Source organism: Procambarus clarkii, chromosome 61, assembly GCF_040958095.1.
Source record: "Procambarus clarkii isolate CNS0578487 chromosome 61, FALCON_Pclarkii_2.0, whole genome shotgun sequence".
Lineage (NCBI taxonomy): Eukaryota > Metazoa > Arthropoda > Malacostraca > Decapoda > Cambaridae > Procambarus > Procambarus clarkii.
Window position 1 is genome coordinate 14,338,992 of NC_091210.1, and position 69,673 is coordinate 14,408,664.

General features: G+C 42.1%; 6 protein-coding genes and 2 long non-coding RNA genes across 14 annotated transcripts; 1 reads left to right on the top strand and 7 right to left on the bottom strand.

The window, feature by feature from the left end:
• Nucleotides 1-4,607: 4,607 nt before the first annotated feature.
• LOC123774443 (uncharacterized) lies at nt 4,608-8,044 on the top strand. 3 transcript variants are annotated; one of them, XM_045768771.2, is made up of 6 exons: nt 4,722-4,737; nt 5,482-5,612; nt 6,195-6,864; nt 7,036-7,207; nt 7,372-7,477; nt 7,685-8,044. In XM_045768771.2, exons 3-6 carry the CDS (start codon nt 6,196-6,198, stop codon nt 7,824-7,826), a joined length of 1,089 nt encoding a protein of 362 aa, XP_045624727.1. In that variant the 5' UTR covers nt 4,722-4,737; nt 5,482-5,612; nt 6,195; the 3' UTR covers nt 7,827-8,044. The 3 variants fall into 3 exon arrangements, with proteins under 3 accessions (XP_045624728.1, XP_045624727.1, XP_045624729.1); XM_045768772.2 differs by lacking the exon at nt 5,482-5,612 and having other exon boundaries at nt 4,608-4,737; XM_045768773.2 differs by lacking the exon at nt 4,722-4,737 and having other exon boundaries at nt 5,482-5,608.
• Nucleotides 8,045-21,172: 13,128 nt separating this feature from the next.
• On the bottom strand, nt 21,173-24,248 carry LOC123774442 (tyrosine-protein phosphatase non-receptor type 23-like). The gene is made up of 5 exons (XM_045768770.2): nt 24,125-24,248; nt 22,344-23,007; nt 22,009-22,180; nt 21,739-21,844; nt 21,173-21,529 (listed from the first exon to the last, which is right to left on the bottom strand). Exons 2-5 carry the CDS (start codon nt 23,004-23,006, stop codon nt 21,388-21,390), a joined length of 1,083 nt encoding a protein of 360 aa, XP_045624726.1. The 5' UTR covers nt 23,007; nt 24,125-24,248; the 3' UTR covers nt 21,173-21,387.
• Nucleotides 24,249-28,846: 4,598 nt separating this feature from the next.
• LOC138354020 (uncharacterized) lies at nt 28,847-31,390 on the bottom strand. Of its 2 annotated transcripts, none has more exons than XR_011223395.1 (3): nt 31,351-31,390; nt 29,867-30,059; nt 28,847-29,282 (listed from the first exon to the last, which is right to left on the bottom strand). It is a non-coding gene; the product is annotated as an uncharacterized lncRNA (long non-coding RNA). The 2 variants fall into 2 exon arrangements; XR_011223396.1 differs by lacking the exon at nt 31,351-31,390 and adding an exon at nt 30,304-30,594.
• A 3,535-nt stretch (nt 31,391-34,925) lies between these two features.
• LOC138354082 (uncharacterized) lies at nt 34,926-38,197 on the bottom strand. 2 transcript variants are annotated; one of them, XM_069307858.1, is made up of 5 exons: nt 38,045-38,197; nt 36,204-36,888; nt 35,864-36,035; nt 35,482-35,587; nt 34,926-35,277 (listed from the first exon to the last, which is right to left on the bottom strand). In XM_069307858.1, the coding sequence occupies exons 2-5, from the start codon at nt 36,885-36,887 to the stop codon at nt 35,136-35,138; spliced, it is 1,104 nt and encodes a 367-aa protein (XP_069163959.1). In that variant the 5' UTR covers nt 36,888; nt 38,045-38,197; the 3' UTR covers nt 34,926-35,135. The 2 variants fall into 2 exon arrangements, with proteins under 2 accessions (XP_069163959.1, XP_069163960.1); XM_069307859.1 differs by lacking the exon at nt 38,045-38,197 and adding an exon at nt 37,258-37,327.
• Nucleotides 38,198-42,533: 4,336 nt separating this feature from the next.
• LOC138354021 (uncharacterized) lies at nt 42,534-44,881 on the bottom strand. Of its 2 annotated transcripts, none has more exons than XR_011223397.1 (3): nt 44,842-44,881; nt 43,432-43,624; nt 42,534-42,842 (listed from the first exon to the last, which is right to left on the bottom strand). It is a non-coding gene; the product is annotated as an uncharacterized lncRNA (long non-coding RNA). The 2 variants fall into 2 exon arrangements; XR_011223398.1 differs by lacking the exon at nt 44,842-44,881 and adding an exon at nt 43,869-44,197.
• A 3,562-nt stretch (nt 44,882-48,443) lies between these two features.
• Nucleotides 48,444-51,503, bottom strand: LOC123774439 (uncharacterized). Of its 2 annotated transcripts, none has more exons than XM_069307860.1 (5): nt 51,369-51,503; nt 49,598-50,282; nt 49,264-49,435; nt 48,997-49,102; nt 48,444-48,795 (listed from the first exon to the last, which is right to left on the bottom strand). In XM_069307860.1, exons 2-5 carry the CDS (start codon nt 50,279-50,281, stop codon nt 48,654-48,656), a joined length of 1,104 nt encoding a protein of 367 aa, XP_069163961.1. In that variant the 5' UTR covers nt 50,282; nt 51,369-51,503; the 3' UTR covers nt 48,444-48,653. The 2 variants fall into 2 exon arrangements, with proteins under 2 accessions (XP_069163961.1, XP_045624722.1); XM_045768766.1 differs by lacking the exon at nt 51,369-51,503 and adding an exon at nt 51,280-51,335.
• A 3,678-nt stretch (nt 51,504-55,181) lies between these two features.
• Nucleotides 55,182-60,019, bottom strand: LOC123774441 (uncharacterized). Its single transcript, XM_045768769.2, has 5 exons — nt 59,873-60,019; nt 56,585-57,251; nt 56,245-56,416; nt 55,975-56,080; nt 55,182-55,552 (listed from the first exon to the last, which is right to left on the bottom strand). The coding sequence occupies exons 2-5, from the start codon at nt 57,248-57,250 to the stop codon at nt 55,411-55,413; spliced, it is 1,086 nt and encodes a 361-aa protein (XP_045624725.1). The 5' UTR covers nt 57,251; nt 59,873-60,019; the 3' UTR covers nt 55,182-55,410.
• A 2,831-nt stretch (nt 60,020-62,850) lies between these two features.
• On the bottom strand, nt 62,851-66,333 carry LOC123774440 (tyrosine-protein phosphatase non-receptor type 23-like). Its single transcript, XM_045768767.2, has 5 exons — nt 66,201-66,333; nt 63,874-64,582; nt 63,532-63,703; nt 63,272-63,377; nt 62,851-63,064 (listed from the first exon to the last, which is right to left on the bottom strand). Exons 2-5 carry the CDS (start codon nt 64,579-64,581, stop codon nt 62,923-62,925), a joined length of 1,128 nt encoding a protein of 375 aa, XP_045624723.1. The 5' UTR covers nt 64,582; nt 66,201-66,333; the 3' UTR covers nt 62,851-62,922.
• Nucleotides 66,334-69,673: the final 3,340 nt, after the last annotated feature.

The window sequence follows — 69,673 nt, forward strand, 5'->3', positions numbered from 1 at the left end:
AGCACTTACGAACCAGGGGCCAGATTCACGAAGCAGTTACGCAAGCACTTACGAACCTGGGGCTAGATTCACGAAGTAGTTATGCAAGCACTTACGAACCTGGGGCCAGATTCACGAAGTAGTTACGCAAGCACTTACGAACCTGGGGCTAGATTCACGAAGTAGTTATGCAAGCACTTACGAACCAGGGGCCAGATTCACGAAGCAGTTACGCAAGCACTTACGAACCTGGGGCCAAATTCACGAAGCAGTTATGCAAGCACTTACGAACCATGGGCCAGATTCACGAAGCAGTTACGCAAGCACTTACGAACCTGGGGGCCAGATTCACGAAGCGCTTACGCAAGCACTTACGAACCAGGGGCCAGATTCACGAAGCAGTTACGCAAGCACTTACGAACCTGGGGCCAAATTCACGAAGCAGTTATGCAAGCACTTACGAACCATGGGCCAGATTCACGAAGCAGTTACGCAAGCACTTACGAACCTGGGGGCCAGATTCACGAAGCGCTTACGCAAGCACTTACGAACCAGGGGCCAGATTCACGAAGCAATTACGCAAGCACTTACGAACCTGTCCATGTTTTCTCAATCTTTGGCGGCTTTGTTTACAATTATTAAACAGTTAATGAGCTCGGAAGCACCAGGAGGCTGTTTATAACAATAACAACAGTTGATTGGCAAGTTTTCATGCTTGTAAACTGTTTAATAAATGTAACCAAAGCCGTCAAAGATTGAGGAAAGATGTACACGTTCGTAAGTGCTTGCGTAACTGCTTCGTGAATCTGGCATCCCAATTCATTCCTATTGGGATGAATTGATGTTGCTCAAAGAGTATCTTGAGATGATTTCGGGGCTTTAGTGTCCCCGCGGCCCGGTCCTCGACCTGGCCTCCACCCCCAGGAAGCAGCCCGTGACAGCTGACTAACTCCCAGGTTTCTATTATACTGCTAGGTCACAGGGGCATAGGGTGAAAGAAATTCTGCCCATTGTTTCTCGCCGGCGCCCGGGATCGAACCCAGGACCACAGGATCACAAGTCCAGCGTGCTGTCCGCTCGGCCGACCGACCCCCCCCCCCGGGGTTACAATAGGCTAAAAAAAATTCGGTATTGTCCCGTTTTCTGATTTGGGTCCTCTGGTAGGTTAGGAGAGACCACTTTAAATTGACCGTTTTCTTTGATAACAAGAATTTATCTAATTAAAATTTTTAATTTAGAATTTATTTATTTTATTTTATTTACTTTATTTTATTTATTTAATGAAAGAATTTATTTAATTGATATCTTGGTGAGATAACGTCCTGCTCTGAAGTGACTCAAGGACTACCTCATCCTCCACAGTAGACCTCATCCTCCACAGTAGACCTTACCCTCCACAGTAGACCTCACCCTCTACAGTAGACCTCATCCTCCACAGTAGACCTCATCCTCCACAGTAGACCTCATCCTCCACAGTAGACCTCACCCTCCACAGTAGACCTCACCCTCTACAGTAGACCTCATCCTCCACAGTAGACCTCATCCTCCACAGTAGACCTCATCCTCCACAGTAGACCTCACCCTCCACAGTAGACCTCATCCTCCACAGTAGACCTCATCCTCCACAGTAGACCTCACCCTCCACAGTAGACCTTACCCTCCACAGTAGACCTCATCCTCTACAGTAGACCTCATCCTCCACAGTAGACCTCACCCTCCACAGTAGACCTCATCCTCCACAGTAGACCTCATCCTCCACAGTAGACCTCACCCTCCACAGTAGACCTCACCCTCTACAGTAGACCTCATCCTCCACAGTAGACCTCATCCTCCACAGTAGACCTCACCCTCCACAGTAGACCTCATCCTCCACAGTAGACCTCATCCTCCACAGTAGACCTCACCCTCCACAGTAGACCTCATCCTCTACAGTAGACCTCATCCTCCACAGTAGACCTCATCCTCCACAGTAGACCTCATCCTCCACAGTAGACCTCACCCTCTACAGTAGACCTCACCCTCTACAGTAGACCTCATCCTCCACAGTAGACCTCACCCTCCACAGTAGACCTCATCCTCTACAGTAGACCTCATCCTCTACAGTAGACCTCACCCTCCACAGTAGACCTCATCCTCCACAGTAGACCTCACCCTCCACAGTAGACCTCACCCTCCACAGTAGACCTCATCCTCCACAGTAGACCTCACCCTCCACAGTAGACCTCACCCTCCACAGTAGACCTCATCCTCCACAGTAGACCTCATCCTCCACAGTAGACCTCATCCTCCACAGTAGACCTCACCCTCCACAGTAGACCTCACCCTCTACAGTAGACCTCATCCTCCACAGTAGACCTCACCCTCTACAGTAGACCTCATCCTCTACAGTAGACCTCATCCTCTACAGTAGACCTCATCCTCTACAGTAGACCTCATCCTCCACAGTAGACCTCATCCTCTACAGTAGACCTCATCCTCCACAGTAGACCTCACCCTCCACAGTAGACCTCACCCTCCACAGTAGACCTCACCCTCCACAGTAGACCTTACCCTCCACAGTAGACCTCACCCTCCACAGTAGACCTCATCCTCCACAGTAGACCTCATCCTCTACAGTAGACCTCACCCTCCACAGTAGACCTCATCCTCCACAGTAGACCTCACCCTCCACAGTAGACCTTACCCTCCACAGTAGACCTCACCCTCCACAGTAGACCTCATCCTCCACAGTAGACCTCATCCTCTACAGTAGACCTCATCCTCCACAGTAGACCTCACCCTCTACAGTAGACCTCATCCTCCACAGTAGACCTCACCCTCCACAGTAGACCTCACCCTCCACAGTAGACCTCATCCTCCACAGTAGACCTCACCCTCCACAGTAGACCTCATCCTCCACAGTAGACCTCATCCTCCACAGTAGACCTCATCCTCCACAGTAGACCTCATCCTCCACAGTAGACCTCATCCTCTACAGTAGACCTCACCCTCTACAGTAGACCTCTCTACAGTAGACCTCACCCTCCACAGTAGAGAAGATAGGAGAGTGACCGTCCTACCTATCAGAGGGATCTGGAGTGGGAGGTCAAGGGTGAGGGTGACCCTTGAAGGGAGAGTCAGGGGGGGGGAACAGCCCCCCACACTTAACAAGCTCCACAGTCTAATTATGCCCATGAAGGTGTTACTCTGTTTTCGGTACTTCACAGTTAATTTATGTTGGAGGGTGTGTGTGGGGGGGGGGAGGGGGTGTGCGTGTGTGTGTGTGTGTGTGTGTGTGTGTGTGTGTGTGTGTGTGTGTGTGTGTGTGTGTGTGTGTGTGTGTGTGTGTGTGTGTGTGCACATAATACAAGACCGAAACACACACTTAGCCATGATAAACATCACTATACCATCAAATTCCCACAAACACACACTGTTAGAGTCTCACAGTGACCTAAATTTCTAACCAATCACCATCTAAGGGGTCGAGAGACGACTGTTTTACCAATCAGTCGTTTGGGGTCATCGCTAACGACCCTTCCGGGACACGAACCAGGTCGTTATGATAAGCTCAATTACGTAATTTTTCCCCTTCCTCTAAAAATAATCATGAAAGGGACGATTGTGAAATCTGCTACTTTTTTTTTTAAATATTTTTGATTTGATTTACCTGAATTTACCTGAAGACTCACTAGAGGGGGGCCTCGATAAGGACAGGAATTCAGCGGCTTGTCAAATATCCCTACATTTTTCCTAAGGATTTTTTTCTGATCATTTACAGCTTCGGCGGGTAGGCGGTTCCATGGGGTGAATAAGCTTGTGGTAAAAATACAGGAAATTAAAAATATATTTGAAATTACATTTAATTCAATATCATATCAATTAATTACGTTAATCAATATTTGAGTTGTATTCCACTGCTACAGTGAATACAGGATTTGAATTACTCTCGGGGATTCTTTGAAGTCAAATCAGGTGATACTTGAGAGTGTTGTGAGTGTTAAGAATGGATATGTGGGCCTGAGGGCCGCTCCAAGCAACAGCCTGGTGGACCAAACTCTCACAAGTCAAGCCTGGCCTCGGGCCGGGCTTGGGCAGTAGAAGAACTCCCAGAACCCCATCAACCAGGTATATGTGGGCCTGCGGGCCGCTCCAAGCAACAGCCTGGTGGACCAAACTCTCACAAGTCAAGCCTGGCCTCGGGCCGGGCTTGGGGTGTAGAAGAACTCCCAGAACCACATCAACCAGGTATATGTGGGCCTGCGGGCCGCTCCAAGCAACAGCCTGGTGGACCAAACTCTCACAAGTCAAGCCTGGCCTCGGGCCGGGCTTGAGCAGTAGAAGAACTCCCAGAACCCCATTAACCAGGTATGAAGCAGATATCAAGCAGATATCAAGCAGATATCAAGCAGGTGTCAAGCAGGAACTTTAGGTAGTTTCACCTGTCAAGTGGTGATTACCAGTTCTTGACTGACGGACCATAACTACCCTGAAGCGTTTGTTTAGAGTACCAGACGTGAACCTAACAACTTCAAACATTGAAGCTTGGGATCATTATTGGTTCATTAGACTCGTTCGTATTTGGGGAAGTGAAGGAGTGGCTGTTGGCCATTGTTAATTGACACTTCAGACTCGGCAAAATGTTAACCAATGGGGTGAGGGTTAGCGTGAATGTCAACCAATCAGCGGCCGGGTTCGGTTGGCTGCTGGTTATAAAAGGGACCACGAGACAGCATGTTGTCAGTGTGGGCTTGGCTCTCGTTAAGTGCTCAGTGTCAGGTATGTTTAGTGTAGTAATATATAGTAACTTAAGGTTATATATGGTTTGAATATATTCCAGGTGTACTTTAAGTTTAGTTGGTATGTGTATATAATTAGTTTCACAGGTTATTATTACAACTAACTCGACACAAATTGGTGTATGACTTTACTCACTGCTGTCTTAAAGTTTACTTAATATTATGACGTATAGCAGTTAAGTGTTCTTCAAAGATTTAACCTTTCCACATTTCATAAAAGTACATACTTGTACTATAATTGTTTTAACTTTTTTTTTATTTAATTTACGGACAATATTTTGCATAATGCATCCCCAACAGGGTAACTTATTCATTATTCTAAACATAAATTATTTTACCTTCTCGGGTAAAGGTCAGGATACAGTAATAGCGGTTAAACAGTTTAAAAAAGCCTGAGATACTGAAAAGACTAAATTCTTAGTTATTCTACATACTGCACGTATCTAGCAATCTTTAGAAATGTAACTACAAAATTTCATAGGTTGAATAGTGGAGTTGAACTAAATTTCATAAATATATAGTTAACAGCTTAATTTCATAAAATGAATTCATGAATATGAACTAAAACGCTAGCTACTCGAAATTAGCAAAATGGTATTTTCGCTTATACTACCAGACCTCTAACGGTGTATTCTTAAATACTTTAATACATTCCTTGACCATCCCTAGCAAACGCCTAGTTTTCAAACCACTAATTAAAATTTCAACTTTTGCCGTTCTATAGATGCTCCTATTTAAAGCTTCAAATCTTTCTGGGAAGGCCTCCACTAGAAACCACAACTGAATCTAAGTTATGTAAAGCTACTATTGAAATACAGCATCGGGATCGCCGCCTGTTAATTCTTAAACTGGTAGGTAAGTTACCATGTAATACACGACTTGACTGGTAATTCAAACTAGGCCAGTAAACATTTCAGACTTGGTCATTATTCCTGTGACCAATTCTAGCTACAATACTTCTAGTACCTCAAAAGGTCTAGAAAGTCACAAGTCACTACGACTGTGTATTGCTTAAGCGAGTAAGGCTAGGTACCGGGAGCCGATTGGCAGAGCTCACAGCACGCTGGACTTGTAATTATGTGGTCCCGGGTTCGATCCCGGGCGCCGGCGAGAAACAATGAGCAAAGTTTCTTTCACCCTATGCCCCTGTTAACTAGGAGTAAAATGGGTACCTGGGTGTTGGTCAGCTGTCACGGGCTGCTTCCTGGGGGTGGAGGCCTGGTCGAGGACCGGGCCGCGGGGACACTAAAGCCCCGAAATCATCTAAAGATAACCTCACTACTAGCGCACCCCTTAAAATACTTGACGAAATGTAGCCACGGGTGACTACTCCATTCACACGCTAATACTCTTTATATTCTGCATGGAGAGAATTAAGTATTCTAAAGTAACATTTAAGGTATTGACATGGTTTTTAACATTAACTCTTGATTTCAGAATGAATGTCTTCATAATACTGTTGTGGACGTGTGTGGTCTCTGGGGACCACTTCACAGCTCCTGATGGCTCCTTGGTGTTCTTCCCGTCCCCTGAGGAGAACCGGTTGTCTGGCCCCATCTTCTCTCCTCCCCAAGGTCCTCTTCCTTCAGGACAAAGCCTTCCACAATCTTCCCAAGACTTGAGAAGGTTTCAAACGCCTTTTGTTCCTTCTAACGCCCCGCAGGTCCCTCGAGCTGCACAACCTTCCCTCCAATTCAACTCCTGGGGTGCCAATTCAACAATTCAGATTCACATAGTGTCTCCGCCCCAACCACAACCCCAGCCTTCCTTTGCGTCTCTTCCCCAGCCCTCCTCACAACCCCAGTTAAGCTTCGTGTCTCTGCCTTCCTCACCCCAGCCTCCCTTCGTGCCCCAGTCCCTTCCCCAGCCTTCCTTCGTGTCTCAGCCCCAACCTCTCCCACAACCTCAGCCTTCCTTTGCGTCTCTGCCCCAGCCTCTCCAACCCCAATTAAGCTTCGTGTCTCAGCCTTCCTCGCCCCAACTCACACAACCCCAGCTTCCCTTCATCTACCAGCCTCTACCACAAGCCCAGCCAGCCTTGGTCTCTCAACCATCCAGGCCACAGCCACCTCCACAGAACCCTTCCTGTGGAGGGTCCGGTGGTATAGTAAGTAAAGCTGCAGTGATTCCTATACTGATTAATAGAATGGCTTTACTTCATTACTGCATGACTAGGACGGTGTATATAATTTTGTGTATGTATAACATGACTTTTAAACCCATTCATCTAGGTACCACGCAATCTAATCTGTTGTTTAACCTATTTTTCATTTCATAGATACACGAAACGAGGGCTGGTAAGAACTACCACTTCTCATGGTGCGTGAATACCAATACCTACAGCTGGGATCAAGCCAACTCTTACTGCTCGCGTCTTGGCAGAGGCTTCCAGCTAGTTAGTATCCAAGACAAGGATAAGGACGACTTCATAACTAGCGTCATCGCCAGAAGTGAGTTTATATTCTTGCATTAGTCTTCAACGTGGCATATTATACATTAAACCTAATATGTTCTAGCTACAAGAACTTGATAGGCTACCTGGGCTAATACTCGCTATTTACGTGTAATATATTAATTAAGACTCGTAATTTACACGTACAACCTGTCTCCTTAGATCCGATCCAGTTCATCTGGACAAGCGGGAACAAGCGAGGAACAACGACCTGGAGGTGGTCATCCGGGTACACTTTGTCCTACACCAACTGGTCTCACACTGGAGGGTTAGTATGGCTGGTTTTACTGTAGTCATTTAAGGTCGCTTGACCTGCATGGTAATTTGCTTAAGGTAGTTACATTGTTGAGAGTGCAGGTTACTCATGAGGGCTTGACGGCTGCCAGAAGCCATGACTGAGTTAAACTTGTTTGTGTTGTGATTACGGTTTCAAAAGATGAAAGTTCTGATATTAACTCTGCCCTCTCGTCCTCAGACTGGGGCGACCACAGCCAGACAACAGGGAAGGCAACGAGGACTGTCTCGGGGTACTGAAGAACATCTATAACGACGGCATTAAGTGGCACGACATTGCCTGTCACCACGTCAAGGCTGTCGTCTGTGAGACAAGCCTTTGAACATCACGACACTCCTCCACTTCAAATAATGTTACTGAATATTTACGCTATTATTTGTATAAAAATATTTACCAAATATATTGCTAGATACCCGAGGGTTTAGTTCCTACACACGCCTGTCTTGAATCATCATAGCATGTAATGATCTTGTCTCGATGGTGAAACTTGAATGACTTCCATGATGTACTAGTTTTCCAAAAATACATATTCTAACTACCTCTGGTTACTTTTTAACTTAACCTTTATTAAAAAAAAAAAAAAGCTTTGGAATGGTTTCCATTTTCAATTTATAAGCTCATTAAGGTTTTTAACTTGATGTTTTGATTATTTGGTAATAAATATGAATTGGTATGTCCTTGGTATCCAGTTTCTATCCTCTGAACTCTACACGACTATACTTTACTCTTCTCCCGGCAAGGAGAGTTTATCACTAGTTTACTTAAAGGTTAGTTAGCACCACTAAAAGGTTTCTATTGAACTTTCATGCCACCTCAGGATATTCGATATCCACTGGAGAGTCCTGCATGAAACAGGATGTTGGACGTAGACTAGAGAGAATCCTGCCTGAAACAGGATGTTGCATGTCCACTGGAGAGAGAGCCCTGCCAGAATCAGGATACTGGATATCTACTGTAGAAAGTACTGGTTGAATCAGAATGTTGGATATCCACTGGAGAGAATCTTGGTTGAATCATGATATTCGATATCCACTAGAGAAAGTCCTGCCTGAAACAGGATGTTGGGTATCCACTGGAGAGTCCTGCCTATATCAGGATGTTGAATCTCCACTAGACAGTCCTGCCTGAATCAGGATGGATGTCCACTGGAGATAGTCCTGGTTGAACCAGGATATTAGATAACCACTGGGGAGTCCTGCTTCAATCAGGATGTTGGATGTCCAATGGAGAGTCCTGCCTGAATCATGAGGCTAGGTGTCCACTGAAGAAAGTGGACATACATAACAGAATTATATCAAAGGAAAGCAGATATCCATAGATGCGATGCCTTTTAAATATTCAGAGTGCAGGATGTCAACAGCTATCAGATATGCTTTCATTGTCGTCAGGATCAAGGATATCCAAAAAATGTTCATGAACAGGGAATAATTGAGTGAATAACTCTTGTTTAAATAAATATATAGATATAGCGGTTCAGTATGATGTATCACACAGCTAGTCGGTCATTTTTCGGCAAAAACGTTTCGTTTTCTTTTGATTTTTAATTACCTTATTTCCTATAGAAAAAGAATAGTCAATGATTAAATCAAATCATAAAAAACTGACAGATAGAAACAAGCATGATGCCTCGGGACATGACGGCCACACAGCTCAGCGGTCAGTTAAATCAGTAAATAATTGTCAAAAGATGGCGCAAAGAGGAGCTGCCACGGAAAAATCGCCACCTCGGCGAAATCGTCATTTTTCGCAAAACTCAATCAAAACCAGCCATAGAATCGTTTTCAAAATGCTACCATTAGAATTACCGCACCTCTGGACGCTTTTTTCTGTTAACTCTTTCTTAGCTAATTTGCAATATTAAGGCTTTTACACATATATTTACCGAGATACAGCCAATTCAAATATCAAACATATCATTGTTTTCTCAATATATTATTTAGAAAAATGAGTTAATGAGCAAGTAATAATAATTATAATGAGCCTGATAATAATTGGATATTAAAAATTTATGAATTTTTCTTCATCATTTATGTAGACACTTTTTTATATCTTCAAGCCTATAACAGCCTACAATCACTGTGTAGAAAATTTCTCTGTCTACAATGTCATCAGGATGTTGGATATCCACTAGTGAGTCCTGCCTAAACCAGGATTTTGGATATCCACTAGAGTGAGTCCTGCCTAAACCAGGATGTTGGATATCCACTGGAGAGTTCTGTCTGAATCAGGATGTTGGATGTCCAGTGGAGAGAGAGTCCTGGTTGAATATGGATGTTGGATATCAACTGGAGAGAGTTCTGCCTCAATTAGGATGTTGAATCTCCACTGGAGAGAGTCCTGCCAGAATCAGGATATTTAATGTCCACTGGAGAGAGTCCTGCCTGAATCAGGATGTTGTATGTCCACTACAGAGATTCCTGCCTGGATCATGATGCTAGATGTCCACTATGAGGAATTTGCCCTGATTATTTTAATCATATTGGATATCTCAGGATGATGGACATCCTACATTATAATCAGGATGTAGAATACCCACGAAGGAATCCGGCGACTGTAACGAGTAAATAGGAGTCCCACTGAGGCACAACATACCATAATTATATCAAAGGAAAGCAGATATCCACAGATGCGATGCCTTCTACAATATTCAGAGTGCAGGATATCAACAGCTCTCAGATATGCTTTCATTGTCGTCAGGATCAAGGATATCCAAAAGAATAATTGAGTCTCCCTCTAGTGGATATCTAACATCCTAATTCAGGCAGGACTCTCTCCAGTGGACATCCAACATCCTGTTTCAGGCAGGACTCTCTCCAGTGGATATCGAATATCCTGATTCAACCAGAACTCTCTCCAGTGGATATCTAACATCCTGATTCTGTCAGGACTTTCTTCAGTGGATATTGAACATCCTGATTCAGGCAGGACTCTCCAGTGGATATCCAACATCCTGATTGAGGCAGGACTCTCCAGTGGATATCCAACATCCTGATTGAGGCAGGACTCACTCTAGTGGATATCCAACATCCTGATGACATTGTAGACAGAGAAATTTTCTACACAGTGATTGTAGGCTGTTATAGGATTGAAGATATAAAAAAGTGTCTACATAAATGATGAAGAAAGAAATTCATAAATTTTTAATATCCAATTATTATCAGGCTCATTATAATTATTATTACTTGCTCATTAACTAATTTTTCTAAATAATATGTTGAGAAAACATGATGATATGTTTGATATTTGAATTGGCTGTATCTCGGTAAATATATGTGTAAAAGGCTTAATTTTGAAAATTAGCAAAGAAAGAGTTAACAGAAAGAAACGTCCAGAGGTGCGGTAATTCTAATAGTAGCATTTTGAAAACGATTCTATGGCTGGTTTTGATTTTGAGTTTTGCGAAAAATGACGATTTCGCCGAGGTGGCGATTTTTCCGTGGCATCTCCGCTTTGCGCCATCTTTTGACAATTATTTACTGATTTAACTGACCGCTGAGCTGTGTGGCGGTCAAGATGGCGCAAAGCGGAGCTGCCACGGAAAAATCGCCACCTCAGTGAAATCGTCATTTTTCGCAAAACTCAAAATCAAAACCAGCCATAGAATCGTTTTCAAAATGCTACCATTAGAATTACCGCACCTCTGGACGTTTCTTTCTGTTAACTCTTTCTTTGCTAATTTTCAAAATTAAGCCTTTTACACATATATTTACCGAGATACAGCCAATTCAAATATCAAACATATCATCATGTTTTCTCAACATATTATTTAGAAAAATGAGTTAATGAGCAAGTAATAATAATTATATTGAGCCTGATAATAATTGGATAATAAAAATTTATGAATTTCTTTCTTCATCATTTATGTAGACACTTTTTTATATCTTCAATCCTATAACAGCCTACAATCACTGTGTAGAAAATTTCTCTGTCTACAATGTCTTCAGGATGTTGAATATCCACTAGAGTGAGTCCTGCCTAAACCAGGATTTTGGATATCCACTAGAGTGAGTCCTGCCTAAACCAGGATGTTGGATATCCACTGGAGAGTTCTGTCTGAATCAGGATGTTGGATATCCACTGGAGAGTCTTGCCTGAATCAGGATGTTGGATGTCCAGTGGAGAGAGAGTCCTGGTTGAATATGGATGTTGGATATCAACTGGAGAGAGTTCTGCCTCAATTAGGATGTTGAATCTCCACTGGAGAGAGTCCTGCCAGAATCAGGATATTTAATGTCCACTGGAGAGAGTCCTGCCTGAATCAGGATGTTGTATGTCCACTACAGAGATTCCTGCATGGATCATGATGCTAGATGTCCACTATGAGGAATTTGCCCTGATTATTTTAATCATATTGGATATCTCAGGATGATGGACATCCTACATTATAATCAGGATGTAGAATACCCACGAAGGAATCCGGCGACTGTAACGAGTAAATAGGAGTCCCACTGAGGCACAACATACCATAATTATATCAAAGGAAAGCAGATATCCACAGATGCGATGCCTTCTACAATATTCAGAGTGCAGGATATCAACAGCTCTCAGATATGCTTTCATTGTCGTCAGGATCAAGGATATCCAAAAGAATAATTGAGTCTCCCTCTAGTGGATATCTAACATCCTAATTCAGGCAGGACTCTCTCCAGTGGACATCCAACATCCTGTTTCAGGCAGGACTCTCTCCAGTGGATATCGAATATCCTCATTCAACCAGAACTCTCTCCAGTGGATATCTAACATCCTGATTCTGTCAGGACTTTCTTCAGTGGATATTGAACATCCTGATTCAGGCAGGACTCTCCAGTGGATATCCAACATCCTGATTGAGGCAGGACTCACTCTAGTGGATATCCAACATCCTGATGACATTGTAGACAGAGAAATTTTCTACACAGTGATTGTAGGCTGTTATAGGATTGAAGATATAAAAAAGTGTCTACATAAATGATGAAGAAAGAAATTCATAAATTTTTAATATCCAATTATTATCAGGCTCATTATAATTATTATTACTTGCTCATTAACTAATTTTTCTAAATAATATGTTGAGAAAACATGATGATATGTTTGATATTTGAATTGGCTGTATCTCGGTAAATATATGTGTAAAAGGCTTAATTTTGAAAATTAGCAAAGAAAGAGTTAACAGAAAGAAACGTCCAGAGGTGCGGTAATTCTAATAGTAGCATTTTGAAAACGATTCTATGGCTGGTTTTGATTTTGAGTTTTGCGAAAAATGACGATTTCGCCGAGGTGGCGATTTTTCCGTGGCATCTCCGCTTTGCGCCATCTTTTGACAATTATTTACTGATTTAACTGACCGCTGAGCTGTGTGGCGGTCAAGATGGCGCAAAGCGGAGCTGCCACGGAAAAATCGCCACCTCAGTGAAATCGTCATTTTTCGCAAAACTCAAAATCAAAACCAGCCATAGAATCGTTTTCAAAATGCTACCATTAGAATTACCGCACCTCTGGACGTTTCTTTCTGTTAACTCTTTCTTTGCTAATTTTCAAAATTAAGCCTTTTACACATATATTTACCGAGATACAGCCAATTCAAATATCAAACATATCATCATGTTTTCTCAACATATTATTTAGAAAAATGAGTTAATGAGCAAGTAATAATAATTATATTGAGCCTGATAATAATTGGATAATAAAAATTTATGAATTTCTTTCTTCATCATTTATGTAGACACTTTTTTATATCTTCAATCCTATAACAGCCTACAATCACTGTGTAGAAAATTTCTCTGTCTACAATGTCTTCAGGATGTTGAATATCCACTAGAGTGAGTCCTGCCTAAACCAGGATTTTGGATATCCACTAGAGTGAGTCCTGCCTAAACCAGGATGTTGGATATCCACTGGAGAGTTCTGTCTGAATCAGGATGTTGGATATCCACTGGAGAGTCTTGCCTGAATCAGGATGTTGGATGTCCAGTGGAGAGAGAGTCCTGGTTGAATATGGATGTTGGATATCAACTGGAGAGAGTTCTGCCTCAATTAGGATGTTGAATCTCCACTGGAGAGAGTCCTGCCAGAATCAGGATATTTAATGTCCACTGGAGAGAGTCCTGCCTGAATCAGGATGTTGTATGTCCACTACAGAGATTCCTGCATGGATCATGATGCTAGATGTCCACTATGAGGAATTTGCCCTGATTATTTTAATCATATTGGATATCTCAGGATGATGGACATCCTACATTATAATCAGGATGTAGAATACCCACGAAGGAATCCGGCGACTGTAACGAGTAAATAGGAGTCCCACTGAGGCACAACATACCATAATTATATCAAAGGAAAGCAGATATCCACAGATGCGATGCCTTCTACAATATTCAGAGTGCAGGATATCAACAGCTCTCAGATATGCTTTCATTGTCGTCAGGATCAAGGATATCCAAAAGAATAATTGAGTCTCCCTCTAGTGGATATCTAACATCCTAATTCAGGCAGGACTCTCTCCAGTGGACATCCAACATCCTGTTTCAGGCAGGACTCTCTCCAGTGGATATCGAATATCCTCATTCAACCAGAACTCTCTCCAGTGGATATCTAACATCCTGATTCTGTCAGGACTTTCTTCAGTGGATATTGAACATCCTGATTCAGGCAGGACTCTCCAGTGGATATCCAACATCCTGATTGAGGCAGGACTCACTCTAGTGGATATCCAACATCCTGATGACATTGTAGACAGAGAAATTTTCTACACAGTGATTGTAGGCTGTTATAGGATTGAAGATATAAAAAAGTGTCTACATAAATGATGAAGAAAGAAATTCATAAATTTTTAATATCCAATTATTATCAGGCTCATTATAGTTATTATTACTTGCTCATTAACTAATTTTTCTAAATAATATGTTGAGAAAACATGATGATATGTTTGATATTTGAATTGGCTGTATCTCGGTAAATATATGTGTAAAAGGCTTAATTTTGAAAATTAGCAAAGAAAGAGTTAACAGAAAGAAACGTCCAGAGGTGCGGTAATTCTAATAGTAGCATTTTGAAAACGATTCTATGGCTGGTTTTGATTTTGAGTTTTGCGAAAAATGACGATTTCGCCGAGGTGGCGATTTTTCCGTGGCAGCTCCGCTTTGCGCCATCTTTTGACAATTATTTACTGATTTAACTGACCGCTGAGCTGTGTGGCGGTCAAGATGGCGCAAAGCGGAGCTGCCACGGAAAAATCGCCACCTCAGTGAAATCGTCATTTTTCGCAAAACTCAAAATCAAAACCAGCCATAGAATCGTTTTCAAAATGCTACCATTAGAATTACCGCACCTCTGGACGTTTCTTTCTGTTAACTCTTTCTTTGCTAATTTTCAAAATTAAGCCTTTTACACATATATTTACCGAGATACAGCCAATTCAAATATCAAACATATCATCATGTTTTCTCAACATATTATTTAGAAAAATGAGTTAATGAGCAAGTAATAATAATTATATTGAGCCTGATAATAATTGGATAATAAAAATTTATGAATTTCTTTCTTCATCATTTATGTAGACACTTTTTTATATCTTCAATCCTATAACAGCCTACAATCACTGTGTAGAAAATTTCTCTGTCTACAATGTCTTCAGGATGTTGAATATCCACTAGAGTGAGTCCTGCCTAAACCAGGATTTTGGATATCCACTAGAGTGAGTCCTGCCTAAACCAGGATGTTGGATATCCACTGGAGAGTTCTGTCTGAATCAGGATGTTGGATATCCACTGGAGAGTCTTGCCTGAATCAGGATGTTGGATGTCCAGTGGAGAGAGAGTCCTGGTTGAATATGGATGTTGGATATCAACTGGAGAGAGTTCTGCCTCAATTAGGATGTTGAATCTCCACTGGAGAGAGTCCTGCCAGAATCAGGATATTTAATGTCCACTGGAGAGAGTCCTGCCTGAATCAGGATGTTGTATGTCCACTACAGAGATTCCTGCCTGGATCATGATGCTAGATGTCCACTATGAGGAATTTGCCCTGATTATTTTAATCATATTGGATATCTCAGGATGATGGACATCCTACATTATAATCAGGATGTAGAATACCCACGAAGGAATCCGGCGACTGTAACGAGTAAATAGGAGTCCCACTGAGGCACAACATACCATAATTATATCAAAGGAAAGCAGATATCCACAGATGCGATGCCTTCTACAATATTCAGAGTGCAGGATATCAACAGCTCTCAGATATGCTTTCATTGTCGTCAGGATCAAGGATATCCAAAAGAATAATTGAGTCTCCCTCTAGTGGATATCTAACATCCTAATTCAGGCAGGACTCTCTCCAGTGGACATCCAACATCCTGTTTCAGGCAGGACTCTCTCCAGTGGATATCGAATATCCTCATTCAACCAGAACTCTCTCCAGTGGATATCTAACATCCTGATTCTGTCAGGACTTTCTTCAGTGGATATTGAACATCCTGATTCAGGCAGGACTCTCCAGTGGATATCCAACATCCTGATTGAGGCAGGACTCACTCTAGTGGATATCCAACATCCTGATGACATTGTAGACAGAGAAATTTTCTACACAGTGATTGTAGGCTGTTATAGGATTGAAGATATAAAAAAGTGTCTACATAAATGATGAAGAAAGAAATTCATAAATTTTTAATATCCAATTATTATCAGGCTCATTATAGTTATTATTACTTGCTCATTAACTAATTTTTCTAAATAATATGTTGAGAAAACATGATGATATGTTTGATATTTGAATTGGCTGTATCTCGGTAAATATATGTGTAAAAGGCTTAATTTTGAAAATTAGCAAAGAAAGAGTTAACAGAAAGAAACGTCCAGAGGTGCGGTAATTCTAATAGTAGCATTTTGAAAACGATTCTATGGCTGGTTTTGATTTTGAGTTTTGCGAAAAATGACGATTTCGCCGAGGTGGCGATTTTTCCGTGGCAGCTCCGCTTTGCGCCATCTTTTGACAATTATTTACTGATTTAACTGACCGCTGAGCTGTGTGGCGGTCAAGATGGCGCAAAGCGGAGCTGCCACGGAAAAATCGCCACCTCAGTGAAATCGTCATTTTTCGCAAAACTCAAAATCAAAACCAGCCATAGAATCGTTTTCAAAATGCTACCATTAGAATTACCGCACCTCTGGACGTTTCTTTCTGTTAACTCTTTCTTTGCTAATTTTCAAAATTAAGCCTTTTACACATATATTTACCGAGATACAGCCAATTCAAATATCAAACATATCATCATGTTTTCTCAACATATTATTTAGAAAAATGAGTTAATGAGCAAGTAATAATAATTATATTGAGCCTGATAATAATTGGATAATAAAAATTTATGAATTTCTTTCTTCATCATTTATGTAGACACTTTTTTATATCTTCAATCCTATAACAGCCTACAATCACTGTGTAGAAAATTTCTCTGTCTACAATGTCTTCAGGATGTTGAATATCCACTAGAGTGAGTCCTGCCTAAACCAGGATTTTGGATATCCACTAGAGTGAGTCCTGCCTAAACCAGGATGTTGGATATCCACTGGAGAGTTCTGTCTGAATCAGGATGTTGGATATCCACTGGAGAGTCTTGCCTGAATCAGGATGTTGGATGTCCAGTGGAGAGAGAGTCCTGGTTGAATATGGATGTTGGATATCAACTGGAGAGAGTTCTGCCTCAATTAGGATGTTGAATCTCCACTGGAGAGAGTCCTGCCAGAATCAGGATATTTAATGTCCACTGGAGAGAGTCCTGCCTGAATCAGGATGTTGTATGTCCACTACAGAGATTCCTGCCTGGATCATGATGCTAGATGTCCACTATGAGGAATTTGCCCTGATTATTTTAATCATATTGGATATCTCAGGATGATGGACATCCTACATTATAATCAGGATGTAGAATACCCACGAAGGAATCCGGCGACTGTAACGAGTAAATAGGAGTCCCACTGAGGCACAACATACCATAATTATATCAAAGGAAAGCAGATATCCACAGATGCGATGCCTTCTACAATATTCAGAGTGCAGGATATCAACAGCTCTCAGATATGCTTTCATTGTCGTCAGGATCAAGGATATCCAAAAGAATAATTGAGTCTCCCTCTAGTGGATATCTAACATCCTAATTCAGGCAGGACTCTCTCCAGTGGACATCCAACATCCTGTTTCAGGCAGGACTCTCTCCAGTGGATATCGAATATCCTGATTCAACCAGAACTCTCTCCAGTGGATATCTAACATCCTGATTCTGTCAGGACTTTCTTCAGTGGATATTGAACATCCTGATTCAGGCAGGACTCTCCAGTGGATATCCAACATCCTGATTGAGGCAGGACTCACTCTAGTGGATATCCAACATCCTGATGACATTGTAGACAGAGAAATTTTCTACACAGTGATTGTAGGCTGTTATAGGATTGAAGATATAAAAAAGTGTCTACATAAATGATGAAGAAAGAAATTCATAAATTTTTAATATCCAATTATTATCAGGCTCATTATAATTATTATTACTTGCTCATTAACTCATTTTTCTAAATAATATGTTGAGAAAACATGATGATATGTTTGATATTTGAATTGGCTGTATCTCGGTAAATATATGTGTAAAAGGCTTAATTTTGAAAATTAGCAAAGAAAGAGTTAACAGAAAGAAACGTCCAGAGGTGCGGTAATTCTAATAGTAGCATTTTGAAAACGATTCTATGGCTGGTTTTGATTTTGAGTTTTGCGAAAAATGACGATTTCGCCGAGGTGGCGATTTTTCCGTGGCAGCTCCGCTTTGCGCCATCTTTTGACAATTATTTACTGATTTAACTGACCGCTGAGCTGTGTGGCGGTCAAGATGGCGCAAAGCGGAGCTGCCACGGAAAAATCGCCACCTCAGTGAAATCGTCATTTTTCGCAAAACTCAAAATCAAAACCAGCCATAGAATCGTTTTCAAAATGCTACCATTAGAATTACCGCACCTCTGGACGTTTCTTTCTGTTAACTCTTTCTTTGCTAATTTTCAAAATTAAGCCTTTTACACATATATTTACCGAGATACAGCCAATTCAAATATCAAACATATCATCATGTTTTCTCAACATATTATTTAGAAAAATGAGTTAATGAGCAAGTAATAATAATTATATTGAGCCTGATAATAATTGGATAATAAAAATTTATGAATTTCTTTCTTCATCATTTATGTAGACACTTTTTTATATCTTCAATCCTATAACAGCCTACAATCACTGTGTAGAAAATTTCTCTGTCTACAATGTCTTCAGGATGTTGAATATCCACTAGAGTGAGTCCTGCCTAAACCAGGATTTTGGATATCCACTAGAGTGAGTCCTGCCTAAACCAGGATGTTGGATATCCACTGGAGAGTTCTGTCTGAATCAGGATGTTGGATATCCACTGGAGAGTCTTGCCTGAATCAGGATGTTGGATGTCCAGTGGAGAGAGAGTCCTGGTTGAATATGGATGTTGGATATCAACTGGAGAGAGTTCTGCCTCAATTAGGATGTTGAATCTCCACTGGAGAGAGTCCTGCCAGAATCAGGATATTTAATGTCCACTGGAGAGAGTCCTGCCTGAATCAGGATGTTGTATGTCCACTACAGAGATTCCTGCCTGGATCATGATGCTAGATGTCCACTATGAGGAATTTGCCCTGATTATTTTAATCATATTGGATATCTCAGGATGATGGACATCCTACATTATAATCAGGATGTAGAATACCCACGAAGGAATCCGGCGACTGTAACGAGTAAATAGGAGTCCCACTGAGGCACAACATACCATAATTATATCAAAGGAAAGCAGATATCCACAGATGCGATGCCTTCTACAATATTCAGAGTGCAGGATATCAACAGCTCTCAGATATGCTTTCATTGTCGTCAGGATCAAGGATATCCAAAAGAATAATTGAGTCTCCCTCTAGTGGATATCTAACATCCTAATTCAGGCAGGACTCTCTCCAGTGGACATCCAACATCCTGTTTCAGGCAGGACTCTCTCCAGTGGATATCGAATATCCTGATTCAACCAGAACTCTCTCCAGTGGATATCTAACATCCTGATTCTGTCAGGACTTTCTTCAGTGGATATTGAACATCCTGATTCAGGCAGGACTCTCTAGTGGATATCCAACATCCTGATTGAGGCAGGACTCACTCTAGTGGATATCCAACATCCTGATGACATTGTAGACAGAGAAATTTTCTACACAGTGATTGTAGGCTGTTATAGGATTGAAGATATAAAAAAGTGTCTACATAAATGATGAAGAAAGAAATTCATAAATTTTTAATATCCAATTATTATCAGGCTCATTATAATTATTATTACTTGCTCATTAACTCATTTTTCTAAATAATATGTTGAGAAAACATGATGATATGTTTGATATTTGAATTGGCTGTATCTCGGTAAATATATGTGTAAAAGGCTTAATTTTGAAAATTAGCAAAGAAAGAGTTAACAGAAAGAAACGTCCAGAGGTGCGGTAATTCTAATAGTAGCATTTTGAAAACTATTCTATGGCTGGTTTTGATTTTGAGTTTTGCGAAAAATGACGATTTCGCCGAGGTGGCGATTTTTCCGTGGCAGCTCCGCTTTGCGCCATCTTTTGACAATTATTTACCGATTTAACTGATCGCTGAGCTGTGTGGCCGTCATGTCCCGAGGCATCATGCTTGTTTCTATCTTTTGGTCAGTTTTTTATTATTCGATTTAATCATTGACTATTTTCTGTTTCTATAGGAAATAAGGTAATTAAAAATCAAAAGAAAACGAAACGTTTTTGCCGAAAAATGACCGGCTAGCTGTGTGATGCATCATACTGAACCGCTACATCTATATATTTATTTAAACAAGAGTTATTCACTCAATTATTCCCTGTTCATGAACATTTTTAGATATCCTTGATCCTGACGACAATGAAAGCATATCTGATAACTGTTGATAGGCCTGCACTCTGAATATTTAAGAAGGCATCGCATCTATGGATATCTGCTTTCCCTTGATATAATTCTGGTATGTATGTCCACTTTCTTTAGTGGACATCCAACATCCTGATTGAGGCAGGACTCTCTCTAGTTGACATCTAATATCCTGGTTCAACCAGGACTATCTCCAGTGGACATTAAACATTCGGAATCTGGCAGGACTGTCTCTAGTGGAGATTCAACATACTAATATAGGCAGGACTCTCTCCAGTGACATCCACCATCCTGATTCAGGCAGGACTTTCTACAGTAGATATCCAATATCCTGATTCAGGCACGACTCTCTAGTGGACATCCAACATCCAGTTTCAGGCAGGATTCTCTCTAGTGGACGTCCAACATCCTGTTTCAGGCAGGACTTTCTCCAATGGATATCGAATATCCTGCGGTGGCATGAAAGTTTAATAGAAACCTTTTAGTGGTGCTAACCAACCTTTAAGTAAACTAGTGATAAACTCTCCTTGCCGGGAGAAGAGTAAAGTATAGTCGTGTAGAGTTCAGAGGATAGAAACTGGATACTAAGGACATACCAATTCACACTTATTACCAAATAATGAAAACATCAGGTTCAAAACCTTAATGAGCTTATATATTGAAAATGGAAACCATTCCAAAGCTTTTTTTTTTTAATAAAGGTTAAGTTAAAAAGTAACCAGAGGTAGTTAGAATATATATTTTTGGAAAACTAGTATATCATGGAAGTCATTCAAGTTTCACCATCGAGACAAGATTACATGCTATGATGATTCAAGACAGGCGTGTGTAGGAACTAAACCCTCGGGTATCTAGCAACATATTTAGTAAATATTTTTATACAAATAATAGCGTAAATATTCAGTAACATTATTTGAAGTGGAGGAGTGTCGTGATGTTCAAAGGCTTGTCTCACAGATGACAGCCTTGACGTGGTGACAGGCAATGTCGTGCCACTTAATGCCGTCGTTATAGATGTTCTTCAGTACCCCGAGACAGTCCTCGTTGCCTTCCCTGTTGTCTGGCTGTTGTCGCCCCAGCCTGAAGACGAGAGGGCAGAGTTAATATCAGAACTTTCATCCTTTGAAACCGTAATCACAACACAAACAAATTTAAACCAACTCCTTCATGGCTTCTGGCAGCCGTCAAGCCCTCATGAGTAACCTGCACTCTCAATCTAACTACCTTAAGCAAATTACCATGCAGGTTAAATGACAATAAATGACTACAGTAAAACCAGCCATACTGACCCTCCAGTGTGAGACCAGTTGGTGTAGGACAAAGTGTACCCGGATGACCACCTCCAGGTCGTTGTTCCTCGCTTGTTCCCGCTTGTCCAGATGAACTGGATCGGATCTAAGGAGACAGGTTGTACGTGTAAATTACAAGTCATAATTACCAATTTACACTTAAATAGCGAGTATTAGTCCAGTTAGCCTATCAAGTTCTTGTAGCTAGAACATTTTAGGTTTAATGAATAATATGCCACGTTGAAGACTAATGCAAGAATATAAACTCACTTCTGGCGATGACGCTAGTTATGAAGTCGTCCTTATCCTTGTCTTGGATACTAACTAGCTGGAAGCCTCTGCCAAGACGCGAGCAGTAAGAGTTGGCTTGATCCCAGCTGTAGGTATTGGTATTCACGCACCATGAGAAGTGGTAGTTCTTACCAGCCCTTGTTTCGTGTATCTGAAATGAAGTAGGTTAAAACATTAGATTTTGTGGTACCTAGGTGAATGGGTTTAAAAGTCGTGTTATACATACACAAGATTATATACACCGTCCTAGTCATGCAGTAATGAAGTAAAGTCATTCTATTAATCAGTATAGGAATCACTGCAGCTTTACTTACTATACCACCGGACCCTCCACAGGAAGGGTTCTGTGGAGGTGGCTGTGGCCTGGATGGTTGAGAGACCAAGGCTGGCTGGGCTTGTGGTAGAGGCTGGTAGATGAAGGGAAGCTGGGGTTGTGGGAGCTGGGGCGAGGAAGGTTGAGACACGAAGCTCAATTGGGGTTGGAGAGGCTGGGGCCGAGACGCAAAGGAAGGCTGGGGTTGTGGGAGAGGCTGGGGCTGAGACACGAAGGAAGGCCGAGGAAGGGGCTGGGGCACGAAGGGAAGCTGGGGTTGTGAGGAGGGCTGGGGAAAAGACGCAAAGGAAGGCTGTGGTTGTGTTTGAGGCACGAAGGGAAGCTGGGGTTGTGGTTGGGGCGGAGACACGAAGGGAAGGCGAGGTCGTTGAATCTCTACCCCAGGAAAGGGTTGGAGGGAAGGTTGTGCAGCTTGAGGGACCTGCGGGGCATTATATGGAACAAAAGGAGTTTGAAACCTTCTAAAGTCTTGGGAAGGTTGTTGAAGGCTTTGTCCTGAAGGAAGAGGACCTTGGGGAGAGAAGATGGGGCTAGACAACCGGTTCTCCTCAGGGGACGGGAAGAACACCAAGGAGCCATCAGGAGCTGTGAAGTGGTCCCCAGAGACCACACACGTCCACAACAGTATTATGAAGACATTCATTCTGAAATGAAAATTTAAAGCAAATTCAACGGCACGTTTTGGTAGAATGATTATAGTTCTCCCCGCAACGTTATGAAAGGTTTTAGTGGATGAATGTAGGAGTCACCCCTTGCTAGATTTAACTAGGTATTCTAGTTGAGGTACTAGAGACCTATCACGTTTTTACTCATTTCTGAAGCCTATGGGAGTTAGTAATTACTAACTAAGGTAGTTCTGCATCATTTAGAGGTCCTATGAATTATCGTTGTTAGGAGTCATTCATAGGATCAATTTTAAGTCAAGCACCTTCACTAGTTTAGTAATGCTCACCCAGTCAGCTTGTGGGTGTACCAGAGTCCCTTAATTTGCTGGTTTTAGAGTTTAGTGCTCACGTTGGATGGTGAAGTCTATGCTGTAGGCTTTTAAGAGTTTAAGTCTCCGTATGAATAAACTTAGTTTGCTGTAGTGAGAAGCCTAAGGATTTATTCACCAAATGACTATCCGATTTTTAAGCTTATAGTTCATATTATCTAGGTTTATATAGCCTAATCATTGGAGGCTAATCAATGATTATGGCACGTATACATTTGTGTCTAGCATCAGGTGAAAACTTAATTTTAGTTAAGCATTTAGGATTAATTAATAGTGTTCCAACAGCTAAATAAGTTTTAAAATTGAGATTTACTAAGCCACCCTACACAAACTTAAGGATTTATGCGAACTGGGACGTAGGCCATTACTGATGGGCAACTATGTGGATTACATTGTTTCGTTAACAACTATCATTTGAATTTATTAAAAGCTAAAAAAAAAATTTAAATTATAGAATCTATTGTACTATCCTTAAGACTTAGTATGTATACAATTAAAACTTTACATACTAAAAAAATCAAATACGTTTTGTATGATAAACTAAATTTATATTACAATTGCTGTCTATCAACATACAGGCATATGGAAAACTACTGCGTGTAATTCGTGCCACAATCTTTAATTGTTAATGTAAAAACGCCTTAAACCTGCTTGAAGACTACCATATACACAAATACTTAAACCTCAGTCACTAACAAATATCAGCAATAAAATCAAACCAACTACAACCTTCTACTATAATTCACTTTACTAAACACCAGACACACCTGACAATGAGCACTTAACAACAGCCAAGCCCACACTGACAACATGCTGTCTCATGGTCCCTTTTATAACCAGCAGCCAACCAAACCCGGCCGCTGATTGGTTGACATTCACTCTAACCCTCACCCCATTGGTTAACATTTTGCCGAGTTTGAAGTGTCAATTAACATTAGCCAACAGCCACTCCTTCACTTCCCCAAATATGAACGAGTCTCTAATGAGCTGATAATTATCCTCAGATTCAATGTTGAAATTTATTAGGTTCAAAATATGCTACTCAAAATACACATTTTGTTCAAAACAACAGTTGCAGCAGAATGAGTAGTGTAGATATCGTCTATCAGTCAAGAACTGTTAATCACCGCTCGACAAATACAATATACAATACATGCAATAACAGACTAACAAATTCAACAACCCAAAGTTCCTGACACAATATTCGACAATGTTAAATATTGCATTTCAACTTGACCTAAGATATTGCTAAGATATTGAAGTGTGAATATTTATGTTTCATAATAACTATTAACTTCCAGGATGACAGTGTTGGTGATACTATCGGCGTCCTCGACGATCACTGCTGGGCGGGAGAGCGACGGCCTCACAGTATTCTGCTCATCTCCCATAGTAACATTTTGATTACCAGATGTGTGGCGTCTCCCGCTTACTTACCGCCGGGACTGACCAGAGAGTTTATCTTGCAGCTTCCAGGGATGCTGCAACAGCATCAGTTATGTGGGAAATTTTACCCACCATATCTAATAATCATCTAAGAAATGTATTATTTCTATATCGTATCAAAATATCCGAATCATTATAGATTCATTATACATCTTGATCCTAGATGACAATGCCACTAGGATCACGTACACCATAGGGGCCCTATAGGTGACTACGTGACTTTGTGCATGATCTCTCAAGGATCCAGAAGCTTCTAGAAGGATTTCTTAATTAAAAAACTTTTGGAACATGATTCGATTTCCGGTAGGGATTATAAATCGAATCCTTATTAAGAATCAGTAGTGCTAGCAAGTACTACTTATAATCTTAAAATCCTATATCTAATTATATTATAATCACATCTTATCTCAATCATATGTCTAGACAGTAAAAATAATAAATCAATATTCATTGAAAGCTACCCCCTTTCAAGGGAGAGAGAGGGGCATCTCGGGAACGCCCACCACACCCGCGGCAGAACGCGTTTGTTTACAACAGAGTAAACAACACTGATGGAGCCTTAGCGAACATTACTTAGCTCAGGACACATTATCTAATTATCTTTATCACCAGTGAACACTCTAGAACTGGGGGAGTACCTGGACAATATCTACAAGGAAAATTCCTAGAACATTTATATAAAATAAGAGTGTATAGTGGAGCACACAGTGACTGTCTCCACCTCCACCCTCATCTTTCTGCAACTGCAATTAAAGAAAAATCACGTAGCAACGCTACAAGAACAATCTACAGCAAAGCTGTTATATAAAATATCGTGCCTAAACTCTTGACAAAAGAGTTATAATCCAGTCTGGCACACTGTCAGACAGGCACCCGGCTGGCAGAAAAGTATATTGAAGGTTATTACATTAGTGTATTAATTGGCCAATTGTATGACTAATATCCTATAAGTCTGTCTGTCGGTTATAAAGCGAGGCAACACCTCATATCTCAGTAAGTTTATTAATATTGTAGTGCAGCAGTTGAATCTTTAAGCACCAAACCTCATGAGTGTCCATGATGCGAGAAAAGATTCAATCAAGGTTAAGCAAAACCTTATGAGTGTCCATTGTGTGGGAAAAGATTCAATCAAGCTGACTACCTCTTCATATAAATTGAATATGAATATATGTGTATATATACTTGAATATATAAATTAAGTTAACAATTGCTTGCTTAGTTATTTTTAAGTTATCATATAAGTTCATTTAATTGAATATAATTTTTAGTACTTAGTTAACAGTACTTGGACTACATTTAAGGTCATTTATCATACTTATACAATTTAAATTGTTGTTTATAATATAAGAATATATTGGCTGTTAATAGTTATGGTGCTGGGTTAGACTATGTATGTTTAAATCTCTGATTTAAACAGAGCCAGTGTTCAGTCATTGAACTGAATTTATTAAATCTTATCCTTGTATAAAATACAAGCTGATGTGAGATACCTGTCGGCAGGTGGACTGTGGATCTTCAATCAACCTATCAACTAATTCATTCACCCCACCTGCCCCTTACAGCCCACAATCTGTCATTAGGAAAACAGGAGCTAGGATTTACAACCCTAGCTAGAGATTTTAGTTGAATTAATTTGCAGACAGTAATTTATAATTTCAGTACAAGTCCCTGGTAGTTCTCTTCTCATATATCCCAGCAGGTTTTTCCCACAAGTTACTCTCGGGGAGGGGGGAGGGACGGAGCAGGACGGTTAGTCAGTTAAGCTGACTAACACCCAGGTAGTATAGGTAGTATACCTAGGTCATAAAAGTATTTGTGTGTACGTCTGATACCATACTACTTGTGAGGGAGGAAATGTATATTTTTACCTCTCAGAATGTTTGGTAATATGTTTATTTGTGATGTGTGTATATGTATATATTAACACGTTGTACTGAACGGGGTGAGAATAGCTTGAGCTACCTCATCCCTTTGTGTGTATTTTACCTCAATAAACTTATTTCAATTTCAAACACCCAGGTGTTAGTCAGCTTAACGTTACCAAGCAGTAACCCCGTGGCCTCAATAGTCTAAAGTAATGGTAATTCATCAATGAATCATTTCAACGTCGACAATGTTGAATAGATGTTGAATAAAGTTTGCCCAGTCCGCTAGTCCTTGTTCGTGATTTGCATCAGGTAATCCAACATGGATTACCTGTGCACTTTAAACTTTAGGCACTTTAAACCATGTGTAGTGGCTATTCGATTTGTATAAGTTGACTACAGGGACAGGAGGCCAGCGGCGAGGTGGCCCTCCAGGTGACCCTGACTTGCATGACTTTACCAGTCCTAATCCATCCACCAGAAGGAGCAACTAATTATCACAAGGCACCAAGCCGGGAAGAGAAGACGGAACTGTGCCAATATAGGGACACAGAGATACATCAAAGGCATCAGACTCGCCAACCATTTTATCTCTGCCCCGGAAGAATACCGTTCACTTCAAGAATATTTTAGCTTCACGAGCAGACTTATTTCGATCAAGATTTGGGTCTCTACGGATATCTTTCTACGGATGTTCACTGCACGAAGATCACAATTACACGTCTGCATAGATCTCTTACAGACCCTTACATCCGGCCCAAGACTGCCACATAACCCCAGAACAGAGGCATGACTTACGAGAAAAGGCTACGGGAACTAAACCACACGTCCCTGGAACACGAGTACTTATCAAAAGAAGGCACCAAACCGGGAAGGCTATGTAGCACCATCAAATGCGCAGAATAATCAGAGGGCGCTAAATATCACCAATGATGCCAATACGAGAACAAAAACGCATAAGGCGAACGATATCAAAAGTATCAGTCACCAAGAATTCTATTGAGGGACAAGTGACCGCGGGGGACGGTCGGGAAGCAAAACACGTCCCTGGAACACAAGTGAATTTTGTAGGTGATCATGTCAAAGGAAATGACAGGGTGGAGAACAACTATTTAGCATGGGTGGAACATTGACAAGGAGACAGTTCCCACCCACGTGCCTAAATGAGCCACAGATTTTAAAGATTTCTGTGTCGATAGTTAATAGATGGAATGCATTAAGCAGTGATGTGGTGGGGGCAGACTCTACAGTCTCAATGTAGATATGATTGAACCAAATAGGCTCTAGACTGTACACCAGGCGATTGACAGCGGCGGGACCAGGAGCCTATACTACTACCCCAAGCACAACTAGGGAAGTACACGAACTTGAGTGATCTGGGTACCCACAGAATAGGTCCCCTGGAACATTCACGCACCTTCCGATCTCTCAATAACCTCAAGGTAAGGTAATTATCAAAAGAAGGCACCAAACCGGGAAGGCTATGTAGCACCATCAAAGTGCGAAATAATCAGAGGGCGCTAAATATCACCAAGAATGCCAATACGAGAACTCTAGAACCTCAAGCGAGTATTTAACCAGGCCAGTTCGATGTAATTACGGTACAACTGGAAACCAAGTCTAGTTCAGCCTCATGTAGAGACCTGTTCAACCTCACTGTTACAGTTTGCCTACTTGTGGAGCTAATGGGTGGTTTTATAGCCCCTTTAATGGTTTGTAAGACGAGTGTTGACCTAGAGTAAGGGGGGGGGGGGGGGGTGTCCTACCTAGGGAGTAGAGACTTTACAGTACTGGCCACATAGCCTCTCCGGCTTGGTGCCTTTGATAATTACTTGACAGTACTGTCAAGTCTTGCCAAGAGTTAACCAAGAGTGCCTACCATCCTTTATGTGAAGCTTTAGTAGCATTACTAAAGGCAAGCTACGAGGAAGGTGTCTACCACTCCCCCCTCCTACTGTGGGAGGGAGGGGGGGAGGGAGAGACAGAAAAGGGGGGGGGTTAAGTCAGTCTAGCTTGAAAACTAGATCCTGGGGTATATGAATACCTCCCAACTAGATCCTGTCATCCGGGTTGTGGGTTCAGGATAGCAGCAGCTAACAGCCAGGTCAGAGACCGGGCCGTGAGAACATTGTGCCCAGCAGTACATAAAGTTTAAGTAAGGTAGGATAAAATGCCAGCGTTTGAGGTAGCAATTTAATGTTTGAATTGAAAGCGAGACAAGATCAGCCCGAGGCGTCGAAGACCTGGTAGTGATGCAGCCCGAGGCGTCGAAGACCTGGTAGTGATGCAGCCCGAGGCGTCGAAGACCTGGTAGTGATGCAGCCCGAGGCGTCGAAGACCTGGTAGTGATGCAGCCCGAGGCGTCGAAGACCTGGTAGTGATGCAGCCCGAGGCGTCGAAGACCTGGTAGTGATGCAGCCCGAGGCGTCGAAGACCTGGTAGTGATGCAGCCCGAGGCGTCGAAGACCTGGTAGTGATGCAGCCCGAGGCGTCGAAGACCTGGTAGTGATGCAGCCCTTCATCTTATGGTGACTTCTGTATTCAGTCTTTGTAGAATGTTTAATACCTACAAGTTCCTCGCTGCCTTCCCTTGTCTGGCGGTAAGTGACCGGACCTGAGGACGAGAGGAAATTAACATTAGGAATGTTAAATTTAACAGTCAACAGACAAGTTTTTTCACCGTTACGTAAATACAGTTCATTAAGCCTTCGTTAGACACTTAAGGACCTAGACGCCCCTACCAAGAATCTTTCACTACGTTACCTTTATCCTACCTGTAGTTATTACCATTTACGTACCACGAAAATATGAAAGTTAAAGGCTATGTGAAAAATATTAACTTTGAAATTAACACCATTCTTAAGAAACTTTACCAAGCCAAGGCATTAGGCTTTAAAAAATATTTTACTGAATTAGAGCAAGTGTCTATAGTTTTAAGTGTATACATAGGCTACAATGTTTATAGAATTTTTGGGTCTTCCAGAAGCCTAATATATATACTTGCCAACACAGTAGGTTTTGCTAGTTTAAGATATATTAGAGCTATTAACTTTGCTCAACTCCTCCCAGAACTAATGTTGGAAAAGACTAATGTTTTTCGGCAAGGAAAAACTTCATAGTAGGCGACTTAATAGCAAGCAGCGCGCCAGGAACTGCCTGCCATCTTAGAAGCTACTGAAACTGCTCGAGGAGACTTGCCTCTGGGAAAGTTAACACCAGCAGGAGCGATGAAGGTAATTCAAGTTTGCCCAGAATCACCGTGGAACCATCTACAGTGTCACCATAGCCCGTGCTAATTTGAAATTTTGTTCCAAGTAGCTGAATCTTTTACATCTGGGGACGTTGAACAAGTAGCGTCCTCGACGATCAGACTAATAAGAGCAGTACCATCCTGAAATTAAAAAAAATATATATTCACTACAAACAAAATTTCTTTAGTTACTAAATAAAACTAGACATTATCCAGCATCTTTAACAAAACTGATATCTACCATGTTGTAAATTCACTTTCCTCCCAACTTTAAGGTTGCCTCAAAAGGTCAATGAGAGGTCATTAAACTAGCAGCACTAACTATCCTAACATTATCAGCAATTATTAAACCACAGTGAACACATTTGGGACATTTTTAGCGTACATCTGATCTAAGCTTGAAGGCCAGACGCTAAGGGCTAGTCCCTTAAGAGTCGCGATACAGGAGTTGAGTCACTGGACGGTTCGGGTCTGCTATAGTGTCTCGCACTATTATCGCCACCTAGACCAACCTCAGTCGTTAAGGTAAGTCAGAAATAATGGTAGTATTTCCCCCCATTATCATAATCCCATTAAGGGGAAGGGAGCAAGGGATCATGGAGGGTGGAAGGGTCACTGGGAGGAAGGGACAATGAAAGGGGGAAGGGAAAATGGGATGGGAAAGGAGATGGGGATAAAGTGCCAGTGGGATGTGTGGAAGGGGAGGGGGGGGAGGGAGGACGCAACACAGGAAGGGAGGGAGGGAGGGGGGACGCAACACGGGGGAAGGGAGGGAGGGGGGACGCAACACGGGGGAAGGGAGGGAGGGGGGACGCAACACGGGGGAAGGGAGGGAGGGGGGACGCAACACGGGGGAAGGGAGGGAGGGGGGACGCAACACGGGGGAAGGGAGGGAGGGGGGACGCAACACGGGGGAAGGGAGGGAGGGGGGACGCAACACGGGGGAAGGGAGGGAGGGGGGACGCAACACGGGGGAAGGGAGGGAGGGGGGACGCAACACGGGGGAAGGGAGGGAGGGGGACGCAACACGGGGGAAGGGAGGGGGGACGCAACACGGGGGAAGGGAGGGGGGACGCAACACGGGGGAAGGGAGGGGGGACGCAACACGGGGGAAGGGAGGGGGGACGCAACACGGGGGAAGGGAGGGGGGACGCAACACGGGGGAAGGGAGGGGGGACGCAACACGGGGGAAGGGAGGGGGGGACGCAACACGGGGGAAGGGAGGGGGGGACGCAACACGGGGGAAGGGAGGGGGGGACGCAACACGGGGGAAGGGAGGGGGGGACGCAACAAGAGGGAAGGGAGGGGGGGACGCAACAAGAGGGAAGGGAGGGAGGGAGGGAGGGAGGGGGGACGCAACACAGGGAGAGGGATGCAACAAGAGGGAAGGGAAGGGAAGGGAAGGAAGAGGGATTCTCCACATACAGCTCACCTTCAAGAGACGAAGCTGGAACTGTATACCAAAAGTGAGGTAAAACACACTGAAGTGCTTTTTGTCTCATGGTCCCTTATATAACCAGCAGCCAACCAAACCCGGCCGCTGATTGGTTGACATTCACGCTAACACTCACCCCATTGGTTAACATTTTGCCGAGTCTGAAGTGTCAATTAACAATGGCCAACAGCCAATCCTTCACTTCCCCAAATACGAACGAGTCTCTAATGAACCAATAATGATCCCAAGCTTCAATGTTTGAAGTTGTTAGGTTCAAAATGTCCTCACTACCTTGTCTCTTACCAGGCCTACTGATTGGTCTTATCAACCAGGCTGTTTGACGACGCTGTTCGCAGTCTGACGTATGAATCTCAGACAAGTTAATTGGATATTCCTCTGAAAATGTTAATTTCGTTTTGAACTTTTTGTCTGGGTCTTCTCTACCCTCCCCAAGTCTCCTCCTAGTCCCTCGTTACCTAATACACGGAAGCGTCAAGACATTATGGCTGTTTAACACTTTATGGCCTCACATCACGGCAAGTCTTGACACTAAAATATGCCAATACTGAAGCAGGCGATGCTAACCTGCTGGGCCCAGCCCTTGTTTAGTGTTGGGCTCAAGGCTTATAAGCTTACGGAGGGTTATAAACCCCCCATCGTAACAATTTGCCTATCCACATGCAAGCTGTGCAACTATGCAATTGTGTGGCGTCTCCCACTTAGTTACCGCCGGGACTGACCCGGAGAGTTTATCTTGCAGCTTCCAGGGATGCTGCATCAGCATCAGTTACTCTCAGGGGGACGGAGCGGGGGAATCTAGACGGTCTTCAGTATTTTGTGCTTTCGGTGAGATTGTCTTCCGTGTGTTTAGTGTACTGGTAATGTGGAAGGTCCTGTAGGTATAGTGCATGATGATGTTGACCAGACCACACACTAGAAGGTGAAGGGACGACGACGTTTCGGTCCGTCCTGGACCATTTTCAAGTCGAGAATGTGTCAAGTCGAGTATAGTGCATGACATTGGCTACAGGACCTATCCTACAGGTACCCGGGTCACCCCAGTGTGGGACTCCTGGCGTGGTGGCCGTGTACTGGATGCCCAGTCCTGTGTAAACTGTTTATGCTCCGGTTAAAGTGGGTCTTCATATCTCTGCTCTGCAACTGAACCTCCATACGGAGCCAACCTGCTTTATTAGACAAATCTAATGCTGTAGTCCGCTGTTGCATCGAAGCCCGAATCTTTCAGATAAGTCGGAACACGAAGTTAAACTGTGTTAATCGAGGCGACGGAACATTAGATACAACGAGGCAATCATACAATGGCTCTAACTAGTTTGTTCTGCAGAATCTTGCTGTTATCCTGTCCACATTTTCCGGGTAATTGAATGTCTTCCAGGCTCATGCTATTTGTTGTACGCTAGTGGCCAAGGGCAGCTCCCAGAGGCAGAGTATCCAGGAGTAACTAATTCAATATCGACCCAATACCGAATTAACTTAACACTGATATTGTGCCCCGTCTTGCTAGTGATGCAGCCCGTCTTCCTAAGGTTCCCGAACGTCAAGAAACTGTCGTACTAAAGTGCCCCCTTATCCTATTCCACCAGAGGATCCAAAACAGAAAACGGGGCTCTTTTTGGTGCCGCTATCCTTTTCTATTACAATTTTTGACCTTAGGGAGAGTACTTCAAAATTCGACGTTGAATTAGGGCAGGTGGAGTGTTGCTCACGCCATCTGACCCCACCTACTCTTCGTCTATTTCTAACTGGGAGTTAGGAAACAAACACGAACACAAAATGCCCTACCAGGCCCACAGTAGTTTTTACCCATGCTAAAATCAGTTTATAGACTAGTAGTGTAAATTATGACTAGAACCATGCACAACACCTGAGCAGGTGAGCCCATTAGGCTCCCCTGCTCAGGTGATGCGCACGGTTCTAGTCATAATTTACACTACTCGGATGCTGCCGTAATTATCTGACCTCTGCTTGTTTGCCTACTAGGAATATGGCGTCTAGTCTGGCAGAGCCTTCATTCTTAGACATTATAGGCAGGATTTCAATAGTCTTCATATGCTTCTTGCAGGTCGAGGAAAAGTTAATCTAGTCCTTTGTTAGTCGTACGTTACTGTATCATTACCACCTTCAAATGGCCAAGATTATGTCTTAACGCGTGTACCGAGACTACTGTTAAAGGTCCGTTTATAGTTGATGCAGAGTTCTTTGGCATCTTTATCCATAACACCAGACTGCATCTAATGGCAATTACAGTTAATTTAAAACCAGTTTGTCAGTTAAAAAGAGCAATTGGAACCGAACGGTCTGGCAACCTAATACTGATAACTAGTTATAAGACCAGCGTCCCTCACATTGTGGAAATGAACTAATATGCAGCATGGCCAGAAGTTTCTCCATGTTAAAGTTAAGATTTTAACTTTCTGCCAAAATTCAGACTAACCCACGAGCATCTCAAAGAATACTAGTCCATTTCCTGGGAATTTAGTTCCTACCGAGTTTACGAAACCAGTTTAAACTATGCTTCCCCCCCCCCCCCCAAGCTTACACAGCCTAGTATTTAAGAAGAAGAGGCTATAGAGCAGAAGCAAGCCAATGTAGTCGAGTGTAGAAGCATTCGACACTACAAGGACTAGTATAGCATCTAGAACTTGTGTAGTAAGTCAATGATAGCTACCAATTAGGACAAACCATGTTAAGAGTACCACGTGAACAATAAACAAAGTTGAGAGAAGCGAAGCTTCCTTTATGAAGTCCTCCAAAATACCAACAAAAAAAGTAAGATAAGGAACTTCGTAGTCAAGTATTTCACCATTTTTAATGAAAGTGCAAGAAAGGAAATTAAAGTTAATCTAGCTGAAGGACAATCCCTAACTGGTGGGAGTAGTAGACTACTTAAAAGCCTCGTTCGACGACTTCTAGCTCACCATCTTCGTGCATGAACCCCCTTTCCCGACGACTATGAAAGTAGTCAGCCCATCTTCATACACAGATTCAAGGCTCTTTAATCCAGCTACCAAACCTGTTTATGGAGAAGTGAGTCACACTAATCTGACGACTGTCTAAAATTTCCGGAAGAAGTTTTTCCGTTTGTCTTTTGTTCGAACCACAAACCTAGATTTTTTTTTTATACCTACGTACCTCTAACAAATTATCTAATATTATGTATGGTTAGGTTCTGTTAAAGATAATTAATATTTGAACAAACCAATTTAATACAAAGCATGTTAAAATTGATGAATGCATCTGGGGAAGGACAGCCGCTGCTTTAACCAGCCTAGTGAGAGGACGGGGCGAGACAGTACTATGGGTGGATGAATGAGTAAAGGTCTCTGGTGGAGAGAGAGAGAGAGAGTAATTGACCTTTCAATGTTTACTGTAATCAGAACTTGCATTGCAGAAGCTTGTTAGCCCAACACGAGCTGTGCAAGGTGCAAATTTGTACACCGTGAATATAAATGGAAATGCCGACGGATATAAAATTAGTGAATAGGTCACTACAGGTTCAAGAATTGCTAAACAATTCCTATAAGATGGAACAAAAGAAGTAAAACAAATGGCACGTAGAATTCAAATATATTACGAAATACATAAAATTCTAGTGTACACGTTATACTTATTAGGGGTTGTAAAATAAGTTATTACTTCCTGATAAACTAGTTTTGGCCAACTTCACGTGTTTGAAGAACTAACCAAGAAATCAGATATCAATGCTTCTTTCAAGCGTTTTCGCAAACATTAATTGAGGAAGTGGAGAAGTGTAGCGACGTTCAGAGGCTTGTCTCACAGATGACAGCCTTGACGTGGTGACAGGCAATGTCGTGCCACTTAATGCCGTCGTTATAGATGTTCTTCAGTACCCCGAGACAGTCCTCGTTGCCTTCCCTGTTGTCTGGCTGTGGTCGCCCCAACCTGAGGACGAGAGGGCAGAGTTAATATCAGAATTATTACATTCCTTGATACCGTTAGTTGCAACAAAACAATGGGAAAATTTAAACTTTTACAGGCCTCTAGAGAAACCCTTACTAGTAACCTGTACTCCAAACAATCCAAGTGCCCCATGCACGTTACCATTAAGATCAAATGACCATAAATAGTAAAACCAGCCATACTGACCCTCCAGTGTGAGACCAGTTGGTGTAGGACAAAGTGTACCCGGATGACCACCTCCAGGTCGTTGTTCCTCGCTTGTTCCCGCTTGTCCAGATGAACTGGATCGGATCTAAGGAGACAGGTTGTACGTGTAAATTACACGTCATAATTACCAATTTACACTTAAATAGCTAGAATTAGTCCAGACGGCCTACCAAGTTCTTGTAGCTAATCTAAAATCGGATCTAAAAAACATTCAAGTATTAAGTAGCTTAGAAATATTGCCCATTAAGTAAGCCATTGCAGTCTAGCACAACAAGTCGTCGGCATATCTATCTTCCAATTTATGTGCAGGCATTTTAGTATTAAATTTGAAGCCATGTTGAACACAAGTACATAAACTTACTTCTGGCGATGACGCTAGTTATAAAGTCGTCCTTATCCTTGTCTTGGATACTAACTAGCTGGAAGCCTCTGCCAAGACGCGAGCAGTAAGAGTTGGCTTGATCCCAGCTGTAGGTATTGGTATTCACGCACCATGAGAAGTGGTAGTTCTTACCAGCCCTCGTTTCATGTATCTGGGGGAGGAAAACCTAGTTATTAAGCTAGTAAAACAAGGGGACTTAGATCTAGTAGTACCTTGCAGGAATTTAATATGTTTACCTTTGCAAAGAGCATACAAGTCAGAGTGAAGTAAAGACTTGCTAATATTCAATTTAAATAGGAATCACTGCAGCTTTACTTACTATACCACCGGACCCTCCACAGGAAGGGTTCTGTGGAGGTGGCTGTGGCCTGGATGGTTGAGAGACCAAGGCTGGCTGGGCTTGTGGTAGAGGCTGGTAGATGAAGGGAAGCTGGGGTTGTGGGAGCTGGGGCGAGGAAGGTTGAGACACGAAGCTCAATTGGGGTTGGAGAGGTTGGGGCCGAGACGCAAAGGAAGGCCGAGGTTGTGAGAGAGGCTGGGGCTGAGACACGAAGGCAGGTTGTGGAAGGGACTGGGGCACGAAGGGAAGCTGGGGTTGTGGAAGTTGGGGTGAGGAAGGCCGAGACACGAAGCTTAACTGGGGTTGTGAGGGGGTCTGGGGAAGAGGCACAAAGGAAGGCTGGGGTTGTGGTTTGGGCTGAGACACGAAGGGAAGCCGAGGTTGTAGAATCGTCACCCCAGGAAAGGGTTGGAGGGATGGCTGTGCAGTTTGAGGGACCTGCGGGGCGTTATACGGAACAAAAGGCGTTTGAAACCTTCTAAAGTCTTGGGAAGATTGTGGAATGCTTTGTCGTGAAGGAAGAGGACCTTGGGGAGGAGAGACGAAGATGGGGCCAGACAACCGGTTCTCCTCAGGGGACGGGAAGAACAAGGAGCCATCAGGAGCTATGAAGTGGTCCGCAGAGACCACACACGTCCACAACAGTATTATGAAGACATTCATTCTGAAATGAAATGTTAATTTAAAGCAAAGCCAATGTCAAGTTTTGGTTGAATAATTAGTTCTCCTTGCAACGTTAAAGCAAGTGCGTGAATGTAGGAGTCATTTCTTGCTCTATTGCACTAGGTATTCCAACCGGTGCTCTAGTAAAGGGAGGGACTTACCACGTTTCTATCCATACGAAGCCTAATAGTGACTACCTACTATCGTTCCGCATCCTTTGCAGTCCTATGGTCGAGGTCCTATGAATTACCGTAGTTAGGATTCATTCATAGGATTAATGTCAAGCACTCTTTAGTTTTGCAAGGCTCACCCAGCGAGATTGAGTACCATACAGTCACTTAATTGGACCGTTTTAGAGTTTAGTACTCACATTGGATGGTGAAATCCAGGCTATAGGCTTCCAAGTTTACGTTGTGTAGGAAGAACTTTATGGTTGGCTGTGGTGAGAAACTAAGGATTTACCAGATTACTAGCAGACATATATTAAGTGTTAAAGTTCGTATTATCTAGGTTTAGCAAGTCAAATTATTGACTGCCAGTTTGAAGTTTATGGCAAGTATATTATTTGTACAAAACCAGGCGAATGAAAGGCTAATGATATCTTGGTTTAACATTTCATTAAGATTAATATACGCCCCCACCAGCTAAAAAAAAAAAAAAAAAAAAAGTCATTTTAATGAGACTTTCTAAACCAACCCCCGTCCCTCGATATTTGTTGTTTTAACAAATTTTTTGTTAACCGGGACGTAGGCCGTTACCGACAGGTAGGGGTGTAGAATGCGTGGTGGTAATTATCTACTTATTTACTATTAAAAAAAAAGTTTAATAACATTAAACTCTTCAGTTTCAATAGTATACTTAAGACCTAACCCGTAATTAGATTCTATACAAGTTGAACTTTACATAGAAAAGATCTTCTATATCCTGTATGACAAGCAATCAATATTGCAATTGCTGTCTATCAACAGATAGTGAGAACTACAACGTGTTATTCATACCGCAAACCTAAGCTGTTAAGGTAAAAAGCACCTTAAACTTGTTTCAAGATTACCATATACATAACTACTTATACTTCAGTCATTACCAAATATCTAAAATAAAATCGAACCATATACAAACTTAATCCACTATATTTTACTTCACTGAACACGACATACCTGACAATGAGCACTTAATGAGAGCCAAGCCCACACTGACACTGTTCTGTCTCATCGTCCCTTTTATAACCAGCAGCCAACCAAACCCGGCCGCTGATTGGTTGAAATTCACAATTATCAATGGCCAACAGCCACTCCTTCACTTCTCCAAATACGAACGAGTCTCTAATGAACTAATAATGATCCATCGCTTCAGTGTTTGGATTTGTTAAGTTTATAATATGCAATTCAAAACAAACACATTTTGTTCAAAACAATAGTTGCAACAGAGCAATAATTACAACAGAATGAGTAGAGTAGATCCTCTATCAGTCAAGAACTGTTAATCACTGCTCAACAATTACAATGTACAATACATGCAATAACAGAGTAACAAATCCAACAACCCAAAGTTCCTGACACAATATTCGACGATGTTAAATATTGCATTTCAACTTGACTTAAAATATTGCTCGTTAATGACATATTGCATAATTGTTAACCAATTACAGTGCTAATATTTATGTTTCATAATAACTATTAACTTCCAGGATGACAGTGTTGGTGATACTATCGGCGTCCTCGACGATCACTGCTGGGCAGGAGAGCGACGGCCTCACAGTATTCAGGTCATCTTTCATAGTAACATTTTGATTACCAGATGTGTGACGTCTCCCGCTTACTTACCGCCGGGACTGACCAGAGAGTTTATCTTGCAGCTTCCAGGAATGCTGCAACAGCATCAGTTATGTGGGAAATTTTACCCACCATATCTAATAATCATCTAAGAAATGTATTATTTCTATATCACATCTATATCATATCAAAATCATATCCGAATCATTATAGATTCATTATACATCTTGATCCTAGATGACAATGCCACTAGGATCACGTACACCATAGGGGCCCTATAGGTGACTACGTGACTTTGTGCATGATCTCTCAAGGATCCAGAAGCTTTTAGAAGGATTTCTTAATTAAAAAACTTTTGGAACATGATTCGATTTCCGGTAGGGATTATAAATCGAATCCTTATTAAGAATCAGTAGTGCTAGCAAGTACTACTTATAATCTTTAAATCCTATATCTAATTATATTATAATCACATCTTATCTCAATCATATGTCTAGACAGTAAAAATAATAAATCAATATTCATTGAAAGCTACCCCCTTTCAAGGAAGAGAGAGGGGCATCTCGGGAACGCCCACCACACCCCCGGCAGAACGCGTTTGTTTACAACAGAGTAAACAACACTGACGGAGCCTTAGCGAACATTACTTAGCTCAGGACACATTATCTAATTATCTTTATCACCAGTAAACACTCTAGAACTGGGGGAGTACCTGGACAATATCTACAAGGAAAATTCCTAGAACATTTATATAAAATAAGAGTGTATAGTGGAGCACACAGTGACTGTCTCCACCTCCACCCTCATCTTTCTGCAACTGCAATTAAAGAAAAATCATGTAGCAACGCTACAAGAACAATCTACAGCAAAGGTGTTATATAAAATATCGTGCCTAAACTCGCGACAAAAGAGTTATCCAGTCTGGCACACTGTCAGACAGGCACCCGGCTGGCAGAAAAGTATATTGAAGGTTATTACATTAGTGTATTAATTGGCCAATTGTATGCTTGTATGACTTTAATATCCTATAAGTCTGTCTGTCGGTTATAAAGCGAGGCAACACCTCATATCTCAGTAAGTTTATTAATATTGTAGTGCAGCAGTTGAATCTTTAAGCACCAAACCTCATGAGTGTCCATGATGTGAGAAAAGATTCAATCAAGGTTAAACAAAACCTCAGGAGTGTCCATTGTGTGGGAAAAGATTCAATCAAGCTGACTGTACCTCTTCATATAAATTGATAATGAATATATGTGTATATATACTTGAATATATAAATTAAGTTAACAATTGCTTGCTTAGTTATTTTTAAGTTATCATATAAGTTCATTTAATTGAATATAATTTTTAGTACTTAGTTAACAGTACTTGGACTACATTTAAGGTCATTTATCATACTTATACAATTTAAATTGTTGTTTATAATATAAGAATATATTGGCTGTTAATAGTTATGGTGCTGGGTTAGACTATGTATGTTTAAATCTCTGATTTAAACAGAGCCAGTGTTCAGTCATTCAACTGAATTTATTAAATCTTATCCTTGTATAAAATACAAGCTGATGTGAGATACCTGTCGGCAGGTGGACTGTGGATCTTCAATCAACCTATCAACTAATTCATTCACCCCACCTGCCCCTTACAGCCCACAATCTGTCATTAGGAAAACAGGAGCTAGGATTTACAACCCTAGCTAGAGATTTTAGTTGAATTAATTTGCAGACAGTAATTTATAATTTCAGTACAAGTCCCTGGTAGTTCTCTTCTCATATATCCCAGCAGGTTTTTCCCACAAGTTACTCTCGGGGAGGGGGGAGGGACGGAGCAGGACGGTTAGTCAGTTAAGCTGACTAACACCCAGGTGTTAGTCAGCTTAACGTTACCAAGCAGTAACCCCGTGGCCTCAATAGTCTAAAGTAACAGTAATTCATCAATGAATCATTTCAACGTCGACAATGTTGAATAAAGTTTGCCCAGTCCGCTAGTCCTTGTTCGTGATTTGCATCAGGTAATCCAACATGGATTACCTGTGCACTTTAAACTTTAGGCACTTTAAACTATGTGTAGTGGCTATTCGATTTGTATAAGTTGACTACAGGGACAGGAGGCCAGCGGCGAGGTGGCCCTCCAGGTGACCCTGACTTGCATGACTTTACCAGTCCTAATCCATCCACCAGAAGGAGCAACTAATTATCACAAGGCACCAAGCCGGGAAGAGAAGACGGAACTGTGCCAATATAGGGACACAAGAGATACATCAAAGGCATCAGACTCGCCAACCATTTTATCTCTGCCCCGGAAGAATACCGTTCACTTCAAGAATATTTTAGCTTCACGAGCAGACTTATTTCGATCAAGATTTGGGTCTCTACGGATATCTTTCTACGGATGTTCACTGCACGAAGATCACAATTACACGTCTGCATAGATCTCTTACAGACCCTTACATCCGGCCCAAGACTGCCACATAACCCCAGAACAGAGGCATGACTTACGAGAAAAGGCTACGGGAACTAAACCACACGTCCCTGGAACACGAGTACTTATCAAAAGAAGGCACCAAACCGGGAAGGCTATGTAGCACCATCAAATGCGCAGAATAATCAGAGGGCGCTAAATATCACCAATGATGCCAATACGAGAACAAAAACGCATAAGGCGAACGATATCAAAAGTATCAGTCACCAAGAATTCTATCGAGGGACAAGTGACCGCGGGGGACGGTCGGGAAGCAAAACACGTCCCTGGAACACAAGTGAATTTTGTAGGTGATCATGTCAAAGGAAATGACAGGGTGGAGAACAACTATTTAGCATGGGTGGAACATTGACAAGGAGACAGTTCCCACCCACGTGCCTAAATGAGCCACAGATTTTAAAGATTTCTGTGTCGATAGTTAATAGATGGAATGCATTAAGCAGTGATGTGGTGGGGGCAGACTCTACAGTCTCAATGTAGATATGATTGAACCAAATAGGCTCTAGACTGTACACCAGGCGATTGACAGCGGCGGGACCAGGAGCCTATACTACTACCCCAAGCACAACTAGGGAAGTACACGAACTTGAGTGATCTGGGTACCCACAGAATAGGTCCCCTGGAACATTCACGCACCTTCCGATCTCTCAATAACCTCAAGGTAAGGTAATTATCAAAAGAAGGCACCAAACCGGGAAGGCTATGTAGCACCATCAAAGTGCGAAATAATCAGAGGGCGCTAAATATCACCAAGAATGCCAATACGAGAACTCTAGAACCTCAAGCGAGTATTTAACCAGGCCAGTTCGATGTAATTACGGTACAACTGGAAACCAAGTCTAGTTCAGCCTCATGTAGAGACCTGTTCAACCTCACTGTTACAGTTTGCCTACTTGTGGAGCTAATGGGTGGTTTTATAGCCCCTTTAATGGTTTGTAAGACGAGTGTTGACCTAGAGTAAGGGGGGGGGGGGTGTCCTACCTAGGGAGTAGAGACTTGACAGTACTGGCCACATAGCCTCTCCGGCTTGGTGCCTTTGATAATTACTTGACAGTACTGTCAAGTCTTGCCAAGAGTTAACCAAGAGTGCCTACCATCCTTTATGTGAAGCTTTAGTAGCATTACTAAAGGCAAGCTACGAGGAAGGCGTCTACCACTCCCCCCTCCTACTGTGGGAGGGAGGGGGGGAGGGAGAGACACAGAAAAGGGGGGGGGTTAAGTCAGTCTAGCTTGAAAACTAGATCCTGGGGTATATGAATACCTCCCAACTAGATCCTGTCATCCGGGTTGTGGGTTCAGGATAGCAGCAGCTAACAGCCAGGTCAGAGACCGAGCCGTGAGAACATTGTGCCCAGCAGTACATAAAGTTTAAGTAAGGTAGGATAAAATGCCAGCGTTTGAGGTAGCAATTTAATGTTTGAATTGAAAGCTAGACAAGATCAGCCCGAGGCGTCGAAGACCTGGTAGTGATGCAGCCCGAGGCGTCGAAGACCTGATAGTGATGCAGCCCGAGGCGTCGAAGACCTGGTAGTGATGCAGCCCGAGGCGTCGAAGACCTGGTAGTGATGCAGCCCGAGGCGTCGAAGACCTGGTAGTGATGCAGCCCTTCATCTTATGGTGACTTCTGTATTCAGTCTTTTTGTAGAATGTTTAATACCTACAAGTTCCTCGCTGCCTTCCCTTGTCTGGCGGTAAGTGACCGGACCTGAGGACGAGAGGAAATTAACATTAGGAATGTTAAATTTAACAGTCAACAGACAAGTTTTTTCACCGTTACGTAAATACAGTTCATTAAGCCTTCGTTAGACACTTAAGGACCTAGACGCCCCTACCAAGAATCTTTCACTACGTTACCTTTATCCTACCTGTAGTTATTACCATTTACGTACCACGAAAATATGAAAGTTAAAGGCTATGTGAAAAATATTAACTTTGAAATTAACACCATTCTTAAGAAACTTTACCAAGCCAAGGCATTAGGCTTTAAAAAATATTTTACTGAATTAGAGCAAGTGTCTATAGTTTTTAAGTGTATACATAGGCTACAATGTTTATAGAATTTTTGGGTCTTCCAGAAGCCCCGCTAATATATATACTTGCCAACACAGTAGGTTTTGCTAGTTTAAGATATATTAGAGCTATTAACTTTGCTCAACTCCTCCCAGAACTAATGTTGGAAAAGACTAATGTTTTTCGGCAAGGAAAAACTTCATAGTAGGCGACTTAATAGCAAGCAGCGCGCCAGGAACTGCCTGCCATCTTAGAAGCTACTGAAACTGCTCGAGGAGACTTGCCTCTGGGAAAGTTAACACCAGCAGGAGCGATGAAGGTAATTCAAGTTTGCCCAGAATCACCGTGGAACCATCTACAGTGTCACCATAGCCCGTGCTAATTTGAAATTTTGTTCCAAGTAGCTGAATCTTTTACATCTGGGGACGTTGAACAAGTAGCGTCCTCGACGATCAGACTAATAAGAGCAGTACCATCCTGAAATTAAAAAAAATATATATTCACTACAAACAAAATTTCTTTAGTTACTAAATAAAACTAGACATTACCCAGCATCTTTAACAAAACTGATATCTACCATGTTGTAAATTCACTTTCCTACCAACTTTAAGGTTGCCTCAAAAGGTCAATGAGAGGTCATTAAACTAGCAGCACTAACTATCCTAACATTATCAGCAATTATTAAACCACAGTGAACACATTTGGGACATTTTTAGCGTACATCTGATCTAAGCTTGAAGGCCAGACGCTAAGGGCTAGTCCCTTAAGAGTCGCGATACAGGAGTTGAGTCACTGGACGGTTCGGGTCTGCTATACTATAGTGTCTCGCACTATTATCGCCACCTAGACCAACCTCAGTCGTTAAGGTAAGTCAGAAATAATGGTAGTATTTCCCCCCCATTATCATAATCCCATTAAGGGGAAGGGAGCAAGGGATCATGGAGGGAGGAAGGGTCACTGGGAATGGGAGGAAGGGACAATGAAAGGGGGAAGGGAAAATGGGATGGGAAAGGAGATGGGGATAAAGTGCCAGTGGGATGTGGGGAAGGGGAGGGGGGGGAGGGAGGACGCAACACAGAGGAAGGGAGGGAGGGAGGGGGGACGCAACACGGGGGAAGGGAGGGGGGACGCAACACGGAGAGGGAGGGGGGACGCAACACGGAGAGGGAGGGGGGACGCAACACGGAGAGGGAGGGGGGACGCAACACGGAGAGGGAGGGGGGACGCAACACGGAGAGGGAGGGGGGACGCAACACGGAGAGGGAGGGGGGACGCAACACGGAGAGGGAGGGGGGACGCAACACGGGGGAAGGGAGGGGGGACGCAACACGGGGGAAGGGAGGGGGGACGCAACACGGGGGAAGGGAGGGGGGACGCAACACGGGGGAAGGGAGGGGGGGGACGCAACACGGGGGAAGGGAGGGGGGGACGCAACACGGGGGAAGGGAGGGGGGGACGCAACACGGGGGAAGGGAGGGGGGACGCAACAAGAGGGAAGGGAGGGAGGGAGGGAGGGAGGGAGGGGGGACGCAACACAGGGGAAGGGAGGGAGGGAGGGAGGGGGGGACGCAACAAGAGGGAAGGGAGGGAGGGAGGGAGGGGGGGACGCAACACAGGGGAAGGGAGGGAGGGAGGGAGGGGGGGACGCAACAAGAGGGAAGGGGAGGAAGAGGGATCCTCCACATACAGCTCACCTTCAAGAGACGAAGCTGGAACTGTATACCAAAAGTGAGGTAAAACACACTGAAGTGCTTTTTGTCTCATGGTCCCTTATATAACCAGCAGCCAACCAAACCCGGCCGCTGATTGGTTGACATTCACGCTAACACTCACCCCATTGGTTAACATTTTGCCGAGTCTGAAGTGTCAATTAACAATGGCCAACAGCCACTCCTTCACTTCCCCAAATACGAACTAGTCTCTAATGAACCAATAATGATCCCAAGCTTCAATGTTTGAAGTTGTTAGGTTCAAAATGTCCTCACAACCTTGTCTCTTACCAGGCCTACTGATTGGTCTTATCAACCAGGCTGTTTGACGACGCTGTTCGCAGTCTGACGTATGAATCTCAGACAAGTTAATTAGATATTCCTCTGAAAATGTTAATTTCGTTTTGAACTTCTTGTCTGGGTCTTCTCTACCCTCCCCAAGTCTCCTAGTGCCTCGTTACCTAATACACGGAAGCGTCAAGACATTATTGCTGTTTAACACTTTATGGCCTCACATCACGGCAAGTCTTGACACTAAAATATGCCAATACTGAAGCAGGCGATGCTAACCTGCTGGGCCCAGCCCTTGTTTAGTGTTGGGCTCAAGGCTTATAAGCTTACGGAGGGTTATAAACCCCCCATCGTAACAATTTGCCTATCCACATGCAAGCTGTGCAACTATGCAATTGTGTGGCGTCTCCCACTTAGTTACCGCCGGGACTGACCCGGAGAGTTTATCTTGCAGCTTCCAGGGATGCTGCATCAGCATCAGTTACTCTCAGGGGGACTGAGCGGGGGAATCTAGACGGTCTTCAGTATTTTGTACTTTCGGGGAGATTGTCTTCCGTGTGTTTAGTGTACTGGTAATGTGGAAGGTCCTGTAGGTATAGTGCATGATGATGTTGACCAGACCACACACTAGAAGGTGAAGGGACGACGACGTTTCGGTCCGTCCTGGACCATTTTCAAGTCGAGAATGTGTCAAGTCGAGTATAGTGCGGGACATTGGCTACAGGACCTATCCTACAGGTACCCGGGTCACCCCAGTGTGGGACTCCTGGCGTGGTGGCCGTGTGCTGGATGCCCAGTCCTGTGTAAATTGTTCATGCTCCGGTTAAAGTGGATCTTCGTATCTCTGCTCTACAACTGCACCTCCATATGGAACCAACCTGCTTTATTAGACAAATATAATGCTGTAGTCCGCTGTTGCATCGAAGCCCGAATCTCTTTCAGATAAGTCGGAACACGAAGTTAATCTGTGTTAATCGAGGCGACGGAACATTAGATACAACGAGGCAATCATACAATGGCTCTGTAACTAGTTTGTTCTGCAGAATCTTTCCGTTATCCTGTCCACATTTTCCGGGTAATTGAATGTCTTCCAAGCTCGTGCTATTTGTTGTACGCTAGTGGCCAAGGGCAGCTCCCAGAGGCAGAGTATCCAGGAGTAACATTCAATATCGACCCGATACCGAATTAACTTAACACTGATATTGTGTCCTGTCTTGCTAGTGATGCAGCCCGTCTTCCTAAGGTTCCCGAACGTCAAGAAACTGTCGTACTAAAGTGCCCCCTTATCCTATTCCACCAGAGGATCCAAAACAGAAAATGGGGCTCTTTTTGGTGCCGCTATCCTTTTCTATTACAATTTTTGACCTTAGGGAGAGTGTACTTCAAAATTCGACGTTGAATTAGGGCAGGTGGAGTGTTGCTCACGCCATCTGACCCCACCTACTCTTCGTCTATTTCTAACTGGGAGTTAGGAAACAAACACGAACACAAAATGCCCTACCAGGCCCACAGTAGTTTTTACCCATGCTAAAATCAGTTTATAGACTAGTAGTGTAAATTATGACTAGAACCATGCACAACACCTGAGCAGGTGAGCCCATTAGGCTCCCCTGCTCAGGTGATGCGCACGGTTCTAGTCATAATTTACACTACTCGGATGCTGCCGTAATTATCTGACCTCTGCTTGTTTGCCTACTAGGAATATGGCGTCTAGTCTGGCAGAGCCTTCATTCTTAGACATTATAGGCAGGATTTCAATAGTCTTCATATGCTTCTTGCAGGTCGAGGAAAAGTTAATCTAGTCCTTTGTTAGTCTACGTTACTGTATCATTACCACCTTCAAATGGCCAAGATTATGTCTTAACGCGTGTACCGAGACTACTGTTAAAGGTCCGTTTATAGTTGATGCAGAGTTCTTTGGCATCTTTATCCATAACACCAGACTGCATCTAATGGCAATTACAGTTAATTTAAAACCAGTTTGTCAGTTAAAAAGAGCAATTGGAACCGAACGGTCTGGCAACCTAATACTGATAACTATAAGACCAGCGTCCCTCACATTGTGGAAATGAACTAATATGCAGCATGGCCAGAAGTTTCTCCATGTTAAAGTTAAGATTTTAACTTTCTGCCAAAATTCAGACTAACCCACGAGCATTTCAAAGAATACTAGTCCATTTCCTGGGAATTTAGTTCCTACTGCGTTTACGAAACCAGTTTAAACTATGCTTCCCCCCCCCCCAAGCTTACACAGCCTAGTATTTAAGAAGCAGAGGCTATAGAGCAGAAGCAAGCCAATGTAGTCGAGTGTAGAAGCATTCGACACTACAAGGACTAGTATAGCATCTAGAACTTGTGTAGTAAGTCAATGATAGCTACCAATTAGGACAAACCATGTTAAGAGTGTACCACGTGAACAATATACAAAGTTGAGAGAAGCGAAGCTTCCTTTATGAAGTCCTCCAAAATACCAACAAAAAAAGTAAGATAAGGAACTTCGTAGTCAAAGATTTCACCATTTTTAATGAAAGTGCAAGAAAAGGAAATTAAAGTTAATCTAGCTGAAGGACAATCCCTAACTGGTGGGAGTAGTAGACTACTTAAAAGCCTCGTTCGACGACTTCTAGCTCACTATCTTCATGCATGAACCCCCTTTCCCGACGACTATGAAAGTATTCAGCCCATCTTCATACACAGATTCAAGGCTCTTTAATCCAGCTACCAAACCTGTTTATGGAGAAGTGAGTCACACTAATCTGACGACTGTCTAAAATTTCCGGAAGAAGTTTTTCCGTTTGTCTTCTGTTCGAACCACAAACCTAGATTTTTTTTTATACCTACGTACCTCTAACAAATTATCTAATATTATGTATGGTTAGGTTCTGTTAAAGATAATTAATATTTGAACAAACCAATTTAATACAAAGCATGTTAAAATTGATGAATGCATCTGGGGAAGGACAGCCGCCGCTTTAACCAGCCTAGTGAGAGGACGGGGCGAGACAGTACTATGGGTGGATGAATGAGTAAAGGTCTCTGGTGGAGAGAGAGAGAGAGAGAGAGAGAGAGAGAGAGAGAGAGAGAGAGACAGACTAATTGACCTTTCAATGTTTACTGTAATCAGAACTTGCATTGCAGAAGCTTGTTAACCCAACACGAGCTGTGCAAGGTGCAAATTTGTACACCGTGAATATAAATGGAAATGCCGACGGGATATAAAATTAGTGAATAGGTCACTACAGGTTCAAGAATTGCTAAACAATTCCTATAAGATGGAACAAAAGTAAAACATGTGGCACGTAGAATTCAAATATATTATGGAATACATAAAATTCTAGTGTACACGTTATACTTATTAGGGGTTGTAAAATAAGTTATTACTTCCTGATAAACTAGTTTTGGCCAACTTCACGTGTTTGAAGAACTAACCAAGAAATCAGATATCAATGCTTCTTTCAAGCGTTTTCGCAAACATTAATTGAGGAAGTGGAGTAGTGTAGCGACGTTCAGAGGCTTGTCTCACAGATGACAGCCTTGACGTGGTGACAGGCAATGTCGTGCCACTTAATGCCGTCGTTATAGATGTTCTTCAGTACCCCAAGACAGTCCTCGTTGCCTTCCCTGTTGTCTGGCTGTGGTCGCCCCAATCTGAGGACGGAAGGGCAGAGTTAATATCAGAATTATTACATTCCTTGATACCGTTAGTTGTAACAAAATAGGAAAATTTAAACTTGTACAGGCCTCTAGAGAAACCCTTACTAGTAACCTGTACTCCAAACAATCCAAGTGCCCCATGCACGTTACCATTAAGATCAAATGACCATAAATAGTAAAACCAGCCATACTGACCCTCCAGTATGAGACCAGTTGGTGTAGGACAAAGTGTACCCGGATGACCACCTCCAGGTCGTTGTTCCTCGCTTGTTCCCGCTTGTCCAGATGAACTGGATCGGATCTAAAAAACATTCAAGTATTAAGTAGCTTAGAAATATTGCCCATTAAGTAAGCCATTGCAGTCTAGCACAACAAGTCGTTGGCATATCTATCTTCCAATTTATGTGCAGGCATTTTAGTATTAAATTTGAAGCCATGTTGAACACAAGTACATAAACTTACTTCTGGCGATGACGCTAGTTATAAAGTCGTCCTTATCCTTGTCTTGGATACTAACTAGCTGGAAACCTCTGCCAAGACGCGAGCAGTAAGAGTTGGCTTGATCCCAGCTGTAGGTATTGGTATTCACGCACCATGAGAAGTGGTAGTTCTTACCAGCCCTCGATTCATGTATCTAAGAGACGAAAAAATAAGTTAAACAACAAATTAGATTGTGGTACCTAGGTGAATGGGTTTAAAAGTCATATTACATTCACAAAATTATATACACCGTCCTAGTCATGCTGTAATGGAGTAGTCATTCTATTAATATAGGAATCACTGCAGCTTTACTTACTATACCACCGGACCCTCCACAGGAAGGGTTCTGTGGAGGTGGCTGTGGCCTGGAAGGTTGAGAGACCAAGGCTGGCTGGGCTTGTGGTAGAGGCTGGTAGATGAAGGGAAGCTGGGGTTGTGGGAGCTGGGGCGAGGAAGGTTGAGACACGAAGCTCAATTGGGGTTGGAGAGGTTGGGGCCGAGACGCAAAGGAAGGCTGAAGTTGTGAGAGAGGCTGGGGCTGAGACACGAAGGCAGGTTGTGGAAGGGACTGGGGCACGAAGGGAAGCTGGGGTTGTGGAAGTTGGGGTGAGGAAGGCCGAGACACGAAGCTTAACTGGGGTTGTGAGGGGGGCTGGGGAAGAGGCACAAAGGAAGGCTGGGGTTGTGGTTGGGGCTGAGACACGAAGGGAAGCCGAGGTTGTAGAATCGTCACCCCAGGAAAGGGTTGGAGGGATGGCTGTGCAGCTTGAGGGACCTGCGGGGCGTTATACGGAACAAAAGGCGTTTGAAACCTTCTAAAGTCTTGGGAAGATTGTGGAATGCTTTGTCCTGAAGGAAGAGGACCTTGGGGAGGAGAGAAGATGGGGCCAGACAACCTGTTCTCCTCAGGGGACGGGAAGAACACCAAGGAGCCATCAGGAGCTGTGAAGTGGTCCCCAGAGACCACACACGTCCACAACAGTATTATGAAGACATTCATTCTGAAATGAAATGTTAATTTAAAGCAAAGCCAATGGCAAGTTTTGGTTGAATAATTAGTTCTCCCTGCAACGTTAAAGCAAGTGCGTGAATGTAGGAGTCATTTCTTGCTCTATTCCACTAGGTATTCCAATCAGTGCTCTAGTAAAGGGAGGGACTTGCCACGTTTTTATCCATACGAGGCCTAATAGTGACTACCTACTATCGTTCCGCATCCTTTGCGGTCCTATGAATTACCGTAGTTAGGATTCATTCATAGGATTAATGTCAAGCACTCTTATTAGTTTTGCAAGGCTCACCCAGCGAGATTGAGTACCATACAGTCACTTAATTGGACCGCTTTAGAGTTAATTGCTCACATTGGATGGTGAAATCCAGGCTATAGGCTTCCAAGTTCACGTTGTGTAGGAAGAACTACTTTGTGGTTGGCTGTAGTGAGAAACTAAAGATTTACCAGATTACTAGCAGACATATTTTAAGTGTTAAAGTTCGTATTATCTAGGTTTAGCAAGTCAAATTATTGACTGCCAGTTTGAAGTTTATGGCAAGTATATATTTGTACAAAACCAGGCGAATGAATGTTTAACATTTCATTAAGATTAAAGTCATTTTAATGAGACTAAACCAACCCCCGTCCCTCGATATTTTTTTAACTAATTTTTTTGTTAACCGGGACGTAGGCCGTTACCGACAGGTAGGGGCGTAGAATGCGTAGTGGTAATAATTATCTACTTATTTACTATTAAAAAAAAGTTTAATAAAATTAAACTCAGTTTCAATAGTATACTTAAGACCTAACCCGTAATTAGATTCTATACAAGTTGAACTTTACATAGAAAAGATCTTCTATATCCTGTATGACAAGCAATCAATATTGCAATCGCTGTCTATCAACAGATACTGAGAACTACAACGTTTTATTCATACCGCAAACCTAAGTTGTTAAGGTAAAAACCACCTTAAACCTGTTTCAAGATTACCATATACATAACTACTTACACTTCAGTCGCTAACAAATATCTAAAATAAAATCGAACCATATACAAACTTAATCCACTATATTTTACTTCACTGAACACTAGATATACCTGACAATAAGCACTTAACGAGAGCCAAGCCCACACTGACACTGTTCTGTGTCATGGTCCCTTTTATAACCAGCAGCCAACCAAACCCGGCCGCTGATTGGTTGAAATTCACAATTATCAATGGCCAACAGCCACTCCTTCACTTCTCCAAATACGAACGAGTCTCTAATGAACTAATAATGATCCAACGCTTCAGTGTTTGGATTTGTTATGTTTATAATATGCAATTCAAAACAAACACATTTTGTTCAAAAAAATAGTTGCAACAGAGCAATAATTACAACAGAGTGAGTAGAGTAGATCCTCTATCAGTCAAGAACTGTTAATCACTGCTCAACAACTACAATATACAATACATGCAATAACAGACTAACAAATCCAACAACCCAAAGTTCCTGACACAATATTCGACGATGTTAAATATTGCATTTCAACTTGACTTAAAATATTGCTCGTTAATGACACATTGCATAATTGTTAACCAATTAAAGTGCTAATATTTATGTTTCATAATAACTATTAACTTCCAGGATGACAGTGTTGGTGATACTATCGGCGTCCTCGACGATCACTGCTGGGCGGGAGAGCGACGGCCTCACAGTTTTCTGCCCATCTTTCATAGCAACATTTTGATTACCAGATGTGTGACGTCTCCCACTTAGTTACCGCCGGGACTGACCAGAGAGTTTATCTTGCAGCTTCCAGGGATGCTGCAACAGCATCAGTTATGTGGGAAATTTTACCCACCATATCTAATAATCATCTAAGAAATGTATTATTTCTATATCATATCTATATCATATCTAAATCATATCAAAATCATATCAAAATCATTATAGATTCATTATACATCTTGATCCTAGATGACAATGCCACTAGGATCACGTACACCATAGGGGCCCTATAGGTGACTATAGTGACTTTGTGCATGATCTCTCAAGGATCCAGAAGCTTCTAGAAGGATTTCTTAATTAAAAAACTTTTGGAACATGATTCGATTTCCAGTAGGGACTAAAAATCGAATCCTTATTAAGAATCAGTAGTGCTAGCAAGTACTACTTATAATCTTTAAATCCTATATCTAATTATATTATAATCACATCTTATCTCAATCATATGTCTAGACAGTAAAAATAATCAATCAATATTCATTGAAAGCTACCCCCTCTCACGGGAGAGAGAGGGGCATCTCGGGAACAAGAAGCGCCCACCACACCCGCGGCAGAACGCGTTTGTTTACTACAGAGTGAACAACACTCACGGAGCCTTAGCGAACATTACTTAGCTCAGGACACATTATCTAATTATCTTTATCACCAGTGAACACTCTAGAACTGGGGGAAGTACCTGGACAATATCTACAAGGAAAATTCCTAGAACATTTATATAAAATAAGAGTGTATAGTGGAGCACACAGTGACTGTCTCCACCTCCACCCTCATCTTTCTGCAACTGCAATTAAAGAAAAATCATGTAGCAACGCTACAAGAACAATCTACAGCAAAGCTGTTATATAAAATATCGTGCCTAAACTCGTGACAAAAGAGTTATCCAGTCTGGCACACTGTCAGACAGGCACCCGGCTGGCAGAAAAGTATATTGAAGGTTATTACATTAGTGTATTAATTGGCCAATTGTATGCTTGTATGACTTTAATATCCTATAAGTCTGTCTGTCGGTTATAAAGCGAGGCAACACCTCATATCTCAGTAAGTTTATTAATATTGTAGTGCAGCAGTTGAATCTTTAAGCACCAAACTTCACGAGTGTCCATGATGTAAGAAAAGATTCAATCAAGGTTAAACAAAACCTCAGGAGTGTCCATTGTGTGGGAAAAGATTCAATCAAGCTGACTGTACCTCTTCATATAAATTGAATATGAATATATGTGTATATATACTTGAATATATAAATTAAGTTAACAATTGCTTCTTTAGTTATTTTTAAGTTATCATATAAGTTCATTTAATTGAATATAATTTTTAGTACTTAGTTAACAGTACTTGGACTACATTTAAGGTCATTTATCATACTTATACAATTTTAATTGTTGTTCATAGTATAAGAATATATTGGCTGTTACATAGTCTAGCCCAGCACCATAACTATTATGTTTAAATCTCTGATTTAAACAGAGCCAGTGTTCAGTCATTCAACTGAATTTATAAAATCTTATCCTTGTATAAAATACAAGCTGATGTGAGATACCTGTCGGCAGGTAAACTGTGGATCTTCAATCAACCTATCAACTAATTCATTCACCCCACCTGCCCCTTACAGCCCACAATCTGTCATTAGGAAAAGAGGAGCTAGGATTTACAACCCTAGCTAGAGATTTTAGTTGAATTAATTTGCGGACAGTAATTTTTAATTTATTTCAGTACAAGTCCCTGGTAGTTCTCTTCTCATATATCCCAACAGGTTTTTCCCCACAAGTTACTCTCGGGGAGGGGGGAGGGACGGAGCAGGATGGTTAGTCAAGCTGACTAACACCCAGGTGTTAGTCAGCTTAACGTTACCAAGCAGTAACCCCGTGGCCTCAATAGTCTAAAGTAACGGTAATTCATCAATGAATCAATATTTCAACGTCGACAATGTTGAATAAAGTTTGCTCAATCGGCTGGTCCTTGTTCGTGATTTGCATCAGGTAATCCAACATGGATTACCCGTGTTATAGATTCAGCTACTCTGAACAGGTTCCAAGCAGCACAGTTTATGGCGAGCCTGTAGTGGACTTACCTGGCACAGGAGCTGTACCGAGCATGCTAGATTGTAGGTTGCCACTTGAGTACAGTATGAACACCCGACTTTCACCGCATTAAAGTACTCACAAACCGGCAAATGCCGCCAGCATATTCTTTCCTTCAGACCTACCCGGCCGCGCTTATCCTTGAGAGTTGAACTAGGGACACCACGTAGATCTGAACCTATTGTGAATGGTAGGGGCCAGTTAAATGCCCCCGGTGTGTAGAACTAGGTAATGACGCAATTGTTTACCAATTTTTGAAGTAACCGTCTATGCTCAGGATTTCCCAAGTTAAATTTACAAGTAATTACACACCCCTTTCCGGTTCGCTCGTTTAGACTTTACAGTAAGACAAGTTTGCGATTATTAACCCTGTATATTATTAACCCAAGTAACCCTGCTATACTTAACAGGGCCACGACGGTGGGGAATTTTAATTAACATTTTCCAGGAACCGACTTTTATCGATACGACTGGCGACCCCGCCGATGTGCCCGTTCTGTATTCTTATGTTACCAAGACTATTGCAGTAGAGCAACGGTGCACCTGATTAATCTGATATAGATCAGCAAATGCTACATTTAATTAAACGAGTTTTTCATCGGTGGTTGTTTAAGCGATTAGTAAATCCGTTCTTGTATAGGCCGTTTCTACAGCCTTAGAACTAGTCAATAGTCCATGCAGGGAGGAGCAATTATATATTCTTGAGTCTTGGAACAGTCCGAGTTTATTTTTGATGCTGAAGTGCCGAAGACTGATGGGCACTAGGTGTCAGATTTCAGATACAGCGTGACTTTCAAAAACATGTGGCATGAAAGTTCAATAGAAACTTTTTAGTGATGCTAACCAACCTTTAAGTTAACTAGTGTTAAACTCTCCTTGCCGGGGGAAGAGTAAAGTATAGTCGTGTAGAGTTCAGAAGACAGAAACTGGATACTAAGGACATACCAATTCACACTTATTACCAAATAATCAAATCTGGTTAAAAAATCCTCAATGAGCTTATAAATTGAAAACTATTCCAAAGCCTTTGTTTTTAATAAAGGTCAAGTTAAAAAGTAACCAGAGGTAGTTAGAATATGTATTTTGGAAAACTGGTACATCATGGTAGTCATTAAGTTAGTTTCACCATCGAGACAAGATCATTACATGCTATGATGATTCAAGACAGGCGTGTGTGTGTGTAGGAACTAAACCCTCGGGTATCTAGCAATATATATTTAGTAAATATTTTTATACAAATAATAGCGTAAATATTCAGTAACATTATTTGAAGTTGGAGGAGTGTCGTGATGTTCAAAGGCTGGTCTCACAGATGACAGCCTTGACGTGGTGACAGGCAATGTCGTGCCACTTAATGCCGTCGTTATAGATGTTCTTCAGTACCCCGAGACAGTCCTCGTTGCCTTCCCGGTTGTCTGGCTGTGGTCGCCCCAGCCTGAGGACGGAAGGGCAGAGTTAACATCAATTATTACATCCCTCGATACTATTAGTTATCCCAAGACATAACCCGCCAAACACACCGAAACTATGACGTTGCTACAACGTTCGAACAAGTTTTAACACCTCCTAACCAGTTATAACAACCAATATATCAAGTTGTAACAACGTTCTAATACGTCATAAACACGTTAAGCCAAGATGTAACAACTTTATTACAAGTTGTAACAAGCGGAAAATAGAGACAGTTTCGGATTGTGTTTCCAGGGAAGCAAGCTTAAACCAACTAGTACAAGCCTCTTTACAAGATAAGTCTTATAAGTAACCTGAAGTCTTATAAGTAACCTGTACTCAAAATTAACTACCCCACGCGCGTTACCATGAAGGTTAAATGACTACAGTAAAACCAGTCATACTGACCCTCCAGTGTGAGACCAGTTGGTGTAGGACAAAGTGTACCCGGATGACCACCTCCAGGTCGTTGTTGCTCGCTTGTTCCCGCTTGTCCAGATGAACTGGATCGGATCTAAGGAGACAGGTTGTACGAGTAACTTACAAGTCATAATTACCAATTTACACTTAAATAGCGAGTATTAGTCCAGTTAGACTATCAAGTTGTTGTAGCTAGAACATATTAGGTTTAATGTATAATATGCCACGTTGAAGACTAATGCAAGAATATAAACTCACTTCTGGCGATGACGCTAGTTATGAAGTCGTCCTTATCCTTGTCTTGGATACTAACTAGCTGGAAGCCTCTGCCAAGACGCGAGCAGTAAGAGTTGGCTTGATCCCAGCTGTAGGTATTGGTATTCACGCACCATGAGAAGTGGTAGTTCTTACCAGCCCTCGTTTCATGTATCTGAAAGATAGAAAATAAATTAAAAACAGTAGATTGTGGTACCTAGATGAACGAGTTTAAAAGTTATGTTATAGACATCCACAAAATTATATACACCATCCTAGTCATGCAGTAATGAAGTAAAGTCATTCTATTAATCAGTATAGGAATCACTGCAGCTTTACTTACTATACCACCGGACCCTCCACAGGAAGGGTTCTGTGGAGGTGGCTGTGGCCTGGATGGTTGAGAGACCAAGGCTGGCTGGGCTTGTGGTAGAGGCTGGTAGATGAAGGGAAGCTGGGGTTGTGCGAGCTGGGGCGAGGAAGGCTGAGACACGAAGCTTAATTGGGGTTGGAGAGGCTGGGGCTGAGACACGAAGGAAGGCCGAGGAAGGGGCTGGGGCACGAAGGGGAGCTGGGGTTGTGGAAGTTGGGGTGAGGAAGGCAGAGATGCGAAGCTTAACTGGGGTTGTGAGGAGGGCTGGGGAAGAGACGCAAAGGAAGTCTGTGGTTGTGGTTGAGGCACGAAGGTATGCTGGGGTTGTGGCCGAGACACAAAGGAAATCCGAGGTTGAATCTCAACCCCAGGAAAGGGTTGGAGGGAAGGTTGTGCAGCTTGAGGGACCTGCGGGGCATTATATGGAACAAAAGGCCTTTCAAATCTTCTGAAGTCTTGGGAAGGTTGTGGAAGGTTTTGTCGTGAAGGAAGAGGACCTTGGGGAGGAGAGACGAAGATGGGGCCAGACAACCGGTTCTCCTCGGGGGACGGGAAGAACACCAAGGAGCCATCAAGAGTTGTGAAGTGGTCCCCAGAGACCACACACGTCCACAACAGTATTATGAAGACATACATTCTGAAAGATTAAGAAAGGTAGAGTGAAAAGGTTTATCCAAAATAATATCGTTACCGTTTTCCTTGCTACTGTCAAAATCAACCCTGGCCAGATTGTACCAGGCGGGCTTGTGCGGTAGATAAAAAACATCTAAGCCCAAATATTTTTTTCTAGTTTTCGTAGTGATGGTAACCTAATGGTGCACCGCTCCGCAGGCTTTGCGAGCGGTTATGAACCTAAACCGGAGTTAAACAACGTCAAGCAGCCTTACAGGTATAAGAAGGGTCACTAGCAACTGCGTTTACCTTGTTACGTTTGTAAATTTTTTGTCAACTACCATTCAAGGTGTCATTGCAATCAATCTTAGCTACCCATGTGCTTTAATATACTGTACCTACAATTTTCTCTCATCTTTTTTTTCATTTCATGTAATCTGTTATCATTTTTTGTCTAATTTTGCAAGTATTTACCTCCTTAAAATTTTCTTAGATTAAGGACCTGCCCGAAACGCTGCGCGTGCTAGTGGCTTTACAAGACTAATTACCATATTTGTATCCTCACATTCCTTATGTACATTCTTGTATATGCATAAATAAATAAAATAAAAATAAATAAACGTTTACGAGCCTGTTTAGTTACCATGTATGGTGAACTCCAGGCTGTAGGATTAACATTGATTTGTGGGACTGAATTAGTGTGTTTTCTGTTGTGGAATGCTTTTAAAGAAATGTTTATCCCAGTTAGCAGATACTCTTAATATGAAAGAGACAAAAATCTAAGTTTGTATTACCAACTAGTTGTACCCGGCCACGCGTTGCTGTGGCACAGCAGTGCGTGTGTTCTGGCAAGCCACAGCAACCTGCCCCTGGCTCCCAGTCCTCCCCACCATTCCTCTGGTTATCTTTAGATGATTTCGGTGCTTTAGTGTCCCCGCGGCCCGGTCCTCGACCAGGCCTCCACCCCCAGGAAGCAGCCCATGACAGCTGACTAACTCCCAGGTACCTATTTACTGCTAGGTAACAGGGGCATTCAGGGTGAAAGAAACTTTGCCCATTTGTTTCCGCCTCGTGCGGGAATCGAACCCGCGCCACAGAATTACGAGTCCTGCGCACTATCCACCAGGCTACGAGGCCCCTTGGTCCCCACAACCATTTCCCCCCCCCCCCCCCCCATCCCCTGACATTCCCCACTCCCTCGTTCGATGCATTCCCAAACGATCCGATGTTACAACAAGAAAATTGGAGCGTCAAATTACTTAAAGTCATCACTGAAATACGTTAAAAACTAAATTAAAAAGTTATACAAAAAGGTACTCAGGAAGTGAACGTTAACCTTATCAGCTTAATTCCAATGTCACAATTGTCAATAATGTCAGAATTGTTAGATCAAAATGAAAAATAAATATGAAAATTCTATTTGTCAATGCAATCAGAAACATTATCTTAACATTTAGTATATCTTGTTGCTCTTGCATGCAAGAGATTGTGCCGTCTTTCAAACAAAAAGACATTTTCCCCTATCGAGGCGTGCCATCTATAAAAAACTTATATATAAACGCGTATCCGAATGCTAATTTTAAAAACTTCCAAGCAATCTTTAGAACCAACAACAGCAGTTCTTATGACTAATGGATGGCGCCTTTCAAATAATTCTTGGTCCCCTTCCCCCCCCCCCCCCTCTTAACAGGCGACCCATGTTTATAGTAGTTATATAAAAACGCGCCTATTAGAGTGCAACGTTGTGTAAAGTTTTCAAAGCAATCGGTAAAGAGGTTGAATACTTGACTTACACGAAATAGTGTTAAAAAAGGCCCCCTTCCCCACCCCATCACAGACGGGGCATCTATATAATGTGTCCACGTCAACTGATGTGAATGGAACTGTGAGAACTTCAAATCAATTGGTGAAGAACTTTCCAATATTAGCATTTGAACGAACAAACTTTTACATCATTTATAAGATTGCTGTAGCGCAGCGGCTCGAGCTAAAGTGTTTATGACCACCCTTAAAACTTATTAATGGCACTAAGAAACATTCCCCACCCCTCCAATACTACATTTTTTATTCCGCTGCGAATGTAAACTGGGCCGTAGGGCTGTACCAACCTCACTGGTGGCAGTACAATGTGTACTGTTTACTCAAGAGCTACGTTTAGAGCTTTAAACGTTTAAAAGTTTAAGTCAAGATAAATGTTAAAATAATGGATTTCTGTAATGTGTAAACTTACCTATCTTTTTAATAGTACCGCCGAATTTAGGTATTAAATATTTACTGTAAAAAGATAAAGTAGAAGTCGTGAGTATTAGCTATCACACTTAAGACCCCACAAGTGCCACCATATACTCTGGTAGGGTCGATACGTTTTAGAGTATTAGTAGTTTAGAAGTAAATCCAATCCTTAGAAGTTAAAAAGATTAAAAAACTAAGCTCGAGTTGTGGTTATTCTTCCCCCACCAGAAAGAAAAACCCAGCTTATGCTAATCTTCATACTAGTATAGTAAGAATTCTATTTAATGATTAAAATACTTATAAGCTAATCTTAATTTATTCTAACAATTAAAACCTGTTTGAGGAATTCCACATACACGAACTTACCAAACAAACGTCATCTACGAACAAACACATCTACCACACTAAACATACCTGACAAAAAGCACTCATACGAGAGCCAAGCCCACACTGACAATATTCCGTCTCATCGTCCCTTTTATAACCTGCAGCCAACCAAACCCGGCCGCTGATTGGTTGACATTCACGCTAAACCTCAGCCCATTGGTTAACATTTTACCGAGTCTGACGTGTCAATTATCAATGACCAACAGCCACTCCTTCACTTCCCCAAATACGAACTAGTCTCTAATGAACCAATAATTATCCTCAGCTTCAATGTTGAAATTTGTTAGGTCCAAAATATGCTACTCAAAACAAACACATTTTGTTCAAAACAACAGTTGCAACAGAGCAACAATTACAACAGAATCAGTAGTGTAGATATCGTCTATCAGTCAAGAACTGTTAATCACCCCTCGACAAATACAATATACAATATATGCAATAACAGACTAACAAATTCAACAACCCAAAGTTCCTGACACAATATTATATGAAGTTAAATATTGGATTTCAACTTAAGATATTGCTCGTTAATAACACATTGCGTAATTGTCAACCAATTAAAGTGTGAATATTTATGTTTCATAATAACTATTAACTTCCAGGATGACAGTGTTGGTGATACTATCGGCGTCCTCGACGATCACTGCTGGGCGGGAGAGCGACGGCCTCACAGTTTTCTGGCCATCTCCCATAGTAACATTTTGATTACCAGATGTGTGGCGTCTCCCACTTAGTTACCGCCGGGACTGACCAGAGAGTTTATCTTGCAGCTTCCAGGGATGCTGCAACAGCATCAGTTACTCTCAGGGGGACGGAGCGGGGGAACCTAGACATTCTTCAGCATTTTGTAGTTACGGCAAGATTGTCTTCCGTGTGTTTAGTGTACTGGTACTGTGCAAGGAGGGTGACACTGGGGTGATCTGGGTGCTCGTAAGATAGGTCCTGTAGCCAGTGTGGGACCCCTGGCGTGGTGGCCTTGTACTGGGTGCCCAGTCCTGTGTAAACTGTTCATGCTCCGGTTAGAATGGATCTTCGTATCTGTGCTCTATAATTAAACCTCTATAGGAAGATAAACTGCTTCATTAGACAAGCCTAAAGCTTTAGTCAGTTTCCCCTGCATGGTGACTTGACTCTTAGAATAGTCCGAGTATGAAGGTAAAATATTTTAGCCGAAGAAACTTCAGATTTAACGAGGTTATGCTTATGTGGCTGTCCAAGTGCATTGTTCCTCTTAGTCGTGCACTTATTTTCAGACATTTTGGACTGAAATGTCTTCCCGGCTTGGTGCCTTCTAGACGTCAAGCCATTATTAAGGCACCAAGCAATAACCACGTGGCCAGAATAGCCAAGAGTAACGGCAATTCATCGATGAATCTTTTAATTCAACGTCACCCACGCTGAAGCAAGTTGACTGTGTCCAATGGTTCTTGCTAGTGACCTATATGTGCTGTCAGACGCTTCCTTTGTTTCAGTCACTCCTTGCTGGCCTGTAGTTGGCGTGTTGAAAATAGCATGGACTCTGATCCACCAGGTCCACGGCAGTTTTTACATCTTTTTTTTTTATACTAATAGTTATCGTACTGTGCATATTTACAGTGGTTAGGTGTTTAGGTTCCGTTGGCGATTATTTGTATTTGTACTACGTGGGTGAAGCATTTACAGCGTTGTGGTTCGAACAAGTCGCCAGTGAAGCACTTGTTTGAACGTCATCAGTTGTTAGTCGTATGTAAACCTTTTTTCCATTCATAAACGGGATTTGGCGGGTGGATGGAATGGACTTTGGCATTTAAGAGGACGGGCTGCATACACCGGCAGATGTTGTAGTGTTCATACCTGTTTTCAGACCAACCTGCTGTTACCGCCCCAATGGTTCGATCAGTGAATATTCTATCAACAAGGACTGTTCTTAGATCAAAACCTCAAAGTATGAATGAGAGGACCGAGTTATTGACCCGAGTGTGTACAAAAAGTCAATGACAATTTACCCCCGTGTCATCTTTACCAACTCTCCTCCGATGCCCAGATTATACATTGTCGCAGTTTTATAACTAATAGCGAGAATCACATTTCTCCATTTGTTCGTTGGCATCTTTACCGAACTTTGGCATCTTCGATTTGTTGTTCAAGTAGCCCCGCTACTTTAGCAAGAGGGGTACTCTAGCTGCTTAAAACACGACTATGGAGAAATTCAAGTCACCAAGTCAGGTTCACAGCCAGGACCAGACTGCTCATCAATACAGTCGGCACAATGGTAGTCTACCATTGTATCCATACCGTATTCTTTATATGTAACCCACCACTTTCCACCAGTGTATCTAATAAAGTCACCAGATAATCTGATTTAGATGAAGTATTTGCTTCGGCAAGATGCGAACCAATGTTAACGCTCCACTTTCCTGCCAGAGTTGATTCTGTTAGTCAAGCAGTTCTTTTATAGGCTTTATGTTACATCGTCAGTAAAATTTTAATTGAAACTAGCCATACAGACCTTTCTTAGATGGGAGAAGGGAGGGGAATTAGAAAGGGGGAGAGAAAAGGTTAATTTTAGGAATCTCTAAATCAGGCTTTAATTATTCATACACAAGTGAGCAAGACATGTGGGGACGAGTCTCTCTCCAGCATGATCGTTTTGAGAGTAGGATGAGCATTTCCTAGAAACTTCTATTCAGTAGTAGTAGCCTTACCTCTTAGCATAGAGGTTAGAACTCCCTGTAGTTCGTTCTTTGAGAGGGCCGCTCCCCCCCCCCCCCCCATTTGGACAAGAAAAACTACTGGATACTTCAGAACTGAAATTCACACTTATTATTGAGAAAGTCTTCAAATTTCAATAATTATGAAGGTAAGAGAACCTGTTTAATTTGACCATAAGACATTAGAGACCTAATGGCAATTAGAATTTACTTGCCTTAGGAAACTAGTAGATCAGATAACATTCACATACGTTTTAACGTTTTGTAAAACTAAAGTACGGTAATTAACCCCTGGTATATTGAGAACTCACGCAATATTATTTAACTTTTATTAAGTTAATATGGTAAATATCCGGGAACAGTAGAAGTGATGGAGTGTCGTGACGTTCAGAGGCTTGTCTCACAGATGACAGCCTTGACGTGGTGACAGGCAATGTCGTGCCACTTAATGCCGTCGTTATAGATGTTCTTCAGTACCCCGAGACAGTCCTCGTTGCCTTCCCTGTTGTCTGGCTGTGGTCGCCCCAGCCTGAGGACGAGAGGGCAGAGTTAATATCAGAACTTTCATCCTTTGAAACCGTAATCACAACACAAACAAGTTTAACTCAGTCATGGCTTCTGGCAGCCGTCAAGCCCTCAAGAGTAACCTGCACTCTAAACAATCTAACTACCTTAAGCAAATTACCATGCAGGTCAAATGACAATAAATGACCACAGTAAAACCAGCCATACTGACCCTCCAGTGTGAGACCAGTTGGTGTAGGACAAAGTGTACCCGGATGACCACCTCCAGGTCGTTGTTCCTCGCTTGTTCCCGCTTGTCCAGATGAACTGGATCGGATCTGAGGAGACAGGTTGTACGTGTAAATTCATAATAAATTACACTTAAATAACGGGTATTAGTCAGAATGATCTACCAAGTTCTTGTAGCTAGAACATATTAGGTTTAATGTATAATATGCCACGTTGAAGACTAATGCAAGAATATAAACTCACTTCTGGCGATGACGCTAGTTATGAAGTCGTCCTTATCCTTGTCTTGGATACTAACTAGCTGGAAGCCTCTGCCAAGACGCGAGCAGTAAGAGTTGGCTTGATCCCAGCTGTAGGTATTGGTATTCACGCACCATGAGAAGTGGTAGTTCTTACCAGCCCTCGTTTCATGTATCTATGAAATGAAAAATAGGTTAAACAACAGATTAGATTGTGGTACCTAGATGAATGGGTTTAAAAAGTCATGTTATACATACACAAGATTATATACACCGTTCTAGTCATGCAGTAATGAAGTAAAGCCATTCTATTAATCAGTATAGGAATCACTGCAGCTTTACTTACTATACCACCGGACCCTCCACAGGAAGGGTTCTGTGGAGGTGGCTGTGGCCTGGATGGTTGAGAGACCAAGGCTGGCTGGGCTTGTGGTAGAGGCTGGTAGATGAAGGGAAGCTGGGGTTGTGTGAGCTGGGGCGAGGAAGGCTGAGACACGAAGCTTAATTGGGGTTGGAGAGGCTGGGGCTGAGACACGAAGGAAGGCTGGGGTTGTGGGAGAGGCTGGGGCTGAGACACGAAGGAAGGCCGAGGAAGGGGCTGGGGCACGAAGGGAAGCTGGGGTTGTGGAAGTTGGGGTGAGGAAGGCCGAGACACGAAGCTTAACTGGGGTTGTGAGGGGGGCTGGGGAAGAGACTCAAAGGAAGGCTGTGGTTGTGTTTGAGGCACGAAGGCAAGCTGGGGTTGTGGCTGAGACACGAAGGGAATCTGAGGTTGAATCTCAACCCCAGGAAAGGGTTGGAGGGAAGGTTGTGCAGCTTGAGGGACCTGCAGGGCATTATATGGAACAAAAGGCCTTTCAAATCTTCTAAAGTCTTGGGAAGGTTGTGGAAGGCTTTGTCCTGAAGGAAGAGGACCTTGGGGAGGAGAGACGAAGATGGGGCCAGACAACCGGTTCTCCTCAGGGGACGGGAAGAACACCAAGGAGCCATCAGGAGCTGTGAAGTGGTCCCCAGAGACCACACACGTCCACAACAGTATTATGAAGACATTCATTCTGAAATAGATTCTCAGTGTTAAGAAACGTCATGACAGTTTTGCGAGTAATAAGTTCCTTTCCTACACGACACTTTATCGAAGGTACTAGTGCGTGAATGGAGTAGTCACCCCTTGCCATATTTATGATTTTTTCTAATGGGTACCCTATTAGGGTAGATATATCCTCTAAGATCTATGTCATTTTTTTTTTTTTAGAACAGTCTTCACAGTCTTAGTAAACATATGTTGTCCCGCTTCCTGGACCTTGAGGCATTTTGAACCTTTGACAGGCGTTGACCAGAGGAAGAACGCCAAGTCATGCGCTCCTATTTGCCTAGAAAGGTAAATAGTTAAGGTCGTCTTTTAGGAAATGGCAACCAAACGGTTTGTTTTATAGAGCAAGGGACGGCAAGTCCGAGGCTGTGAATCTAAACCTTTTTATTTACCTTTTAGTAAAGACTTAACATTCTTGTTGGTTTTAGTGCAAGCCTTTGGAGAAGGCTTCATTCCTGAATTAAAGAATTGTAATAACCAGCCCGTACTTCAAATAAAGATCCAGAAGTTCATTCCTTACACTCGCCAAGCTGTATTTATGAATGAAACATTACACAAATCAACTGATTACGTTCGAACACTTCAGGAACAAGGGCTTTACTGACAGTGTTAAAACCACAACGCTGTAAATGCTTCACCATCGCACTACAGACAAGTAAACAGAACCTAAATACCTAACCTAAGCATATAAACAAATAATTTTAACAAGAGAAAAATTGTTTAATGAACAGCAAGTGAAAATTTATGACTGCGTTTGTGGGGGGGTCGACCGCTGGATGTAATGACTAGTCGAGGACGGGCTGGGAAATAACAAATAGGAATCTATAGTTTTTCGAAAGTATAATGTTTATATATGGCATTTTATGGTTTAAATACCGAGTGCTTGTTGGAACTACAGAAATTATATAGTCAAGTAGTATTCCTGAAGATCTGTTAGAGATCTTCCATTTTAAGCCAAAGTATTGTTTGGCGAATTTACTAAGGCACACTTTCGTGCACTACACCATAAACCGTTTTATTCATATATAAATGATTTGGCAAACTTCAGTTTGCTACACATTAGAGGCGGCGAGGGACCTAGGGGATTAAAGTTTCTGTACCTAGACAGATTCGATAAAGATTTTTAATACCGTTAAAATATTTTATTATAAAAGTGAAAGATTAATAAGGGTTATGCTGGTAATCCCATAATGGAGGAAGGCATTTGTTCTCCATCACGCTTTATTTACCATGCCCTGGAGGGGGTCAGGGCTGTGGTTAGTAGTTCATGTTAAACCTATAAAGTTCAGTATTCAGCATCCAAATTTATTGCTAAAGTTACTAAGGCAAGTATGAAACCTTTACAAGCTAGTAAGACACCAAAGTCTTTTGTAAAAACTAAATATTTGCTTCACTTCATAACTTTCAACAATATTTAAGATATCTATGTTAATCAGTCATACTGTTATCTCAAGTAATTTTCATTTGTAACCAAGTAACCCCTTAAAGCTTGTGGTAATGTAAGTAAACACAAACACTTAAACTTAATATACGAACAAATACTCAAGAACAAACTTACACTTATCCGACTATACTAAACATACCTGACAATGAGCACTTAACGAGAGCCAAGCCCACACTGACAACATGCTGTCTCATGGTCCCTTTTATAACCAGCAGCCAACCAAATCCGGCCGCTGATTGGTTGACATTCACGCTAACCCTCACCCCATTGGTTAACATTTTGCCGAGTCTGAAGTGTCAATTAACAATGGCCAACAGCCACTCCTTCACTTCCCCAAATACGAACGAGTCTAATGAACCAATAATGATCCCAAGCTTCAATGTTTGAAGTTGTTAGGTTCAAGTCTAGTACTCTAAACAAACGCTTCAGGGTAGTTATGGTCCGTCAGTCAAGAACTGGTAATCACCACTTGACAGGTGAAACTACCTAAAGTTCCTGCTTGACACCTGCTTGATATCTGCTTGATATCTGCTTGATATCTGCTTGATATCTGCTTGATATCTGCTTGATATCTGCTTCATACCTGGTTAATGGGGTTCTGGGAGTTCTTCTACTGCTCAAGCCCGGCCCGAGGCCAGGCTTGACTTGTGAGAGTTTGGTCCACCAGGCTGTTGCTTGGAGCGGCCCGCAGGCCCACATACCCATTCCTGACACTCACAACACTCTTAAGTGTCACTTGATTTAACTTCAAAGAATCCCCGAATTCAAAGAATTTAATTATTAAATTAAACAACTTATTGTTTAATTTAATAATTAAATGCTTGTGCTTATAAAAATGATCTCATGTTCAACAAGGTCCTCTTATATATATATATATATATATATATATATATATATATATATATATATATATATATATATATATATATATGCGAACAAGCCTGAATGGTCCCCAGGACATATGCAACTGAATATATATATATATATATATATATATATATATATATATATATATATATATATATATATATATATATATATATATAACTGAAAACTCACACCCCAGAAGTGACTCGAACCCATACTGCCAGGAGCACTATGCAACTGGTGTGTACAGGACCCCTTATCCACTAGACCATCACGACCGGACAAAAGCTGATGTTAGCCAAGGCTATGTGCCCATCAGCCCGCCGGCACTCTGATGGTAATCCTGGGCATAGCATTTTATCAAATCACCTCATTCTTTGGGGCACACGTGAGGAACACAAATTCGAACAAGGTTGAATGATTCAGGCTTGTTCGCATATATATATATGGTGATATAGTAAGGAATGTTACGGTATTGGGTTGGGGGCGTGTGTGGGAGAGTGTGGGGGAGTGTGGGGTAGTGTGGGAGAGTGGAAGAGTGGGTGGGCGGGGGTTAAAGTGGGTGGGAGAGGGGAGAGGGGAGAGAGTGAGAGAGAGACGGAAAGTGAGAGTAGTGTGTCAGTGTAGCCGCTGGCACGGTTGAAGCCGGTTGTGGACGAGAGGTCCGTGGCGCGTACGACCTCTTTCCTGTATCACTGAATTCCGGTACCACTAAAAGTTATGTCGCTTTTAGTACTGGGAACGTGGCCCTCCGGTTCGTATCCCTCTGCCCAGTACACACTCTCTCTCTCAAGTGGTACATATGTGGCTTCTGATTAACCTGAACCACCGAGGAACCGCCTTTCGTGTTTATATTCAAAGAACCACTCTATATGGTTCTAGTGTCTTCGCTACGTTCAGATGTAATTTGTGAATCCACAGTGATGGCTCCCAGCAATGATTTGAACCAGCTTGAACCTCACGCTTGAAAGAACCACTGAACTTGCTGAACCTTCAATCTTGATTGATTATACAGAACCAGTCAAAGGTTTGTCGCTAAATGCTTGTGTGCTAGGGTTCTGAACCCCCGCTTGGTAACGACCGTGAACTGAGTAGAACCTTCAACTTTGCTAACAATTAGTTGAACCTGGTAACGACCATGAACGTTTGGAAACTATCATGTTCACTAAACAATTAGTTGAACCCCTGGAAACGACCCCAACTACTAAACAGTAAGTTAAACCCCTTTTGAACCTATCATGTTAAATAATTAGTTGAACCCTTAACAAACCCCTATTACTAAAATAAAACCCTTTAATAGTGATCCAATTAGATTAACAATCAACTAAATCATTTTAACTGGTTACAATTCAATTATTAAACATGAACTAATTGAGATTTGCAACTCAACTAATTAATACCACACTCAGGGGGACTTGTATCAATCAACCAATCATGCAAATTTTGTTGCAAGTGTCTTGTATGTATAATGAAAGATATAACATTATAGAATATAATGTCCCAGCAAAAAATATATATTTTTTAATGTGGGTATCGCGTGCTGCCCTGATTTAGGGCACAAGTTTAGGGCACAGGTTTAGGGCACAGATTAACACGAGGCTTACCTTACCTTGAGGTTACCTTGAGGTGCTTCCGGGGCTTAGCGTCCCCGCGGCCCGGTCGTCGACCAGGCCTCCTGGTTGCCGGACTGGCAACTTTATCTTTCAGGCTTAAAGACATTTTTGCAAAATTAGAAACTACAAAATTTTATTTGTGAGAAAAAAAACTTTTGTCAGTTAACAAAGATTAGTTTAAATGTACACATTATGTATATATTTTTTTTATTCTGGATAAAGTTATTAGTTATACATTATATATGTATATGTAATACATCCAGAAAATGTATGGTCTGGTTGGTAGGATAGTGGCTATGTACTTTTTAATACCAGGGTTCGATTCCCCGATATTCCAAGTAAACTTAACGCATCCAAACATATTAAAGTAACGGAATTAATATTTTACACTTTTTATTAATTTTTTTACCAATTTTTATATTATTGTTAATATCTACATTATTTTATTGATAATATTTATTTTATTATTAGCATTTACATATACTTTATTTTCTAACTTAATAATTAGTCAATTTGCTACTGCTGCTATGTATATTATTAGCAATATTTTTATTATTTTTATTTACACATCAATTGATAGATATTTACTTTGGTTACTTTAAGTTATAACTCCATGGCTTGGTCAGCCAGGCTGTTAGAACCCTCTGCTCGCATACTGAGGTTCCAACTTCAACCTGATTGATCTGGTATTCATTGGAGATTTGGAGTTCGGTTTCAATGTCTATCATTTTTTGGAGGGTTATTCAGGGTTCTACAATGGTTTCTTGAGGTTATCTTGAGATGATTTCGGGGCTTAGCGTCCCCGCGGCCCGGTCCTCGACCAGGCCTCCTTTTTTGTTACACATCCCCCAGGAAGCAGCCCGTAGCAGCTGTCTAACTCCCAGGTACCTATTTACTGCTAGATGAACAGGGGGGCATCAGGGGGAAAGAAACTCTGCCCATTTGTTTCCGCCTCCACCGGGGATCGAACCCGGAAACTCAGGACTACGAACCCCGAGCGCTGTTCACTCAGCTGTCAGGCCCCCCTCAGTAACAGTTACTGAACAATCAGCACATTTCTCCCAGGTGTTCAATACGTTCTCATGTGAACATCGTTTGAGATGGGCAAGGTATGCATCTTATGAATACTTGA

Coding starts and splice junctions, on each gene's coding strand:
- LOC123774443 (XM_045768772.2), top strand. CDS start 6,196: ATGAATGTCTTCATAATACTGTTGTGGACGTGTGTGGTCTCTGGGGAC. Junction 6,865..7,035: donor GTGGAGGGTCCGGTGGTATA/GTAAGTAAAGCT, acceptor TTCATTTCATAG/ATACACGAAACGAGGGCTGG. Junction 7,478..7,684: donor AACTGGTCTCACACTGGAGG/GTTAGTATGGCT, acceptor TCTCGTCCTCAG/ACTGGGGCGACCACAGCCAG.
- LOC123774442 (XM_045768770.2), bottom strand. CDS start 23,006: ATGAATGTCTTCATAATACTGTTGTGGACGTGTGTGGTCTCTGGGGAC. Junction 22,181..22,343: donor GTGGAGGGTCCGGTGGTATA/GTAAGTAAAGCT, acceptor ACTTCATTTCAG/ATACACGAAACAAGGGCTGG. Junction 21,530..21,738: donor AACTGGTCTCACACTGGAGG/GTCAGTATGGCT, acceptor TCTCGTCTTCAG/GCTGGGGCGACAACAGCCAG.
- LOC138354082 (XM_069307858.1), bottom strand. CDS start 36,887: ATGAATGTCTTCATAATACTGTTGTGGACGTGTGTGGTCTCTGCGGAC. Junction 36,036..36,203: donor GTGGAGGGTCCGGTGGTATA/GTAAGTAAAGCT, acceptor TTCCTCCCCCAG/ATACATGAAACGAGGGCTGG. Junction 35,588..35,863: donor AACTAGCGTCATCGCCAGAA/GTAAGTTTATGT, acceptor CTGTCTCCTTAG/ATCCGATCCAGTTCATCTGG.
- LOC123774439 (XM_045768766.1), bottom strand. CDS start 51,320: ATGGTTCGATTTTATTTTAGATATTTGTTAGCGACTGAAGT. Junction 49,103..49,263: donor AACTAGCGTCATCGCCAGAA/GTAAGTTTATGT, acceptor AATGTTTTTTAG/ATCCGATCCAGTTCATCTGG. Junction 48,796..48,996: donor AACTGGTCTCATACTGGAGG/GTCAGTATGGCT, acceptor TTCCGTCCTCAG/ATTGGGGCGACCACAGCCAG.
- LOC123774441 (XM_045768769.2), bottom strand. CDS start 57,250: ATGTATGTCTTCATAATACTGTTGTGGACGTGTGTGGTCTCTGGGGAC. Junction 56,081..56,244: donor AACTAGCGTCATCGCCAGAA/GTGAGTTTATAT, acceptor CTGTCTCCTTAG/ATCCGATCCAGTTCATCTGG. Junction 55,553..55,974: donor AACTGGTCTCACACTGGAGG/GTCAGTATGACT, acceptor TTCCGTCCTCAG/GCTGGGGCGACCACAGCCAG.
- LOC123774440 (XM_045768767.2), bottom strand. CDS start 64,581: ATGAATGTCTTCATAATACTGTTGTGGACGTGTGTGGTCTCTGGGGAC. Junction 63,378..63,531: donor AACTAGCGTCATCGCCAGAA/GTGAGTTTATAT, acceptor CTGTCTCCTCAG/ATCCGATCCAGTTCATCTGG. Junction 63,065..63,271: donor AACTGGTCTCACACTGGAGG/GTCAGTATGGCT, acceptor TCTCGTCCTCAG/GCTGGGGCGACCACAGCCAG.